This window comes from Elaeis guineensis, chromosome 1, assembly GCF_000442705.2.
Source record: "Elaeis guineensis isolate ETL-2024a chromosome 1, EG11, whole genome shotgun sequence".
NCBI classification, from domain to species: Eukaryota; Viridiplantae; Streptophyta; class Magnoliopsida; order Arecales; family Arecaceae; genus Elaeis; species Elaeis guineensis.
The window spans coordinates 168296919-168369007 of record NC_025993.2 but is presented as its reverse complement, the minus strand read 5'-3'; the positions used below and the strand labels follow the sequence as shown (position 1 = coordinate 168369007).

The following is a 72089-nucleotide window of genomic DNA, read 5'->3' as shown; positions in this document are numbered from 1 at the left end:
GCCTATGTAAAATTTGATATGCTTTAGGCCCAAATCCGGCCCATGATCAGGCCTACCTCCACAATTTTAGATTTAGAGTTCCGAACAGTTTTGCCTCTAAATATATATTCCAAAAAAACAGATATAGTGGATGTTGATTAAATATTGAGAAAATATCATTCATTTAGAACAAAATCGTTCTTGAATTTTTTAATATATACAAATTCTAAAAAGATAATAAACTTTTCTACAAAATTACTAATATAAATGTTACCTCTTAAAGAAACACACAAATTTCTTTACGTAAGATTCACCCAGAAATACCCAACAAAAGGTGTTTAACCAGTTCTTTTGCCCTTCGTAATCTCTGAAAAACTATAGTTATATATATATATATATCCAGCCATGTATCATATGGGCATCAGCATCCGATAACTATATTTATTTCGTGCACCGACTCTTTAATTCACACACTGGCGGTATATTGCGTTTCTGCCGACTTCTCCCATCACTCTGATTAATTACTCCAGCTCCACTTCCCCTCTCCGTTCCCTCACACGGCTCGTTGACGGCAGTGCGGACGGTGTTGAAAGGATCAGATCCGTCGACCCTCGCAAAGAAGAGGGGAGAGTGTAGCAGAGCAAGAGCGAGGGGAGATGTCGGGCGGGTCACGGCGGTCGGGGGCGTGCGTGAAGTGCTGCCTGGTATTGTTCGCCGTCGCGTCCGCTCTCTGCGTCTCGGGTCCAGCCCTCTACTGGAGATACAAGAAGGGCTTCGGTGGTGGGATTTCCGCCCACTCTTCTTCCTCCTGTGCGCCCTGCGTCTGCGACTGCCCTCCTCCCCTCTCCCTCCACAAGATCGCGCCTGGTACTCTTTTCTTGCGTTCTTGGTCTCCTCCCCTTTCTTGTGATTGCTCTCTCTTTTATCTGGCCCAAAATATTTTCGGGGTTTTGATGATTCTTTAGCCTTCTATGGTTGTGATTCGGGGTTTGGAATGAATTTGGGTGGGAACTGTTCTTGATGATCTTTTCTTTCAATTTGGGAAGGTTATCATTCGTTCTGCGATCTTGGGTTTGATGATGATCGATCGTGTTGGACAAGGAAGATGGATTAAAAAAATCCTATCTTTCCTAATAATTTGCTATTTTTCGTTAATGTTGGAACGCGTAGCTAGATCTAGGGGATTCATTACTTCCTGCCGTTTAAGTTGTTGATTTGTGATTTTTATTTGGACTTCCTGATATAGTAATTTCTTGCAAATTAGTAATTTTACCTTTTCAATTGGATTGTTTCACTTTGCTGGGAGAATTTCACTTACTAATATACGTGTTGCTGCCTCAAGATATCCTAAAACCATATCACATGAGCTGTGCAAGACATTTGAGATCAAACAGGTAGCAAGTAGGCACATGTCAATTTGTCTACGATACTGCAATATAGAGAGGGTAACGTCGAAGGGATTCTTCAGTTAGGATGGTGAAAAAAACCAGGTAGAGCAGATTTTGTTAATGATGCGGGTTGCTCCCTTTTTTCCAACTACCCCTTTTTTTTGTGGTGGGGGAGGGGGGGTGGGGTGGGGGAGCGGAGGAAACGCTGGAAAATGGAACTTCTTATTTTGTAAAGTACGTTCCTGCAACATGTTCGTCTCTGGCTGGTAGATTTTTTAGAAACTGTTGAGAATTTTAACTATAGATCTTCAGATTAGATGTCTGAAGTTAGCCTCTTTTGCGCAAATCCTTTTTCTCCCCTTTCTGTTGAGTGGTGAAGTTCAGTGTATTATCCTATTTCTTTTTTCAATCCCGTAGGAGGAATAGATTGCAAACAGATGTTGGTGACAGGGCCTTGCTGCAAGACATCGGCTTTGAGGAGATATGCTCATCTAACAAATTCCTTCGGACAACCATAGCTATCTTAGAGAGGATTGATTTAGACATCATGCTTTTTGTGATGTTTTAGAAAGAAAATTGATGTCCGGATTTCTTTGTGTGTGTGTGTGTGTGTGTGTTTATGAATTCACATTAAACATCTTGAACTGAACATTACAACTGGCTCCCCAGTGTTCAGGAACCCAGTCTTTTGCCTTTGTGGTTTCTTATCCGTATTGGTTTCTTTTTTTTTTTTTTCTTTCTTTTTCTTTTTCCTTTGTGGCTTGTCTTTTGCCCTTGCATCTTGTACTGCTCTTCCTATTAAGGCAGTAGGAGCTATCTCGCTTAAAAGGAATCTCTCTCTCTCTTTTCCCCTGTTTCATTCACAAATCCAATATTCATTAGTAAGATAAAGGTTTCATATATTATAACTGTATAAAATTGTCTGGTTTATAAAATCTAGTACAATTGGAACTATGTGTTAATGTTGTATTATGGTATCCTTTGAAAGGAGTTTACTTTTCCTGCAAACTGTTTAGTCAGAAATTCTCATCTTCTTTTTGATGGCTGCACTTCTATCTTCTTGACTTGTAACTCCAAGTTGTGTGATTATTGCATTATGTTTAGTCATTCCAAGTAGAGACTTATTGAATTTTTTTTTTTTTTCTTTTGCAGGATTGATAAACCTCTCAATTACAGGTTTAAACTCATCCCGTGAAGAATCTCTCTCTCTCTCTCATGCACGCTTTGCATATATGTGCAATGTCTTTATGTTTTTAAAGAAGTTAAGATATATGCATATGTGTGTGTTTGTTCAAAGAAGTTGGTATGATGCTTAATTTATGCATCTCTTTTCACTTATCTGGAATTAGTCCTTTTTCTTTCTTATTCCTGCCAGTTTTGCTCTTATTTTCTTGACATTTGATATCTGACATGCTAGACATCTGATATACAAATTTTGGAAGGTAAAACATATTCTCTAGCATTGGCATTTTTAAAAAATCCATCTCCTTGCTATAAGAGAATGAAAGATCATGCATCCTTGCTTTAATCTGCTAGTCTTTGCCCCATAAAATAGGTTAGTTGCTTTATGCTTAGTAGTTTTGCTCTCATACATATTGTACTTGTGCTTCATATTTCTGCAGTTGAATTACATCAAAGAGTTTTAGCAAAGCCTCAGAATATTGTTTTATACTATATATACCTATGTGCTTATGTATGCCTATGTATCTGTGGAATATTGTTTTATAAGATACCACCTCATTGTATTTACTGCATGGAGGTCTGAGTGATTCTAGCTTGGTGGTTTAGGGCTTGATATTAAAAGGATAGATCACTTGTTTGAATCCTAGTTTATACATTTTATTATGTGAGGACCTATACGAGCATGTTTAGTCCCACATTGGTTATACACTAGGAAGATCTTGAGTACTTATAAAAGACTAAGGAATTCAAAGAGTTCCTTCCAACTAGTCTTTTTGAGGAGATCCTTGGTCATTATAAAAGATATCAGAGTGGATCTAGCCCATGACCCATGTGTATTAGGGCACATTGCAGCATTGGGTCCATTAGGGCTAATCACAAGCTAATTATGTTGCTTATTGTTGGATTTGAATGGATTTTAAATCATAGTTTGGCAAGGACACTGAGACTTATATAGGGGTGGTGTGTGAGAATCTATGTGGGCATGTGTTTAGTCCTACATCAGTTTTATTTTGGAAAGATCTTGAGTACTTATATAGGATCAAGAAACCAAAATAACAGCTTTTAGTGAGCTTGTTGAGTGAGGTCCTGGAAGTTCGTCTTTGTCTTCTTGTGGCATGGTGCCTGCAAATGTTCTAAAGAAATGGGGCCATGTATGTTAAAGCTTGCTTCGTCATTTCTTTAATGAGATCATTGTGACAGCTGACTCACAAAGGAACAATTCTTTGTGAGTAAATTTGATGGTTGATAGGATTAGATGATTCACTTTCAAGAACAGAATCTTTTCATTACCAAAATTTGCCTATCCTGCAGCCGAGCATAGAAGACCATCTGTGAAGAGGAAAAAATTTGAATGTGGAGTATTTAGAGGAAAGAAATCTTGAAAAGCGTTCTGTGAAACATAGTTTGCCTTGACACTGAAACAATGCGCCTGCACATACACAGTAGATGACCCACCATTCTGAGAAAACCTTCCTTTGTATGCCACTGGAGAATGGTTCTTCAGCACTCCAGCAGTGTAAGTAATAAAATTGTGTAGTTGGTTTGCATAATGTTTGTGGATTGCATGTATGTACATGTGATGTGTGAAGCAATTAGTATCTGAAAATTAAAAATAGTCAAATTTCATTGTATCTAAGCATCATGAAGGTGTTTGGATTCCCATTTTTGATATAAATATGATTTTCCATTTATGGATGGGAACTTCACTTGAACTGTTTGTTGAGTTGCACTCTCCTGTGGCATCAATATATGGTATCCCATCATCTATTTTAAAGTGAACTGCAGCATCTGAAAAACCATGGCATTGTAGAATCTACAAGCTCCAACCTCCATGTACTGCTGCGGTTGCTTAAAGGCTTTATGTTCATAGTGTGTGCATGCAATATCAGAGGAGAGGATGTTTATCAACATGAGCTCACAGCTTCATTGCCATTGACCCTGTCATTGCGCCTTCACCTTCTATTTTGTGTCGCCATCTCTGTTTACAATATAATCCAGCACTGCAATGTTCTTTGTTCTTATCAAACTTGCTGGTGGATACACCGTGTCACATGACAGATTGTGGGAAACATGATCCGGAGCTCAACAAGGAGATGGAGAAGCAGTTTGTGGATCTCCTCACAGAGGAGCTGAAGCTGCAGGAGGTTGTTGCTGAGGAGCATACTCATCATATGAATGCCACCGTTGTTGAAGCAAAAAGAGTGGCTTCTCAGTATCAAAAAGAGGCTGAGAAGTGCAATGCCGCAACAGAGATATGTGAGGCGGCCAGAGAGCGGGCTGAGGCAGCACTGACTAAAGAGAAGAAGATCACGGCACTCTGGGAAAGGCGGGCCCGCCAACTGGGTTGGCAAGGTGCATGACTTGTGGTTTAGTAAAATTTCCACCACTTGCTCTTTGCGGCCATAGTAGGTGTTTCCTCGATAGCGTTGAATTGTAACGTCAATTTATATTTTTGATGGCGAACGGCACTGAAAGTGTTTGTAATATTATATTGTTCCTCCTGGAGAAACGTAGTTGCATGCCTTAGGTTGGTCGATATCAAATCTAATATGCTCTGTATTTATGCTGCAGCCAATCTCTTCAGCCCGAGCTTATAATATCTTGCTCTTGTCTACTTGTGATTTAGTTGGTGCTGATTGATGTTTATTTTACCACTAATCTGAGTAGCTGGATGGCCTCTGTAGTATGGTGATTTTTAGTAATGTAATTTTACCATGCTTAGCATCTTGATCTTTTCATCAACATCTAATACAATTATTTATTTTAGTTAAATATGGAGGTATATTCCTCACTACATGTGATCAAATACTCCTATCTAATTTGTATATTTAACAGCATTATGAACAAAGTGATGTGGTGACAATGAAATTAAAGTTTTTAACCAGGTAGAGAACGTCTAAAGCAGTCTACAGGAAGCTGTCGCTCTTTGCATTAGCCGCTAAACCATAAGCCAATGAAACAAAATTATATCCTATCCTTGTCCACCGGAAAATTTTTGTATGTTAGAATGATAAATTAAAGCAATAACACTATCTGCTTCTGTTATGCCCCTTCTCTGGCAACGCGAGATTAATTTGGGCAGCAATACCCAGAAACTTTAACCTTGCAAGGCTGATGCGTGTTGCTGTTTTTATTTATGAACTTTTGAAGGTAAATTAAAATATTGCTGTTTAACTTTTGAACTTGTGATGGTAAATAGATTAGTGTTGCCTTGATTCTTGCAATGTTATTTATCTACTTTTCAGTGGTTTTTGCATTTCTAATTTTTGTTGCTGTCGACATTTCTTTCGTTATAATCCACCTAATGCAAGTCTATTTGCCCGCCTTCTATGTAAAGCTTTGCAGTCCTGAGTGCCTGCACGTCAAAGCAGCCTTCTAGAATGCTAGTTATTGATTCTCAATTTGTGAACAATCACATATGAATGCGCATTCAAGTGCATCAAATAGTGTTTTCACTTGGAGTGGGAACTGATCCAATTGCAATAAGTTCAGCTAACATCCAAAACTAGCATTTCAAAAAGAAAAAAAAAAAATGTCAATCCTTAACTACTTAATAATATTCGAGTTAGACCTTCTAACCCCTTATCCATTTTTTTTTTTTTTGAAGTCTCCACACCATTGGCTTTGACTGTAATTTGATGGTGAAAGTATCCCCCATCTCAGTAAGGTGAAGATTATCAAGAGCAGGGATCATACATATTCCAGCTTTGTCCTTGGATCGGGACTATGCAGCCAAATTGACATGTCATATTCGTGCCCGGAAGGGTTGCCTAGACCATTTTGAAAGGATTTAAGCTTTTCAAGAAGCATTCCTAGCTTTTATCCCTAGTCAGAATGGTAGACAAACTGTGTAGTGCAGTTAAATAATCTTATCTCAGATTCATGCACAACTCTAATAAAAGGAAACTTCAGAACCTGTTCTTTCATAATGACAGCAGTAACCTAGCAGAATTACCCAAGAAAAGTATTTTTCATTTTGTCATACATGGTCAGAAACTTAGTAAGGACCATCATCCATGACACAAGCTACATCTATAATTATGTTTATAACCCTTCAAAGGTTTAGGTTGGTGCTTGGTTTGAGGACTTGCAGACTTATTACAACATACCCAGGAAATAGTGGGAGAAAGCAGGGACATGCTTCGGAAGTAAACCAATTCTGACATCAATCCCTCCTCCATCAATTGGACTCTGCATGAAGTAAGCAACCTGTTGGAAAGGAGAAGCCAATGGTGACACATAGACTGCATCTCCAATCCCAAAGTCCACCTTGTGGTAGGGGGTTCTTGTCCAGTCCGAGACCATCGTGAGCTCAGGCAGTGGAGGGAGCACGCCTTGTGGAGCCTCGAGGGCCTCCAGATAGGCTCCCACGTAGTCATTGGTCACAGCTTGCTTTGCCTCCTTTATCTTCTCAATGATTGTTGCCATGCTCTCTCTTTCGAGTTCTCCACTGGTGCATGAGATGGAGGAGAGCACGTAGGCATTCCCTGTGAACTCTTTGGGCAGGGGTGGATCCATCCGGGTCCTTGTGTCCACTGCAAATTGGAGACATACTATTCTGTCTTTTTGTATTCCCAAGGCTTTAGTCCTTGCCTGCAGTAAGTGAACATAGATTGGCAAATGAACCCACTTGCATTTTGGTAAACATGCTGAGATGCATGAAATATGAACCACATCCAGATTCTACATTTGGCTTTTGTGCAGAAGAATGCTGTTAATGTAAGTGACTTCAGCTAAAGCCCAGGAAGGCAGAGATAGCTTACCTCCTCTCTTTTCAGCCATTAAAAATCTCCATGTGAACTAACTTCAGCACAAGCTTAGTAAAACATGGATAGCTTACCTTTTCTTTTTTCATTCCACCAGAGATTTCCTCCATGCGAACCATTGGATCAAGTCTCTCTAGGAACACAAATATAAGTGGAAGTTCCATAGATAAATGGACGGCTTTCAGAAATAGAATGACCAGGAGTTTTTATGTATGATATTTAGTGAAACCCCAGTGTTCAATATGAATTATTTGAGAGAATCTGTTCAAAGATTCTTTGTTCTAACCATGGTAGGGCTATAACCAAATTGAACAAACCAGGTTATGCTGTTCAAAAAGGGGTTTTAGTTAAATAGAGTGAATTAGAATTGAAGAGCTCTGATCATTTAGAAATAGAAAGGATTCACCGAACAAACAAAGTTAGAAGCATTATACTTGGAACTCTTGCTGTCAGTTTCAAATCAAGCACAAACTTACTGTAAATTTGGTCCTTGAGGTTTATGCAGAAATTTGTGAAGGAAATTGTGGAAAGAACTTTATAATTTATGTCAGTTATGCCATTTAATTTACTCTTCGGTGAAATTATATAGATCTCTTGGCCATAATCATTTTTGCGTCACTATTTATGTATTTTAACAAAGCAACCTAAAATCTCTTCTGAATTAAAAAAAAAAAAAAAGAACGAAACAAAACAAAACAAGCTGAAACCTAGTGATTCAAGCTAGCCATGCCTCAGTGTTACAGGAGCTACTACTTTGTGGTTGAGCAAATCGATGCTTCTCAACAAAGGTTAACTGAAACATGAGTTTTACTTGGGCTATTTTGGCAAGAAAAAGGTTCCAATTCCTGAGGTAATTGCTCCATAGCCCGTATTTTCAAGAATCTCACAATTTTGTGTGAAAATAAAAAGATGATAGCCGATAGGAATCAAACAGTCTTTTGTAATGGTCTCTAACTAACATGACAACTTTCTCTTTTTATGCACTTTTATGTCTATTATCATTTGAAAATGTTCAGGGATATACATATTAGAAATAGAATAAGAGAAAGGGTTTAATGTGTCTTCGACCATAGATCTATTGAATGAGATTATTTGACTTGAACTATGTTCTTATAAACTCACCATGAGAAAACTTGTATCCTTTATTCATCACAATGAAATCTCATAACTGATACTTGTATGGCTAACTGAAACTGTGTAGACTGCTATGAAACTTTCATATTATTTTATTAGCAAATCTTATACTACTGTTTATTACTAATGCACCATGTTAAAACTGTCCATTTACATGTACTTTCTACAAGATTGTTCCTTAAAGATGCATGAGTTCAACTTTATATTATAAATCAAACACCAGATTGAATATCATCAAATTAAATGTAACCGGGCTTAACAGAAATGATCTTATATTTAAAGAATGATGGTTGCAATTTTGATAAAAGGTCAAGGCACTTCTGGAATCATAAACATTGTATCATATATTTGAAGCAATCTACTGCAAGTATACTAATATCATTAGTTATCAGAATTTTTAATAGAATAAAACAAAGAACACGAGGACTTAGAAGTGTAGAAATCTACTACCAATAAACAGCTAAAAAAAGGGCCCTATGCAAGGAGAAAGCTCTTATCGGAACAGATTTACTTGCCAAAATTGTTATTCACATGACACTTACTGCAAAATTTTGACTATGAATAAACTGTTCATGACCTCCATGTCACTTCACTTTAAACTTCTTAAAATATTGACTTCTATGAAAAGAAAGCTACCTATAGCATCTCACAGCAAAGTTTGACCAGACACAAGACACATGCACGTGTGCACAGGCACGCATGCGCATTCACACAAACACACACACTCTTCTTGATGATTTATTAATTAGTTTTCTTTGAAAAAAGATAAAATTAAACAGTATTCTTTGAAAAAAGATAAAATGTTTGCACTAAACCGATCAACAGAACCTTAATACGTAGGCACTTTCACTGCCAAAATTAGTTTATCAATGTTAATGTGTCTCTACTTTCACTGCCAAAATTAGTTTATCAATGTTAATGTGTCTCTCTTTTTCTATAAATGAGGTCCAAGAAAGTGTCATACTTTCAGTCTTCCACCTTCTGACTCTTCTATCAATCACATTATTGATCTGCATGCTATACGCATACCCTCTGGTATCAGTGATTTTTACTGACTAAAAACAATAGAAAAGAAGATGTGCATAAATGTTGAGACGAAAAGTATCGGATGTAATTCAGATATCCTGAAATATTGTTATGCATTATATCACATAAGGTTTGCATATGTCCACACCAGTTCCTGAGGAGATGACGTCTACTAAATCTTAGAGCTATACAATTTTTCTAGTAGATCTTATTGGTCATGTCAATCATACTATATCAACATTTTACTATGAGCATGCATCCTAAAGACGTTCAATTAATTGTTCTAACTTCCACTTTAGTCTAGTATAGATCGAGATTTATAAGACCTTAAAATTTGTATCTGAGTCCCTCTAGATTTTTTGGTGGTTTGCCTCTTCTCTATCAAGTACTTTTTCCTGTTTGTATCTTCATCTTTTTTTACATGCATATCACTAGTGATATTCTTGATGCATCTTCTTGAATAGTAAGGTTTGTGGTATGTATATAACCACCATTTCCATAATTTTTTATAATTTTAAACATTTCCTAAGTGTAGCTGCTTTATGTCATACTCCAGTTACAAGTTTAAGAGTTATAAATCTTGTTTTTATATTTATATTTCCTAATCTAATATATTCCTCTACACCATAAATTCAGTAAAGATTTGTATTTCAAAACATAAGACATTCAGATATAGTATGCATAAGCATAAAATATTCAAATGGCGATAATCATTACCAATATATAACATCTTGTTAAGCTCAGTCTCGTTTGGAAATTCTTCTCCTACCATTTCAAAATCCTTTGTTAATCTTCTTTTTCATAATCCACTATTTTTCTCTTTGTAGGTTTTCCATGCATTAGCATCTCCTGATTGGTAGAGACAAATATAAGCTCCTCTCCATATATTAGAATTGGCTACCATCTTGTTCATTTCTCTATGTATAATCTAATCGTTCTACTTTTGCATTGATATACTTATTTTTAAGTACACAGTTAACTTTGTAAAACATTACTTCAAGTCTCAAGGACTTCTAACAATGATTGTTAGGCTAGGTTGAGTCTGGGAATTTTTCTCCTGCCATTAGAAAAAAATCCTTTGTCAATCTTCCTTTTTAAATTTCACTGTTTTTCTCTTTCTAGGTTTCCCATTAGCATCTCCTATTGCTGGACATAAATATAAACTCCTCTTATCATTTGCCACCATTTTGTTCATTTCTCTATGTGTATAATCTAGTCATGCTACTTTTGTATTGATATACTTATTTGTAAGCAGACAATTTACCTTAAACTTTTCTTCAAGTCTTAAGGACCTCCAACAATTGATGATACAAAATTAACTTTCCGAACACCACCTCTACATCACCTAGTTAAAATTCTCTTATGAATATATTCATTATGCTATACTTCGTTCAAATAAATTTCAAATGAAAGAATCACCACTGTAGACTATCAATTTCTGGCCACCACTTACCAAAGCCTTGTTTTTCAACTCTGTTAGTAAATTGAGATTGACCTAAAAACTGATTGTTGTAGGCGTTATTTTTAACATTATATCTTTGGCTCAAACTACAATTCTACTCATCCTTCATAATCATATATTATATCAGTGATATTTCTAATTAGACTTCTCCAGTCATGAGTTATAATTCCCTGTGCCTTAAAGAAAATTGATGAAAATCTCGAGTATAGTAATTTGACCTGTAACCACACAAAAACATCTTTTATATATGTTTTAAACATCTTTTTTAGATGTTGTACCTCAATTTTACCTATAATTTTGATCTATCAATGATGTCCTTAAGACCTAATTAAGCTATGAAGGAGAATAAGTAACCAATTTACCTGGTTAAGAGTTGATTAGTAACAAATCATTTCAACTCATGTTAGATAACTATTTTAATGTAGCATTTCCCAAAGCTCTTTCAACATTCCTCATGACTTTGCAAGATATGAAGAATTACAACATCATAAAACTTCAAATGTACACATGTATTTAGCTTTTCTTCATATTTTTTTCTAATTTCATTATATCCACTGATGCATTGTTTTAGTTTGTTTTCTTATTAGTAGTAGTAGTATATGAGTTTAAACCATTTCTAAAGCAACTTAAACTTAATAATGCCAAACATAAAAGATCACATATTTTGTTGGGCATAAATTTATCTGATGTGATAATAACTCATTCCATGATCCGTGGAGGTTTAGATGTCCATGAAATTTCTTTTTAATGATATGCAAGTTAGCATGAAGAGATTTTTAATTCAATAAAACAAGATGAATTAAATTGATATTATTTACTTTCATAAGGTGTATCATAAATGTCTTTCCTGCAACAATTTTGCCTTGGTCTTACAATGTTAAAAATAAAAAAGAAAAAAAAGGAAAAAAAATTCAGAATGAAAAGGTATTTTAATGTCTTATAAATTATATATATATATATATATATATATATATATATATATACACACACACACACCTCAAGTACTATATGATGCAATTAAATGTGCATAACAGGACAAATTATTCTTGTTCATTTTACATACCTAAAAGAAAGAACAAAATGGTCTTCATTTTTTTTAGTGAGTCAACATGGCTACTCAGCTATTTAATCGAATCTATTTAATTATTGTTGATCTAGTACTCAATTTGTATGTATGGCTTTGCTACATAATTTCTTAATTGACTCTTCTGACATGAAAATTTTATTTTAAGATGTCATTTGTGGTTCACCTATAATCTTGTGATGACTATGAAGTACTTTATTGTGAAGTTCCTTTTCCGTGTCCTATTCATTCCACCCCACTCCTCCCATTACAAAATAACGAGAGAGAGAGAGAGAGAGAGAGAGAAAGAACCTTCATAAACAATGAGGAGTCTCTTGATAGATCGACATAGATAGCAAAGAGGTTTGGGAAAGACATAGATCGAGATAATATGAGTAGAATTAGATCATCATTTGTAATATTAGAAAATATACTCCATATTGATCTCTCTTTCTTGTCATTATTATTTTTCCTTCATGATTAGGTTTCATTTAAAATTAGTATCTGCTCTGAGTTCTTCTCAGTGAGTCATGTTCATCTTTATGGAGAAAAAACTATATTGATGATATAGATCTGGTAGATTACAACTGAGGCTTATGTTTTGCATATAATCCTTGCTCAGGGATTCTCTAAAATTATTTAATATTAAACTACATGTTGATTACCATGAATTGAAAATTTATCATGTCTGGTAGCTTGGTGTACATTTCTATTAGTACTTGAAGTTCCTTTCTATGTTACTAATGACTTGCTTAGCATGTAGAAAGCTTCCGATTCTGTGAAGCAGCATGGTCATAAAGAGTTATACTGGCTTCATTTCCCTGAAGGTAGTCTAAAGCAAAATCTTGAGTATCAGAAACTACATTTGATTATTCTAATCAAGTTTTGAAATGTACAAGACCATGTTTTTTCCACTAAAGCTTTTATGTCTTGAAAGTAATAGGGAAAATGCGGTAGATATTTGAAACTTATGTATATTTTTGCTTTTCTTTGTAATTTCTTACATGCATTCTTGTCCATAAACAAAATGTATCTCATTTTCTGTTCAAGAAAACTAATTCTTAAAAAAAATATCAGCTAGAATTATGGCCAGCTGTATGTGTTAGTGAAGTTTAAACATGTAGCTTTTGTCAATGTCCAAAGTATGTTTAATCATGTGCTGTTGTCTTAGTCTAGTTGAACTGTCGTAGTCCAACTCTAAAGCGGCTGAGTGCTGAAAGATTGACAGTCATGATGGTAGATGAAAGCTTCTATCTTGATGTAGACTTGATACTGCTTCGGAACCATTTTGTAACTTGATAGATGACTCCGTTGTAATGTCTAAAGACACATAGTAAATGTGTTATTTAATTAGAAAAATAAAGTATTTTGAGTAGTTAATTAGCTCTGAAATTTATAATCTGGTTTGAGATATGACATTGAGGAACCTGTGCTACAAATATTTTGCTTGCAAAGAAGAAGAAGAAGCATGGGAACATTTCTAGAGTCAATAACTAGTTTGGTCCTAAACTTCATAAATCTGATGACATTGCCAGAGTGCGATCCTCATTAATTTGTACAGTACATAATTTATTTGGACAGGTAAAACTTTATAACCATTGCAACAATGGACAACTTTTGATGCCTCATATCATGATATGTATATATTACACGGGTGTATTTGTGTGTTTAACAAGCCTCACCATGAGATCATACCGCTAGCAAGCATGTGACAGCCCTCATCACTTGACCCATTGCCACACCCGGCAATATATCACAACCAATATATATTGTTTAACTTGAACTTACTTTATTAAACGGTACATGTAAAAGGGGCTTCAGATTAATATAGGTAATTAAGCTGTATCCATGGTAGAAGGTGAAAGATGGGTTCCTTTTTTTTAGTGACGAAGGTCTTTGTAATTTCTTAATTTGTTGCCATATCGGAGTAACTGGTCATGTAAAAATTTCTTATGCTGCTCTATATTATCATTTGAGGCTCATTTGTCCTTTGAAAATGAGATTTAGAGGATGAAAAGATGCATAAAATTAATCATATATATGATGTGACAAAAACGACCAAGAGACAATCCTTGCTCAGTCAGTTGATATCTCTGAGATGTACCTCCTAACAAATCTTGGTATGATTAAATATATAAGATGAAATGCTGCTACACGTGGGAAAAGTGAAGATATACATGGATTTACTAAAACCATATCTCAGACAGCAGTAGTTCTTTCTGAAAAGCATACATGGCCAAAGTTGATATGTCCGAAAACATTCTTCTGCTTCATAAATAATATATATGTATGTATGTGTGTGTGTGTGCGTGCGTATATTTATTATGATGCTTAGGATTTCCTTTGGTTCTACCAACTGTTCTACAATAAATGTGAGGCTTGGGCCTAACATTTACTGGGGCGGAATATCAAAGCATACCTCATTTGCTGATACCACGCGAATTTGTATGAAGACACAAGATCATATGAAACACTACATGAGGGTAGGGTATTTCTTGCATATATATGTGTCTATATGAGAGAGAGATAGAGCGAGAGGTGGGGGGATCGAGTTCCATCAGATTCTTTTACCTTCCATAAGTGTGCTGCCACAACCTCAAAGGAAGAGCATGAAGTGCCACTCCAGCGACTGGTAGCCTTGCTCTTAAGCTTCCCTACCATGGAGCTTCTCAGAGAAAAGGTCCCAAGAACAAATTGTTCATGGCTTGCGCTACCCACCTCTGAGAATTTGTGCTCTCCATGAAGTTTTCCATGAGAATCCATGCGTTCCATGGAGACTGCCTGTTTTATTAACAGGTAAAGATGATCGACAGCTGTGACTCTTGTCATCTTCTCTCTTCCACCAGGCCTAGTTAAATTCTTATCAATTTGGCCACGACCTACCAACAACCTCCCCCTCTCATGCACTGGCTCAACCAGTTCCACTGCCTCATCTGCTTTTCCAACTGTTTTAGAGGCCCATGCATTCATGAAATTATAGTTTGCCAACCCATCAAAGAGTGAGTGATTTGTTCCTACCCCCACTGCATACCCTCCACAGCCAAACTTAGTCACCTACATGTCAAGAAAACAAGAATAATATAACAATGAACATATATATGGTTAAGCCGCAAAAGCCTAGGAACTTGTAGTACTATACATGGACTCACCTGAGCAACGACAAGGGGCATGTCAGAGAAGCTACTGGACAAGGGAGGCCTGAAAACAAGGCGTTCATAGAAGTCATTGTACTGAGAGAGGTCTCCAAGCTCTGAGATCTTCAAACGAGTGGCAGCCTCCACTAATAGTGCACCTGAATTGGTGCAAACCAGGTCAAGCTTTCCATTGGCTGGGCTTAAGAACAGTCTCCCTGCAGCCGGGTACCAGGCAGACAGGGTATCCTCCAGGCCCATTTTTAAGGAAGAGAAAAGAGAGCCAGCTGACAGGCGTTGGTGGGGTGGAGGTGATCTGTAAAAGAACACCAAGTACATGAGCAAAGGGCACTTTCTGTCTAGATTGGAGAGCTGGATAACTCTGGCCTCATGGGGGTGAGCTCTTGGGTAAACTGTTGTGGTCTTTGTGATGAGAACCTTATGGTAATCCTCCCTCTGGATGGCCATTGCTTCAGTGCTGTCTAGTTCTGGCTGAGGCCTGAAATAAGAAAGGCAAAGGGAAGAGGGAAAGGAGAGATGCCTTGGTGGATGACAGCTTCGTATTCTATGGTTTTCTTTAGGGGGTTATGACTACTGATATGATTTGTGATAACTCCAGTTCCCTTTATGCTTCATGCATGGCACTAGTGTTATTTATAGTCATAGATATGCTAAGTTACCATGCATCAATCGCAGCTACAAGCTTTTGCTAGTTACTATGGTGTCTACCAAGGGTTAATTCGGTTCACCTCTTTTTTCAGAAAAGGTCAAAAAAAAAAAAGTTGGGTCCACCTTCAGGGATTTGGCAATCCCAATAGCACACAGACTGAAAACCGTAGCCCTCTCTGACAATCTGACTTCTGTTCTGAACCCATGACTTGACTTTCTCCTGCTGACTAAATTAAAGAGTTTCATGTGATCTGATGGCTTGATCTTACCACTTACTTAAGGATACGTTCCACCAGTTACTGGATATTTATGTAGCTTGGATCATATTTTAAACTACTGCAACTGGATTCACATGATTAATATTTCTTCTGAGTGGGTGACCGTTATTCCTGTTGTTGCTTCAATGTGTCTTGTGGATCGTCTCATTTGTTAGAGCTGCTATCATAGAAGTGGTAGCCATATTTTGATTACCCTACAAGAAGGACATATAAACTAAGATCAACCAATCAATGGTTCATTTCATGAAGGAGCATTATCTGAAATAATCTTTCCATGATCAGACTTTTTTTATAATTTTATCCTGGCTGTTTTGATCGGTCTTAGTTATGTATATATAGTACCGGGATTATAAGAAAATTAATGGTTGCAGGACCACCAGCATTACGTGTTCTTGCTTGCATTATATATAACTATCATCTTATAATTATGGGTGGTGGCTGTTGCTGTTGTTAGTGCATCAACTCTTGTCTTCAATACTTTGTCATGCCTTTTCTGGCAGCTGCACTACCTTCCCTGAGCTTTGAAGCGACAGAGCCAAGGAGGGAGTGGGAGCCATCGACAAATTAAAGGGCGAGCACCTTTTGTTGTTGAAGGGATAGAGCTCAGTTAGTTCACGCAATTGAATTAAGGAGCTCCCACCACAGCCGCCTGGGTTCTAGAGAGTCCCAAAACAACATGCCACACCCATGAAACTGAGCTCCATCTCATTGTCCCTTGCCCCTTTAGAGCGGCCCCAACTGCTCCTCTATATGGTATACCGACCCCATTCCCATGGGGAAAAGGGATCGAGTGTCCTTGAAATCAGAGTGGGAACAAAAGGCTAACATAGAGAGGGAGAGGGAACAAAAGCCACTTGAGAGGTGGCATTAAAATAAGGGGAGGGGCTTTGATGGGAAAGGGGAGTGGGGTGGTGGTGATTGGGGCATCAAAGTGTGGGGAGGGACAGGGTGGCAAGGGAGAGGCGCCTCCCACGAAAGGTGCCCTCAAGAGGGCATTGGAAAAGAGGATATGTTGTTGGTTTGTAGGTGGGCATGCGTGCAGCCAAAGCCGGGCATTGTCTTCCTGCTCCCCTCTTTCCGGGCACCGAGGGACCCTCTTTTAGCCCCAGCCTTCCCTTTTCTCCATTCCCCCTTACCCTCCTTACCTTTGGGCTAAACAAACAAGAATAATCCTTTTAGTTGTGGGCTTGTGCACCTACGTAGAAAAGATCAATTGAGAGGAATGTATTCCCCCCGCCCCCTACGACTCATAGCCTTCATCTAGGTTCCTTTTGCATGTATGTATGATCTGTATAATAAATCATGCATATATATATACTGGCGCATGCACATGTCCATGTTTTGAACATGCATGCGGTTGTGAAAGATGTCATGCATTTCATCAATGATGGATCAACAAAAGTGGTCCAATGCTCTAATCTAATTGTTGACAGGAAGGATCGAGTGCTTGCTTGGCATATCGCCACATGTGCATATTAACGTACATGTCACCAACCTACTTCTGAGGCTCCTCATAAAATTAATTGATTAGTTAGCCTTCAGTGGATTAAATATTGTGGCCATCAGACTTTACATAGCTACCCGCCTGCATAAATTCGGCGTTCAACTGCATGGCAGACCTATCACCAGGAATTTCTCAAACTAAAGGTACGTGATAGACGCAAGCAACGAGGACCGTGTCCTTGATCATTAGTCGTCGCATCCACGCCATGGCAGTATTAAAAGATAATGTTATATATGTACGCATATGAGAAAAGAAACACAGCTTAGATCATCAAAATGAATAATAGGAATCATATCGCAAGTAGATCAATGACCTAGATAATATAGGTATCCATTAAAAACGTAATCTAGATGGGATAATGTAAAGGCAAACTAGTACTATCTCTTTGCCTTCAAGCTTTCGTTTCAGATCCTGAAATAATAAGATAGTTGCTTTTACGTGAGCTTCGGGTCCTACAACGAGACGCAACTCAGCTTGTTAGTTTGAGCACCACGGTCTCTTAAGCTACAAGCGAGCGACACGTTACTCGCAACTTTATTAGTAATGTAGACATTGTAAAATTACATAAACTAATCAAAGAAGATTAAAAATATATATATATATATATATAGAGAGAGAGAGAGAGGGGGGGGGGGGGAGAAAAAAATGAGAGATTGATTGTATAGCTTCAACCTAACTTAACTCGCTAATTAAAGCCCAACTTGTCAACAAAAAGAGCTAGCTGTTATGTTAGAAGCAGCAGCAACACCACACATGGAAGCATCAATCAGGCTTGGGTGATAAAGTTGGACATGACATGGAGCCGCCGTGATGTTATTAGGAGCAGTATTCTCAAGGACGACCATATACCCTTCTCATCATTAAATGCATGATAGACAGACATCAGCAAGTGATAAGACCCAGCACATCCTTCCTTAAAAATAATATAGACCCACCACATGACATGTCAAAAAAAATCTAACTACTTAGGTGCTCTACGAAAAGTATCGATCCATACAAAGCCTTGAAAGCGCGTACGTGGCGCTGCACTGCACCACACACAGCATGGGGCAAGGTAGGCCTCGCACGAGCTGGATTAATTTGAGTCTTGCTTAGGACCCGCTTGGTTTGGTGTACGCCCAGTTAGAGCCCACTTCACTACAGTGGCTTCGGCTCCCTCTGGACTAATTACGGATTCGATTGACATTCAGATCAAAATTAAGTCCATTAACTTTGTAAGAGAATTAATCAGGCCCAATTTTGGGTTGGATTCAACTAAAGTCTATTTAATTTCACAAAATTAAATCTGGATTTTTTAAACTACTTCATCAATTCTAATCAGGTTCCATCGGATTGGGTCCAATTTTACAATATCCAGGCTCCGAGATATGAGATTCAGGTCTTTGGAATCCATATATGCTTGACTTTGGATCCAGTTTTTAACTATGGATCAGGTCCATTATCAATCATGTACAACCAACTTGCACCCAAACGCCACATAAAAATAGAGATGGCAATGGGTAGGGTTTGGGTCGGACAGTGTACTATCCATCTCCAAATCCGAACTTAATACCCTATACTCAAATCCTACCCAATACCCAATCGGATAAGAAAAAAGATATCCATCCCCATACCCAACGGATTCAAAAATACCCGTGGGTAACCCATTTCCCCATACCCGCCCCATATCCGCCCCATACCCAACCTATACCCGTCCATTCTATACCCAAAAAAAAAGTAAAATAATTTTATGCATATTATCAATCAAAAATAGAATTACCAATTCCATATAAAATATAATTTATGAGTCCAAATTTATAGAAATCAAATATAAAAATAGAATTACATTTAAACATAGAACATATAAACAACCAAAATAAATTTCTGCATATTATTAATCAAAACAAAATTATCAATTCAATATAGAATATAATTTATAAGTCCAAATTTATATAAATCAACATAGAAATAGAACTACCATTCAAAATCTAACATAACCATTAAGTTCATTATTTCATCCATGAAAATTTAGTATAATGCTAAAAAAGTAGTGAACTTGAATACCAAACTTTCAAATAATTTCATGAAATGACTGCAATTCCACAAATCATTCAAGGCAAATAGTAAGCTCTGCAACAAGTAATTAAAAAATTAATATATAATTAAGTAAATATATATAATAAAGTAAGAAAAATAATCATAAAGTAAAAATATTATTACCTGAACAATCCAAATGACTATCATCATCATAAGTATTTGTAGCTAATGATCCATCTATCAATGATTCAAAATAAGATGAACATATTAATATAGTGAAAAGTATACAAAATAATAAACAATGTTAAATTTAATATACCTTTTCTTTTAGAAGCTAATAACCAATTTTGAACACACATCAATGCCTCAATTGTTTTTGCATGGAGTCGGCTTCGATGAGGACTCACAAGTCTGCCACTTGTACTAAAAGCAGATTCAGAAGTAACTGTGGATACAGGAATAGCAAGTATATCTCTAGCAATAGTTTGTAATATAGGATATTTTAATCTATTTTGCTTTCATCATACCAAAATATCAAAATCGTCAGACCAAGGCAACACATCATCCTCTAAATAATGGTCCAACTCAGTCAATTGGTATATTTAGTGAAAAAAAAGTTTGAGATACTAAAAGAATGAGAATGAAAAAAAAATATACAAGTATAATTCGATAATTGATGAAATTAATATAATTATCACATTAACTATAAATTTAAGATTTATATATAAAGATAAATCAAATATATAATTATATATATATACATACATACATAAGCACATACACACTTCTAACACACACACACATACATACATGCATACATATACATACATACATATAATTATATATATATAGAGAGAGAGAGAGAGAAAGAAAGAGAGAGATCATGTATATGTGTGTGCGTATGTGTGTGTGTGTGTGTGTATATATATATATATATAGATTCTACTACTATAAAAAGAATCTATGGCAGCGTTTACTACTGCAGCGGTTTGAAAACCACTACTATAAAGTCACGGCAGTAGTTATATATAACCACTACCATAGATTTAACCTATAGCAGTGGTTATTGATAATCGCTACCACAGATTATATATAATAACGGTTATTGGATAACTGCTGTCATAATTCCAACCTATGGTAACGGTTATACATAACTACTGCCATACATCTGAGATATTACAGTAGTGGATTAACCGCTGTGATAGGTTTGACCTATGGAAGTGGTTATGCATAACTGCTGTGATAGGTTTGATCTATAAAAGTTAAAGCTATCAAAACAAGCCGATCCGTTCTGACCCGCCCCGACCCATCCTGACCCGCCTTTAAACGGGTCGAGGCGGGCTGGCCCGTTTAACTGATGGATTGGAAAAATCTTAATCCGACCCAACCCGCCATGGACTGCAGGTTAAACGGGCTAACCTGCCAAAATTTAAAAAAAAATTATAAACAGTAATATAAACTAAATTTTATATTCAATTTGAGCTCAAATCAACTTATCAAAGTCTCACATCTCAATTTTTAGAGTCATAAAATAAAATTGTCAAACTTAAACTAAATACTTAATACAACCCAAACTTAAAAGACTTTAAGTTTAAATTTTCAAACTAATTTAGAGGCAAATCAAAGTCTCAAAAAATTATCCTCCATATCATTATGGTGATCCTCATCATTCAATTCTTCATCTTCTTCTTCTTCTTCATCAATTATCTCTTCAATAACATTAGAACCCTCTTTTGAAATATATATATGTATAAATATAAAGAGATGGGTTAGCCTATCCCGACCTGTCGATCCAAACGGGGCGGATCATTTGACTTGCTTTTAAATGGGTTGCTAAAATATAAATCCAACCCGTCCCATTTACATGATGGGGTAGGCCAACCTGACAGACCCAACCCAAATTGACAACTCTAATAGAAGTAGTTATGCATAACCACTGTCATAGGTTTAATCTGTGGCAATGATTATGCAAGCAGATTATATATAACCACTGTCATAGATTTGACCTGTGACAGCGATTATGCGTTATGTATAATCACTGCTATATCTCAAACCTATGGCAGCGGTTATATATAACCACTAATATACGTATATGGCAGTGGTTACCTAACTGCTGCTATAAATATATAGCAGTGGTTTGATGCAACCGCTGCTATATAGGCAGAATATAAATTTTTTTCATATTTTTTTTGAATATGGTATAATTTTAAAATTTAAAGTCTATCTTTACCATTCATTATCTAAATAACTATCATTAAAGTATTGTTACAAAAGATCGCCTCGATCTGACAGCCCTAGCTATGTCAATCAATAAAATTTGATTTCGACGACTACGAACAATCGCATGATGATCTGATAGATAAAGATCACTAATGGATCTGAAAACTTACAATGATGATTTTGATAATATTTGTAGTATACTATCATAATTTTACTTCAATCGGATATCATTATCATGATCAATTTAGTACCGGATAATTTGAACCGTTAAATAAAAAATAAGTGATCGAAAGGTCAAATGGTATCCAATTATAAGGTAATTTTTTAGATAAATGATCTTTGCTACTACTTTGATCATTTGTATAGTGGTGACTGTAAAATTCAAAAACGTACTGCAACAGAACAGGATACTAGCTACGTAAAAAATTCATCGCTAATAATAGATTTTCATCGATAATAGTTATTAGCAATAAAATTATCATCGTTAATATTTAATCACAAATAACAACATTGTTGATAATATTTTATGACAAAATTTTTTTTTTATCATCAATAATTAATATTATTGATAAAAAAATTTTATCATTAAATTTTTTTAAAAATTATTTATGATGAAAAATATTACTCATAAAGAAGAGTAATTTATGATGAAATATTATGCCACTAATAAAAAATAATTATTTACGATGAAATACTTTCATCATAATTAATTTAATTAAAAATTTTTATGAAATTTAAATTTAAAAAAATATTAGAGGCGTAAATTTTTCATCATAAATATGATAATTTTTGACGTAAATCTTTACTGTCAATAATTTTCATCATAAAAATTTTTTACTAAAAAAAAATTTTTCTAAAAAATTTTATCCAAAAATAAATTATTAAAAAAGAAAAAATTATCGTTAATAAGTCTATTAGCGATGAAAATCTACTTTCCGTCGCTGATAAATATCGTCCACAAAAAAAATTCTCTAACAATTTTTTCTTCAAAAAAATTTTAAAAAATTATTTTTAAAATATTTTTCAATGAAAACCTCTTTTTGTAACTAATAAATAATATTTTTTCCATTAAAAAAATTTTTATTCATAAAAATTGATTAAAATAATATTTTTAAAATATGGTTGCTAATGAAAAATAAACTTACATCGTAAATATGTTTTCATAAAAAAATTTAAAGACTATTTATGATAAAAATTTATTTTACATCGCTAATAATTAAATATCTTTTCAATAATAATTTTATAAAAAATTAATTTTTGATTTTTTCACCAAAAAAATTTTTCATCCAAAAAATTTAACAAAAAAATGACATTAAAAAAATATTTATGATGAAAAATAAAATTAATTTTTTTTAATCTAAAAAAATTTTTGGTCTAAAAAATTTTTCAAAATAATTTTATCAAAAAAATTAATTTTTTATTAATTAAAAAAATTTATATAAATAGTTAATTTATAATTTTTTAAAAAAAAATTTAAAAAAATTATGTACATAAAAAATATTATTACGATGAAAAGTTCAATTTATGTCGCTAATAATTATTATAAGAACAGCTCTTCGGCTTTCGTAATGGAATAGGCACTATGGGAGATCGATAGCTTTGAGGTCTTCGATCTTCAAAAAGCTCGTTTTCTTCTTAGAGTCTTCATTTTGAAAGTCGGAGTACGAGAATATCACAATAATTCTGAGATCGTGAGAGAAATCTATCAAAATTAAAATTTAAAGAATAGGATAGGAACAGAAAGTTAAAGGTCTAGAAGCTCGTATATTGCATACATGTGATGATCGAGTTTGAAAAATTTAAGAGAAATTGTGTGAGCATCAAAGATCTAGCAATTAACCAGAATCAAAGCAGACTTTCGGATAGTATAAGTTGTATTATAAAGCACAAGTTCATATTTATACTTTGCATTGCTAGGAAGATGAGTGCTCGTATTTTTTATCTTCTTATGATTAAAACTCCTACAGAGATATATTTGAGCATCGATGTATATAAAAAATATGGTATCTTTCGAGATCATAGAAGTCATGCTAGAATGCACTACTTAACTATATGGTTTCTGCATGAAAGGAGGTTTCTTTCATACAGCTTAAGGCAAACAATCCATCAGAAAGATTCATTGATATCATTAGTAACAGTGACAGTGATGAACAGATGAATTTTACGTCGTAAATAAACGTATAGCTCATTTCATTCAAAATGATCTATTCATTCTAATCTGCGAATATCACCTATTTTCATATGATTTTTTTATACAAAAAATTCAGTCTAGATCATTACTTACATTTACTTCTTTACTATATAAAAAGATAAAAAATATATACAGCTGCTACAAAAAATAGATGCAGTTATCTTATACAAAATCAAAAATTTAAATTTTATAATTTTTTTAAATTTTTAATTATTTACTTATTGATGATGAAAATATTTTCATCATAAATAAAAGTATTTATGATAAAAATATATTTTTTATTGTAAATTTTTGATTATTTATGATGAAAAATTTTCATCATAAATAATAAGCAACTTTTAATTTTTTTAAATAGATGATTTTTTTAAATATTAGTGATGAAAATATTTTCATCATAAATAATCAAGTATTTATGATGAATATTTTTTTTCATCATAAAAACTATTTATTTATGATGAAAAATTTTATCACAAATAATGAGTAATTTTTAATTTTTTTAAATTTTTGATTTTTTAACTATTGACGATGAAAATTTTTTTCATCATAAAAAAAATTATTTACGATGAAAAATTTTTATCATAAATAATGAGTAATTTTTAATTTTTTTAAATTTTTTATTTTTTTTAACTATTTACGATGAAAATATTTTCATTATAAATAATCAAGTATTTATGATGAAAATTTTTTTCATCTCAAATACTCAATTATTTATAATAAAATATTTTTATCATAAATAATTTATAATTTTTAAATTTTTTTAAATTTTTATTTTTTTCTAAATATTGATGATGATAATATTTGCATTGAAAATAATCTTATTTTTGATGAAAAAATATTTTCTATCATAAATACTTAAATTATTTATGATTAAAATATTTTCATCATGAATATTTAAAATTTAAAATTAAAATAAATAATATATTATTTATGATAAAATATTCATCATAAATAATATATATTTACGATGGAATAATTTTTTCATCACTGATAGGCAACTATTTATGATGAAAATTTATTTGATCAATTTTTTTCATCATAAATACAATTAGTGATGTTGAAAATATTTACGTTGTAAATAATTTTATTATAAAAATATTTTTTTCTTATAGTGGCACGTATATGAACGATTCAATACTATGTCTCTTGATACTTATTCTTAAAGTTCTTAAGTAATTATGCTTGTGTTTTTATAAGATTTGTTTAACGTGGATGTTTCATATAGGCATGATTTAAATTTTATAATTACTATCATACAAATAATTAAAATAATAATAAAGATTATTTATCTAGAAAATTATTTTAGAATCAGATATCTTTTGGCCTTTTGATCACTTATTTTTTATTTAACGATCAAAATTATTCAATGCTAAATTGATCATGATAATGATATCCGATTGAAGTAAAATTTTGATGGTATACTATAAATATCATCGAGATCATTATTGTAAGTTTTCATATCCATCAATGGTCTTTATCTATCTGATCATCACGCAGTCGTTCATGACCATCAAAATTAAATTTTATTGATCGACATAATTAGGACTATCAGATCGAGACAGTCTTTTGTGATGATACTTTAATGATAATTATTTAGATAATGAATGGTGAAGATAGATTTTAAATTCTAAAATTATACTATATTTAAAGAAAAATATGAAAAAAATTTATATTCTGCTTCTATAGCAGCGGTTGAACTGTAACCACTGCTATAGATTTTATTATAGCAATTTTTAACATTGCTACCATAGTCTATAGCAGTGGTTGACATCAAGGATCTATTGCAGTGGTTGATAATCGCTGCTATAAACCTATGGCAATAGTTTTTAAAAATCACTGCCATAGGTTTGACTAATTATTTGGCCTTACGTCCCTCCCTCCTTCATTTCGCACGTCGTTTCATCCTAATTCTCCCCTCTCTCTCTCCTCTCTATCCAAGAACCCTACCCGCCCTGCCACCAGCCTCGGCCCCCTTTGATCCCGCCTCCCTCGGCCCCGACCCCCTTTGGCCCCACGTGCCTCCCTCAATCCTGGCCCCCTTTGGCCCCGCGCCTCGCCTCTCTCGACCTTGGCTCCCTTTGACCTCGCCTCCCTCAGCCCCGACCACCTTTGGCCCCACCTCCCTCGGTCTCGACCCCCTTTGGCCCTACGCCCCATCTCCCTCGACCCCGACCCCCTTTGGCCTCGCCTCTCTCGGCCCCGACCTCTTTGGCCCCACCCCCGCACTCTTTGATCGAAGGTAAAGCCCTCTTTTTTCATTTTTCCATGCCTCCTCCCCCTTCTCTTCTATCCATTAGAGTTCTTTGGTGTGAAAATCCTCCATGTAGTGCTTGGTAAGGCTCCCTAACTGCTCTATTTATCATGGAGGTTTATGGATTTGATGGAGTTTGGATATTTTAGAAACTTTGTATCTAATGATTTTTTATTTCTTATCATCTATTCTTTTGCGATTGCTTTGAGCATGTGCATGTCCTCTTCTTTTTTATTTATGTTTTTTCTCTCTTTTTGAATGTAATATTGAGGTTATGCAGATCATTAGGTACGTTAAAATAAAGTGAGAACTTGAGATTTTTCTAATATTTTTGGTGATAAGCTCTCCGATGGACTCTGAAATTAGAAAATATTAACAAACATATCCAAAATCAACTATGACTTAACAAGTTACTTTGAATATTTAATATTAAAAATAATCTCAAAAAATGTTAAAGATTGATTAAGAGATAGAATTGAATATAGTTGAACCTCCTAACAATTTTTGATCTTTTAATGAAATTCATCTTGGATATGTCTCATGGTTAGGAAATCCATGAAGAATAGAATAATATTTTTATTAATTTTTTTTAAGAATATAAAAATAAGTTCTTCAAATTTATCATTTTTTAGTTAAAATGAATAAATATTTTTTAGAATAATAAATTTTTTGATATTTTTTCTTGTCACCAAGCAAATTATTATTTTTAAAATTATTTTTTCTGAGCCGTGCTGGTGGGTTCTGGGCCATGTCAGCAGATTCTAGACTGTGCCGATGAGTTCTAGATCATGCTACTTTATGAAAAGTATTTTTTTTTATAAAGAGACTGTAATAATTTTAGATAGAAAATGATTAATTCTTAGCATGATTTTAGTGATATTTTTTTTTATTTTTTTTCTTTTTTTATAAATATTTTAATAATTTTGAATGGCAAGGTGATCTTGGATGGCCTATGGCTATTTAGCGAGCAACCATTCGCAGTCGATTTGGTTTAGTTGTAGCGGATACCAAAAGTAATGTTGCAATATATGATTAAATGATGAATCTGAGCATCTTTTTTATTTTTATTTTGTTCATTTTTTTAATTTTTTATTCTTAATTTGTATTGTATAGAACCATAAACTCATCTTTTGATTAATGTACATATTCTATAACATCTATACATTTATATATTTTTGTACGGATGAAAGAATTATGTATATTGATTAATTGATTATCTACTATAAAAAATTTAAAAAATATAAATAATTTTATAGATCATTATAGTAATCAAATGGTATACTGAGGGTTTGAAAAAAATTTCGAACAGTATTTCTCTTTTGTTCTTCTTACATAAAAGAACTAAGAAAAAATGCCACTAAAATTTTTTTTTAGCCTCTATTGCATATCATTTGATTACTATAATTGATCTATAGAATTAATATAATTTTTGAATGGGATAGGACCTATCTTTACGTATTAGTTGATGATAGGATATATTTATTATATATTTAAAAATAATATTTAATATATTTTTATTCTTTCAAATATTTATTTGTAATGCATGAAATATTTGGCTAGTCCTTCTCAACTTATCATGATTAAAATAATATATTTTATTTATCTATGTAATAATATTATAAACTCTAAGCATTGGTATATGTGTGCAAATTATGAGCAATTACTACCAAATTATCCTGATATTATTGTGTTGTGTCTCATTTTCACACATAATTTAATTACAGTATCATCATTTTTATAAGGATAAATGATGGATGAAGTTGAGTAGGCTCTCGCCAGAATATGGGGCTGAACTTCAAAAGTTTCTTAATTTTACTATAGAAAAATTCAAGGATCATGAATTTATCCAATATCCTTATAAGAAGTGTATGGGTGGGCCTTAACTACCTCGTCAAGATATAAATGATCATCTTATTTTTTATGACTTTAAATCTAGCTACGAAATTTTTTAGGATCAATATGATGAGTGCAAGACGTAAGGAGGCGATCAACATGATGGAATAGTGGAACAAATAGTTCGTAATATCTTCTCATTTGTTGATCACAATGATGATGCATCTATGTCCATGCCTAATCCCATGGTTGGTGGAATGATAAATAATGAGGATGTGAAGAAGGTCCACAAGTTGATGGAGGATGCTAATGTTCTGTTGTATCCCAGACGTAAAAAGATGATGAAGCTTGAGTTCTTAATCCGATTATATCATACGAAATGCTCCAATGGATTCAATAATAATGAAGTAAACTATATACTAGAGCTTTTGGAGGACATTCTTCCAGATAATGCATAAATTTTAAAGAATAATTATGAGGCATCAAAAATTATTGAACAATTAGACTTTACTTATAACAAGATACATGCATGCCCTAATGATTGCATGCTCTATTGAAAGGAGGATGCCAACTAAAATAAGTACATGAGGTACGATGTATCAAGATGAAAATAGAACAAAGATGGCACATCGATCTGTGCTTCTCAAAAGTTGATGTGGTACTTTTTTTTGATACCGAGACTACAAAAATTATTTATGTCGACAAAAATATCGAAGGATATGAGATGGCATGAAGAGGAGCGAACAAAAAATGATGTATTGAGGCATCCAGCCGATAGAGAGGCATAGCAAAAGTTAATGAAATACATTCCGACTTCGCATAAGAGATACGCAATGTGAGGTTGGACTTATCATGCGATGGTTTCAATCCATTCAAGCATATGAATATCAATCACAGTGTATAGCCAGTGTTTACTCATGTTTACAACCTCCCACCATGGATGTATATGAAAAAATTCTTCGCTTTCTTGGCAGTGCTCATCCCTGGACCGATGGAGGTAGAAAATGACATTGATATCTATTTGCTGCCTCTTATTAATGAGCTAAAATAGTTGTAGAGCATTTAAGATGTTTCAACTTTTGATGCTTTGATGAATGAGTCATTCTTCATGCACATAGTGCTTATGTGGACAATAAATGACTTTTCAGCTTATGCTCTAATGTCGGGTTGGAGTACGAAAGGTGAGCTAGCATATTCGATTTGTGAAAAAAATATCTGATCTAAAAGATTGACATAGCGAAAGAGCTTTAGCTTTATGGGGCATCGATGCTTCCTCCGTCGAAACCATCCATACAGAAGGGATGCACGCTCTCTCGATGGCACTATTAAAGAAGGTGATGCACCTAGTCGGATGTCTAGGAGTGAGATGTTGAGAGAGTTGGATGGTCTCAGTGTTGAATTTAAAAAAGATGATCCGATTAGTGATAAGAAGAGGAAGCATCGATCAAAGATAGATGACATACACTTTAATTGAAAGAAAAAAGTATATTCTTTGACTTGCCATATTAAGAGATAAACTTATTAGGCCACTGTTTAGATGTCATGCACATTGAAAAGAATATATGCGAGCTCCTATTAGCAATGATCTTGAATATCAAGGATAAGATGAAGGATGACTTGAATTCCTGATTTGATTTGAAAGAATGGGATATTAAGAAATCACTCCACCCGAAGCTGGTAGGGAGAGAATAGTGGAGGCTCCCTCATGCATGCTATATTATGAATGCCTTTGAATGGTTCATATTTCTTTATGTGTTGGAGAACATAAAGATCTCAAATGGGTACTCAAGCAATATATCAGTGTGTGAATAGTAAGGATGTGAGACTTGATGGATTGAAGACTCATGATTACCATATGTTGATACAGGAGTTGATCCCAATAGCTACTCGCCATGTGTTGTCAAAAAATATGAGAATGGCTGTTATTTGTCTTTGCAATTTTCATAGAGATATTTGTGTAAAGAGGTTACTTAAGAAAGATGTAAAAAAAATGAAGGCAATGATGGTGACTATATTATGTGATCTGAAGAAGATATTTCTATCATCATTTTTCACAGTTTTGATGCATCTCACCATGCACTTTGCAAAAAAGTTACACTTGGAGGCCTAGTATTTTGCTGATGGATGTATCCCATCGAGAGGAATATTCAAACGTTGAAATCTTATGTAAGAAATATGATTCGTCCGGAGGGATTCATAGCAAAAGGTTATTTGAATCAAGAGTATATGAATTTTTGTACCATATATTTAAACAAGCTCAAGACATATCATAACCGACCAATGAGGAATCATGATGATCAGTATGAGTCGATTGAGCCTACATTTGAGTCCATTCCATAGTCAGGTGGACTTTTCACTTCATACTGCCTTGCTGATTTGAGTATTGAGGAAAAGAATAAAATACACCGCTATGTGTTGTTCAATTGTGATGTCATTGAGCCGTACATAAGGTGAGCCACTCAGTTTTATTTATTTCTCATTACTTAGAAGAAAATACTCCGTTACACCTAAATTTGTTCCTTATATAGCAAGCATACGGAGGTCATAAGAGTAAAATATGACACTCTAAGTATGCAGAAAAAAAATGCATAGCAAAAAATTTTTTGAGTGATTCAAAGATCATGTAAACGAGTATATATTCCTGCTTTGTATGTCCTATTTGAACTTATTTACTAATTAGGTATCATTTTTTTAGGTGTGGAGATTATCACTCGATGATGTGGGCCATGAAGTGCGTCCTTTATCAATGGGATCTAATCGTATCGTGCGTGAGTATAAATAGCTCGTCATCAACAGCTATAGGTTCAATATTCACAGTCGAGCCCAAAATATGGTAACACAAAATAGTGACATGATGTTAAGCACCACCACTAGATGTTATACTAGCTCAAGGGATTCATAGCCTCGTATGGAGGATCTGAATTATTATGAGATTGTAGCGAAGATAGTCATCTTAGACTACTATTTTAAAGGGAGGATTGCGTTGATGAAATACAATTGGTTTGATATCTTGTCTCAGTCAGGGATGAAGACTGATGAGTACGATTTTACTTTCATCAACATGCAACACCATCATCGTATTAAAAAATGGTATATACTTGCCTCCCAAGCTAGTCAAGTTTTCTACGTTAGTCATCCCTTGGAGCCTCAATGGAGTGTTGTTGTGAGGATGATGCCTAGGCATATCTTTGACAATATCGAGGTTGATGATGATGTTGGATCATGCATACAAAGTATTCATCTAGAACAAAATTTATCTGATGTTGTCGAGATCTCAGATACATTTGTTAGGAGCGATAGTGATGTCCATATTGTAGATGCCAGTAGATAATGAGTTCAACATCCTGATATAAATGTTAGTATTTATTTATTGATGCTCTACTAATATTATTGTTCAACATATTATATTTGTTAATATTCATTAACATTGCAAGTCACGATGGCACCGAAATGCCATCTAGCTTTCACCCCGTCCCTCAGCAGGCTATGCAGAGCTCAGCATCTGAGCAGCTATCGGTGCATACTCTATCCATCTCTATATCGATTTCGACTTCGTAGGCACATACTCCTCCCATTGGCACATCTGAGCCTCCACCGACAGCTACATTGCCAGCTTATGCATCTCTAACACATACTCCACCCACCGATGAGGCTCCATCAGCATCCACATCGTACGATCCCAATGAGAGTAGATTTTTATTGTGTCAATTATTTATTTATTTATTGTATAGTTATTGTAAACTTATATATTCGTAATATATTTTTATTACAAGTGTATCATCTAGTAAGACCTTTTGTGGTTCCATACGCATGCCGCATGTATGGAACCACCAGCATCAAGTTATGATGGAGTACGATGCGAAGGGGAGGCAAGTAAGAGAGACCACATGGGAGATGCATGCTTTTTTCGGTGTGCTTGTGAGGCAGTCTGACATCATTTTCGTATTGCCTGTAGACTGGCGATTGATGGACACTAGTGTCAAAGATCGGATGTGGGAGGAGGTTTGGGTAAATGTATCTTATATATATGCATGTGATATATTTACACTATATTTGATTAGAATAATTTTGTAACTGACTTCTAATAATTTTGTGCAGAGGAGGGACGACTTTCCGATCATGAGAGGACTCGAGATGTCCAACTGCAGAAGATTGGAGAGTTATACTGGAACTATAAAGTCAAGCTCCACAAAGGATGGCCAGAGCACCATAGAGACATAGAGGAGGAGCTTGTTCCTTGGATCCAGGACTGTCCCCCAAGTATATAGGAGGGGATGATCAAGCATTGGAGGAGTCAGGAGTTTCAGATTTAATTTTTAACTTATGAATTTTTTATTATACTGACAATTTATTTGATTTTAACTTATGTAATTTAAATACTTTTTAGACTGTAGCTCATCAGAATCGAGAGAACCAAACTACTCAGGAGTACACACACACTCTCGACCGTGAGTCTATGGCCAGTTGTATGTATAAAGAGATAATAAATTTCTATCTTTTAATTTATAAATTATTAAATTATTATTTTTGCATGGTTCTAACAAGCTGATTGATTGTTATGACTGATAAAAGAGGGGGTGATGTCCAGCTGCAGCACCATCTTTCGATCGAGTCGACGGATAATAAGGACAGGTCAATGAATGCCGCGATTAGGAAGATTTTTATAAATAATAACGGCGTGTTATAATTTCTTATGGTTCACTTTTTTTGCTTTGACAATGTGTATGGTACTAAGATTTCTTAAGATTTATTCACTTATGTTAGTACTAAAATTTTTTGAGACTTTATTTTAATTTACAATTGCAGGAGCAGTTAGATATACTTGTAAGTGAGGACTCGGACACCTCTGGCCCTATGACTATTTATCTTAAGTTTTGGGATCTGAGCACTTTGGGAGGATTCATTGTAGGCTCGGACATATGTCGATTAGCTACTGATCTGAGGCGAGCGTCTCCTCATATACTTTCGGGGTTGTTAGCCGGAAGCAGCTTGACAAGGTCTTGGCGTAGGCAACTCAGGCTCAAGAATGCGCATCTCAGGCTCAGGAGTGCGTAGACCAGCTACAGAGCATCATGTCCGCTATGGTGACACAACTCTTTGCTATTCTTGGAGCTGATTTTTTAAGCATTTAGGACAGTTAGCTAGCTATTCAGCTCTAGCCCCTTCAGTTCCTACTACTACCCCTCCTGCTCCTGCTACAGCCCCTTTCGATCCTGCTTCAGCCTCTCCTGATGATGACAAGATGCTTGAAGAGGAGGATTTTGATTTGATTGATTTTTGATGTATTTTATTTTTATTTAAGAAATATTGTAATGTAATTTGAGTAATATAATTTGAGTATTTAAGAAATATTATACTTATTATTGAGTTTTATATGAAATTTTTTATTCTTGCAAGTTTTAGTTTGAGTAATTATATATTGAACTACATCTATCAGATAAAAAAAAGATAAAAAATGATAAATTTATGATATTTCTGCTGGTCAACAGATAATGGCAGCAGTTGCACAACTGCTGTCGTAGCCGTGCCAACCGCTGCCATAATCTATGGTAGTGGCTGATAAACTGCTACCATATATCTATAGCAGCGATTGTACAATCGCTATCATAGATTGACATATGGCAGTAATTTTCTAATCGCTGCTATACAAGATATAGCAGCAATTAGATAACCGCTGCTCTACTATAAATGGCTATAGCAGCGGTTAAAAAATCAGTGCTATAAATGGATATAGCAGCAGTTGGAAAATCGCTGTTGTAGTCAATTTATAGCAGCGATTGGTAAACCGTTGTTATACAGTTTATTATAGTAGCGGTTGAGTAACCACTGCTATAATCTATATACGGCAGCGGTTGCGACAGCCGCTGCAATAACCACTACCATAAGCCTACAGTGACGGCTACAGTGATGCAGGGGTGGCTCTACACATTTGGAATCCTAAAGCTAAATATTAAAATATAATTTTTTAATTAAAATTTATATAAATTTTTTATTAAAATTTTATTTTTTTAGCTTTTTGAGATGCAAAATTTTTAATTAAATTTTTATAATCAAGTTCTTCTAACATTTCTTTTTCAATTGATAATATAGCCAATTCATTTAATCTTTCTTGGGACATTATTGATCTTAAATAAGATTTTATTAATTTTAATTTTGAAAAACTTCTTTCTACCAAAGCAACACTTACTAAAATTATTAATATTATTTTAAAAGTAATATATGCATTTGAAAAAGAGTCGAGTCGTCTTATATGATTGAGTATGTCCATTGGACTATTATCTTTCACTTGTATAATTTTTTTTTTAAATTTTTAGCTCTAAAAATAAATCTAAACCATCAATATCAGCATAGTTATTATATTTTAAGAAATATTCAAGATTAAGATAATATTCTTTCAAACTATCATTATCTAATGACTTCAATTTTTTACCACTAAATAGAAAATTAAAAATATTTTTATATATCTTAAATTATTTAAATCTATTTTAGAGTAAAAAAATTACTTGATCTACTATATACAAAAAATAATCAATTCTAAATAATTTTTCAAGAGATTTTATTATTTTATTGTCAACATCCTCGTCAAGTTATTTCTTTCTACGAATAATATGCTTATTATAAAATTTAGATTTTATTTTTATTTCAGATATAATTTTTTTAAAAGAAATCATAGCAGATGCAAATCCATCTTCTCTATATTTTTTAAAAAAAGAAAGAAGGCCTTTTAATTATTCTATAGCAATACCAATATGCATATCTTTTGATTATAAACTTTTGCTAATTGAGTTAACAGTAAATAATATATCATACCAAATAGTCATGCCTAATAAAAATTCAAAATTTTTAAGCTCATATGTTGCTAAGCAATTAGCTTCACTTTTAGTTTTAGGATCTTCACTAACTTCTGCTAATTTCAATAAAACATCTGTTATTTGTGGAGCTTGAAATCTTATTGCTTTAACACTTTCAATACGATTTTTTTAATATATTTATGATAATGATTTAAGAGTTAGACTAAAAATATTATCTTGTAAAATTTTTTATCGTTTAGTAGAAGAAGAAAATAGTGAATATATACATTGTACCACTCCAAAAAATAATATAGCTTTAGTATAAAAACTAATCATGTCACAGAGTACTAAATTTAGACTATGACAACTACATGGTGTATAAAAAGATTTAAGATTTATATTTAAAATTTTTTTTATACTCCTTGCTGTTTGCCCTTCATATTAGATCCATTATCATATCTCTATCCTCTTAAATTATTAATATCAAGTCCAATATATTTTATTTCATCCATAATGACATCAAAAAGATCTTTTTCGGTTATATCATCTATTTTTAAGAATTCAAAAAAATATTTTGTAATTTTGATTGGACTTAATAAAATATCTACACATCACAATATAAAAGATATTTACTCTTAATGACTTACATCTGGAGTACAATCAAGTATTATTAAAAAATATTTTACTTCTATAAATTTTTTAATAATTTTATTTTTAATTTTACTTGCTAACAAATTTATCAATTCATTTTGTATATTATATCCAAGGTATGAGTATGAATTTTATTATCTTTAATATATCGAATATGTTCTTGCATCATTGGATCGAATTCTGTAATCATTTTCATTAGACTTAAATTTTTTTTTTATTTTCTTGATAGATCTTTTTATTTTTTTTACGAAAAGCTAAATTATTTTTATCAAAAATTTTTACTATAGTAAGAATTCTTAATAATACTTTTTTTCAATATTCTTCATCTCTATTTATTTATTCTTGAATACTTTTATCAATTATTTTATTTTTCAACAATCTCATTTCTAAATCAATCCATGAACTCATATCAATAATATACTCATTACTCATCTCATGACTCTTAAGCTTAGCACTAAGATTTTTCTAATCTCTAGTACCAACATTAGCTAGTTTACTTATACTAGAAGCAGAATTAAATAATTTACAATAAAAATAAAATATTTTTTCTAAGTTTTTTTAATAAACTAGCTATTTTCTTTCATGCTTCTCTTCGTTTGTCAACTTTTGAATATAGTATGTAGTAGAAAAATATCTTGAGAATTCATCTTTAAGAAAATCTATATCATCAATTCTAATTGAATCTTTTTCTACTAATAAATCTCTCAAATTTGTATCAATATTTATCTATTGACTTGGATCATAAATATTTTTAGGAATACAATCATTTAAATTAACCGATTGGTTCTCTTCACCATGACTTTGAGGATTATTTTGAATCTTTTCATTGACTTCTTCTTGTTCTAATATTTTATTATCATCTAACTCTAAAAGATTATTAACTTATTTATTTAAGAAATATTCATCAATATTTTTTGATTTATTATTTTTATTACCTGTAAAAAATTTATCAAGAGCTCCTTTTTGAGATTGTATTAAACTTTCAATTCTTCTTTTTTTTTTTTGAAGCTTTGAATAATCAGATTCATATTTTTGAGTTGATATATTTAAATTCTTATTATGAATTATTAAAAAAATTTAACTATTACAATTATCTTATATTTTTTAAATAGCTAATACAACATCAATAATCAAAATTTCTAATTCAATGAATCAAGTATTAAATAAAATAAAGATAATATATAATAATATAATATAAATTTTAAATTAAATAAAAAATATGTAAAGATTAGAATAATAGTATCTAATTATTGAATACTGATTGCAAATGAGATAATCAATAATCAACTAATTTATAGTATCCGATTGTTCGTCGCCCACTCCTTTTTTTCTCCCACGCTGCCACGCACAACAATCGCCTACGGTCTGCCACGTGTCCCTAGGAAACTTAAAAAAAAAAGACTGACGGACCTTACATCTTCCACTGTTCTTTGCCATCGATGATCGATCGATCGACCGTCGACGACCACTCAGCCGCTCAGGGCCTCCAGTGAGCGGTGCTGTTCATCTTCTCGCAGACTGAGCGAGGGGGGACCTGGGGGCAGGGGCCTTCCAAAAAATGAAAAAAAAAAAAATCATCTTCCAGGGGCCTTCAGTCCTCCATCCTTAGAAGAGTTTGATGTGCAGCGTCGTTCACCTTTTCGCGGGCCAAGCAGGAGAGGGGACCTGGGGGCAGGGGCCTTCCGAAAAATGAAAAAAAAAATCATCTTTCAGGGGCCTTCGGTCCTTGAAAGAGTTTGACGTGCGGCACCGACGGCCCGATGTCGTTCATCTTCTCGCGGGCCGAGCGGGGTAGGGGGAGGGGCCGGGAGCAGGGGCTTTCCGAAAAACAAAAAAAAAGGATCGTTCACCATCGTGTCGCTCGCGGAGACCTTCGGTCCTTCCGTGATCGATGACCCATCTTTCTCACCACCAGTGATCGACCGATCGCGCGCTCAGCCATTCTTCCTTGCTGTGGCGCCGTTCATCTTCTCACGGGTCGAACGGGACGCCAGGGCCGCCTGGAGGCTGGGGGCGGTCGAGCGGGGGACTTCCAGGGTGGAGGCATCCTGCTGTTCCATCTTTTCAGGGGCTGAGCAAGGGGCCTGGGGGCGGAGCCACGGAGGGAGACCTTGCCAGGGTGGAGGTGGGAAGGGGGATGTAGCGGAGGGCCTGAGGATGGGGGCCTAAGGCAAGGGCTTCGATGGCCTTGTCCTTCAGCCGCTCCTGTAGTGACGACGATTGCAGAATCGCTACCGTAGTCTATGACAACGAATTTTTGGACTACGGCAGCGATTCCAAATCACTGCCGTAGTCTTTTCCTGTAGTAGTATTTCTCTCCCATCCAACCATAGTAGAAAAATCCCATTTCAACATAATATAGGAAGCTCACATATTAGAATCGCTGCCGTAGTCCTTTCCCGTAGTAGTATTTCTCTCCCATCCAACCATAGTAGAAAATCTCATTTCAGCATGATATAGGAAGCTCACATATTGACCTTGCACACCTTATCCCTTCCCATGCCGCCCTCAATTCTGCAATTAAAACCATTATGTCATTCAAATGGTTGCCACCTATTGCCACAAATTGTGAATTATGCCCTCTGATCACAACTCCTACTTAATTTCTTCCACTACTATCAAGCATATTGCTATCAAAATTGATCTTGAGATAATCGGAGACCGAGGGCTTTCATATTATGAAGATCACATGGAATGCCATAGAAGTTGACCCAGAGGAGTCTCAAATGTCCTTAGTTTTGTAGGCATCACCAGCACTTGATATATAGATCACCTCATTTACTTGAGTCAAAGCTCTGAGCGGTGTCACTCTTGTCGACAGGATGCTACCTCAAAAATATAAGTATTTCTAGGTTGACTAAATATGATAAGCAATGTATGCTGCACGGACCTCCCTGCCTCTTGTTTAAGGCCCTGTTCCAATGCTTGGGATGCAGAGAAAATTTGCGACGGTATTCTCGAGAGTCACCATACATTAAGCGCCCTCCGGCACCAAAAACGAATATGGGCATCGCAATTCGAAACAATGTTCGGCCCCCTCCTTGCTGGTACACTGCGGCATAAATTCCTGTTCCAACCCACTTTCCATAGAAACAAGGCGACCCTGGTGCACATCACCACCAACTACGTTATATATCGTCTACGTTACAGAAAACATAGGATGTTTACCAAGGCAGCGGGGCCGTGAGCGGTGGTTGTTTGTCCGTTCTAAAGTCTTCGATTCTTGAGAAACTTTTTTTTATTTTTTTTTTGGTAAAGGTTCTTGAGAAACTTGGAAACATGTCATGTTGTCTTCCTGGGTCCACGAGCAGGGTCCTGTCCATGAGAAATAGGCTCGTATCCATCCCCAACGAGATGTCCTACTTGTCTGTTTTGGTACCCAGCAACATTATGTCTTCGCGTACAAGGAATGGAGGTGGTCGGTCTAGGAATCGCAGCCGTCGTCGCACTAAAGAACTTCTCTACTGGGTGTTTTCAAAGGCATTTGCTCATAAGAAATTTTGTGGCTGTGGGCCAGCATTTGGTGGCCAACGAGGTGTTCCGAGCACTGGCTCTTTGGAGCATTGTTCGAATCCGTGGGTGGTGGAGAAATCATGACCAGGATGTTGGAGGAATAGATCTCTCTACTACTTAGGCCAGTAAAGTGTTATTGATCACTAGGACTAGATTCTACTTTATAGGGTGGAAGTATGATAGGATGGAAACGGCCTAAATGTCAGGATTAATCCCGAGAGAATGTAGGGTGATAGGGCACCCTGGCTAAAGACTCATTCTTGGTAGTACACCCTACTCAAGATTAAAAGATACAATCCACCTTGGCAGTAGATTAGTGTGGTGGGTTTTGACACCTAAACATAATTACAAAAGATACAAGCAAGAGATATATAAATTCTTCTTTGTTAGTAGATAACTGATCCCAGTTTGCCGTTGGTGGTGGTGGTGTGTGGGCGTGGTGGTAACCCACAAATCATGCTAGAGCAGTGTATGATCACATTATAATATGCTGCCAATGGTAGGTTTTGATTAATGCAAAATATTGTGCCCGCCAGACCACCTCATTTGTTCCTTGGGTGGGCAATTGAATCTAATGGCATGCACAGACCAAACGTCACCATAATCAACGAGTTCAGCATAAATGATTGTTCTGATGTCCGATGGAAATTGTTTTGGACGTAAGAACAATGGAAATCGCACCCATCCACACAACCAATGAAATTGTGAAAATCTAATGGCACTATCGAACCAACTCAACTATCATTGATGACATTAGTCTGCATTCGATTGAAGTGAATCCCTGATTAAAGTTAGGCTGTACCCCTAGGGAGTTCGACATCTTTTTGGCCTTAAAGCTTCAAAAGAACATTCCTTCTCCATGCGTTCAATTTATTTAACTTCTGAAACTCCAAAAGCTTGATGTTATGCAATTATTTACATTCATATTCTCTTGAAACCTTGACAAGCAGACACGTTAAATTCCACCATACCGGAGAAGGTTCCTTGTCCTCAAGATTTTGAACTAATGAAGACACCCATCTTTAATTCACTCTCATTGGTCGGTTAATTATGCTTTCAACTGAGAGTATAGCGTTCTTCAGATCCGGGATGTGAACCAAGAAGCAAAGCCAGTAGCAGACATATCTGTAGTCCCCCAGTTGCCTGAATTAGGTTAAACAATGTTACCAACAAATGGCCTATCGATAAGAGCTGTCTCGATTCTGGCCTTTATACTTTAGACCAGTCACCTAATAAATGCATAATAAAAAACAATCAAGAGAAAAATCAAGGAAAAGTAAGTGGATATGCGTAGACAGCTATAAAAGCTGCAGCAGCTATTAGCCATTATAACATTACAATTATTCGATATCCCAGTATTTAAGCATTATTTTATCGGTGTGCTGCAAGTGTATAACATTAATCATTACCTATTATCACAGAAAATATAAAAACAATAACGGTGAAATAACAGCATTGTTTAACCATCTCATTGCTCACCAAGTATCATAGTTTCCAGATTAAGTTACAAACTATAAAGGTTTGGACTTCAGAAAAATAACATATTAGAATTAATGAACGCCAAAAATGTCGCACACATGCATCAGGACCGTTATATAAAGTCAATTTGGGCATACTTACATGCTATCATGTTGCTTTTATACAGCACCCATTATCTAAAAGCAATGCACACTGCGTTTGCTGCGCTTAAATTCTCATGAATCATAGCCGCCAAAAATCCTTTTTTAACATCTCATCTCTTTCCTTACCAAAAAAAAAACATCTCATCTTCGTATTGAAAGGAAAGCCACTCAGACCTCCAAATGGTATTGCAGCTCATTTTTTTTTTCTTGGCACTGGTAGAATAGACATGGAATCATATGCACTTGCAATACAATGTGGCCAAACAATTTATTGCTTCAGTCCTCTCATTGCTTCAAACCTGCCGGTTCCCCCACCATGATACATATACATCAGCACCTCAACGTTGAGAGTTAGATTTGTGTAGACAGTTAAATGGTCTGATCTTATGGAATATTTAGCAACATAATTATGTAAATGGCACTCCACAACGTGACACATGATAACCTAACTATACCATGGAAACTATGGAGACTAACACATCCATTCCAAGAGCAAAAGACATCCAAGATCACTAGCATCATAATTCACAGAAACCATCACATCAATATCAAAATCCATGGCTGTGCATCACAAAATTCCAAATGCAAGAGCACCTGTTATCTGACAATCCTAATCTATACAGGAATCAGATAAATCATTCCAGAGAACAGCAGCAGCAATTGCAGCTAGAATCTTTTGCCACATAAACTGACTACATAATGTTACAAACTCCTTTACTGGACAGCAGCACCAAACCAACCCACAAAGGGCTTCACATGCAGGCACCTAGAGGATAGAAGTCGCAAACTATGTCACCATCCATAAATGCAATGTCATCCCTGTCCTGCAGGCCACAACGTAATGCAGTTAGATAACTGAGAAACATCACACCTGTAAATTCTGCAATACAGAAGTGAACCATGTAATTCTTGATTGCTTATATCCAACTCACAGATAGCACAAAATGCACTAAAATGGATAAAAGAATGAAAGAAAACATGCCGGAAGGTAGCATGGGGAAAAAAAACTACTCTAATAATGATAACAAGACCCTCAAGATGCAGATACAAGAAAGAATATGACTAACCAGCTTCTCTTGGAAATAAGCTTTCAAAGACAAATCAAACCCATCATCACCCAAATTATCCAAACAAATAGGAAGAAGAAATTGAATTTATCCTATCAGTGTATTCTGATGTCTTATGCTAGAATTTTAAATAGTTTGGACATGAAATGGATGCACTCGTACAGGAGAAATTCCTTTTGGAATGCGGCACTCGATGCCATACAAGCAAAATATTATGAAAGAGATTCTCTACCAACATAATGGACCCCAAACTTTTACAGCAAAAAGGCACTTATCCTGGAGGGAAAAAGCTCATGTATATGTTAAGAACTTTCAGCAGAAAATATATTTCTTTGATTTGACAGCAAAGATAGGAAAGATTGGATGGGACAACAATGTGCAGGAAAATCACAGCCAAAAGCAAAACTGACAACAACCTCAGCCATATTTCTCTATCATATCCCAACTGAAGTCCAAGGGATGCAATCTTGTAATCTACCAGGTTTGAAAACATGCCAGATAAAGCAATTGCAAGTTATACAAATGGCTCCTTTTTACCCAAATGATTATTCCATAAACCCTTGAATATCATAGTAATGTCAGACTGCCCAAGAATGTTTTGAATCTTCCATTTTGAAATTGCATATATTGATCCAAACACCTAAGTTAATGGTCCCTTGTATGAGGTCCTAATTCATAATATTTTCATTGGAAGAAGCTTTATAAGAGATTTTTCGCTGTTCAGGAACCAGTGAATATCCAAGACTTAATTTATTTGAGCGAAGCCAACAAAGTAAATGTGGAATCATGTCGAAAACATTGTGACTTAAAGTAGTTACAAACTAAAACAGATAGTAGTATTAGAGGGAAAAGGACAGGTAATTCAGAACAATGTTGCATAGTCACATTTCAAGAACACAAAATATAAATAATTTATGATACTCGACACCTCTGGTTTAAATTTTAGCAAATTGTTTCAGTTGAAATTCTATCACAGTTACTATACATGATATAATAACACATTCACCGGCACAGCACTACCAGAAAGGCAACAAATCCAGATGAGTGAAAGAGTTGGTGAGAATCACAACTTAGTTTCATTTTCCTGGTGTCTTTTCTTTTAACGTATCTAATCACATCAATTTATGTACACTCATAACTTTGGATTATATGGCCTAGCCATGTTTCCATAACTCTCATAAATTATCTCAGACAGATATTACACTCCCTTCCTGCCATTGTAGGATTCACAATGGCCAAAGTAACCAGATTTAGACCTCAAAATTACAAATATGAAGGTTTCCCTTTGCGTTATAAGTTATATATGGTTGTTTCCTATAATTAAATATTCCATCAGAGACATCCCATTTCTTATCTTCCACATTTGCAGATCTACTTGCAAGAAACATGCATATAACTTTGTCTGTGATATCCCTTACTATGTTTGAGGAATTAGCTCCAACTATAATGATGCCAATGTCCTTTGGCAACACCTACATGACATGGACTCGTATCCCTCGACTCTAAGATACATTTATTGCTCATTTGTGACATTAGGGCAACAAATGCAAATGCACAGAATCTCATCTATTAGAATGCAAAGTCTTTTGGAGTCATCTTTTTATGAAGCTCATTATTCACTCAAGTTTCACTCTTTTGGGATTCCATTACAAAACATGCCCTTCTTTTAGTTAAAAGACCTTCCACCTACCAAAGACGCCACTTTAATAGATGGCTAGAAAGAGTATACCATGTAAATGCTCCTTCTTGATATACCATGTAAATGGCACATGCTGAGATCTAGCTTCAATTATTTATTAGCTATCACCTCACTAATCATTTTCATTCAATGTCCCGTTTTCCTTAAAACAAGCATGAAACTATGCGATTTACTTATTTCCCCTCAGACATCTTACGTGATGGCATGCTTGTGGTACCCATTATTGCCTTGAATTCTTCATTGTATGCACAAGGTATTGGCCATCACCACTAAGAATTATTATAATTCATTCAATACAATCTTGATGCATGTTTCTGATGTATCTAGATGTGCCCACTCATACTTCATCTACATAGTCTACATATTGTGAAAAAATAATATATTCTTGTAAAGAGATGTCTTATTATGGTCACATTGCAGCCCCATGTTTTATTTATGCATGAGATAAAAGTTGAGCTTCAATGTCAGTATTTTGCTGAACACATTTTTTATACAAATTGACATATAACCATTTTGCAGTTTTCCAGTTAAACTAATATGAGTGCACTGTATTGGCATATCCTTCCATGATGTTAACGTGCAAAGCTTTCAACAGATGTCTTTTGTCACTTAATCATTCCTAAGCATATTTCTTGGTATAAGGGCAGATTTTGCTACGGCCACGAGCAGATGCCAGTAAAGAATTGTGCATATTTTCACATTCTTTGAGAAACCATGGAACCATTCCATTGATCAACTATCTTATATTTTGCAGCTTTATATTGCCCCATTTGTTTTGTCTACAATGGACCACGAAACCTATTATTGTAGCAATAACTACTTCACAAGGATATTCTTGCTGTACAAGAATATCAATAATGCCCAAACCCCAGAAAATTAATCCCCAGAGGATTTCTTTTCTCCTTCCATTCTCTGTAAAATGATCCAGATCATGTGAAAGAATAATGCTGGAGGCCATTACCTTTTCTTTTACAGAAAAAAAAAAAAGACATCAGAATGCCATAATAACAATCTCTGAAAAAAAAAAGATACAGTACATTGAATTCTATAAAAATGAGGAAGGTGACCAGAAGAACAGCTTCAAACATAATCTAAAAGAGGGCCATATATGAGGCAATTTCTGCCTAAGTAGCATTATGCAAACAAAACATTCTAAAAGGATCAAATGGTGCATTCCTTATGACTCTTTAGCTGTCACCTATCAATCACCAGAGCACTAGCCACAAGGTAGATCAGAGTTGTCAAAGAGCTTAAGAGCCTCAAGCTCATAGTTGTTAGTTGTTGAGTGTGCAGTGGAGGGAAATATAGCACCCACTAGTTAAGCAGCCAATCCCCATTATTAAAGTAAAACCAAAAATGGCTGTTATCATGGTGGGTTATTTGTAAATCACCATCAGATGGTGATTAAGTGAATGTTCTATTAAAGAGGTACTGTGTCAAACCTTACATAAACTACAAACTGAGCCAAATGTATCCAGCCACAAAGTAGGTAAACAAAGTCATCAATAATATTTTCCTACTTTGAGCAATCATAATTACCCTATTGCTGCTAAAGGCAAGCAAGTGGGCATTTGAGCCTATATTTTTCGCCTCTTTCAATCATGTACTTATGATACTCATTTAGGCAAAGGGTCCAAGTGCTCCAACTGATAGGCAGATTATAAAGGTTGCAACACTTGAATAGTTATCTGGAGAACCCAATGTATATGAATGCATGAATTAAAACCTTTCTCTTGGATCCAATGAACTTTAGGGTTGTGCAAACATGTCAATTAAGAATGTAGTTTCTTTCATAATCCAACTAGTAGCAAAAAGCATCAGCACATATGATAGTCATGCTGAAAATTGCATAAATAACAACTCAACATCTACGTCCATTCCCCAAGTCAACCCACTTGGGAATTCCAACTATAATCCCTCAAGATTACAGTCCCATTATTTTTATGGGTTCACATTACCATAGATAACAATATTAAATTCTGATGTCCGGTACTGTTGGACATCCTATGATTCAAAAATTTAATCAGCCATCTTTTAAAATGAAAGTGCACTCTGAGTAGTCGGTCATAAAAAATCTCATTGACATATAACATGGAGAATTTATATACTACTTCATTGATGCATTAGAAGGTCACAATGAAGTAATACTCCAATAACAATGCATGCAATGCAACCTTCTCTGCAGGCTAAAACAGAAGCACAATCTTGCAGTCCACATGTTCGACTCATGTGCTGAAATAAATAAGAGGACGTGATGCACCATGAGTGGCCATGTGTATACATGATACACTTACAAGTTAGAACTCATCAAAGGGCCATGATAACCCTCTATATGCTTGTTGATCTGCAAGCAGATCATGTAGATCTACTAGTATAGGACACCTACCACATGGAATACCAGAGTAATTAGCAGTGCCAGGGGGACTCGGAGAATCAGAAAAACATGTCTGAACAGCATAACAGTGAGAAGATTCCAGACTTGAGGTAAGTAGCAAAGTCTGATGAAAGTGTCTATGCCTTGAGACGTCATATATGTGTCTATGTGTGCATGTGTTTGTATTTATCAAAACACGATAGTTGACGAGAAGACAGCATGTCAATGTACAAAGAAGACATTTTAATCTGCCTTTCATAGCCGATTCTGCATTTCTATCTAATTCAGGAATAACTTCATCCTTTTCATGTCAGGAGATCTCATTACTTCTCTACAATGACTGCCCCATTACCATGAATTTTACAACTGTCGAATTGCATTAGGTAAAGAAAGAAAAGCTATCTACCTAAGATACATCCAGGGAATCAGCTTCAAAAGTTATGCCCAATATTACTACCAATTACAAAAGGGCGATTCAAAGTCATTCTTATTGTGATCTTACAGCACAATGTAATATAAAATGACTTATATTTCATGTGAGCTCCTGTAGCGCATTAGGAAAACGTGCTAGTTAGGAAATTGTGTGATCTAAAGTCTGGTTCCTATCTATGTATTGAGTAGTGATGATCATTGAGAGTTTTTTTTTGTTGTAGATATAATAGTAGTTATTTTGTGTACATGCTATCAGATATGCAGCTTTAGTTGTTACTAGAGCTGAAACCGGATGGGATACCAGTATATCCACATCCATATTTGTTTTATTTAATGAATGCAGATAAGTATACGGAGGTTAGTAGGATGCAAAAATTCGTATCCATATTTGTTTTATATAGATACGGATATAAATCAGATACTAGAAGTATAGATATAAATATGAATATAAGTCGAATTATTAAATTTTGTAACCATAGAATCAAAGAAATTAGTAAGTGGAAGGTAAATCAAGTTAATAGCATGTTAATATGGTCATTTATTTCTTCTAAAAGTTTACGAATGTTTTATAAAATTAAATAGAATAACAAATAGAATTAGATATTTGGATATGGATTGAAAGTTTCTATCCATATCTATATCCGTTTTTTTAATGGATATGGATGCAGATATGGATATCAGTAAGATGCTCAAATTTCTATCCACAACCAGATAGACTTGGATAAGAAAACGAATCTAGATAGATATTATCCGATCCATTTCACCCCTAGTTGTAATCTATTGAGTTGACATGCCTTAAATACATAGATTATTAATACTTGCATCGTAAATGTATTGTGATGAACATTTGAGATGGTAAGTGTGGTGAGCCGTCTCTTGGTTCATTTCCTAACAAGAAACTTGCATTCACTTCAACAAATGATCCTCAAGTTGCATCGCGCATAGCCTCAAGTTGTTGGCCTTGGACCATCACAAAAAACAAAAATATGGAGGCTCAATATACACGAATTCCAATCAAATTGTTATTTTGAATCCCTATCATGCAATGAAGTCTTACGTTCACAAATAATTACCAACAGAGCTTCAACAAAATCTGATGACCAAGTTGGTGCTTGTTGCTCACACAGTTCTTTGCTTGAATTACAACCCTTGGGTTGTTCAAGTTTGTTCCAACATCATCCCATATCTACTGCTTGTATCGTAGTTTGGTTTTGTCAACCCACTGCTTTACCATAGGGGTGTATGCATTACAGTGACAAAGCTGATGGTGGAGCTTTGTGATAGGATCATAACAAGGGATGAAAGATAAACAATGGTAGTGGTAGAAATGAAATGAGGCCATGGCAATCTATTTTGAGTTGAGTTCTTGAATTCCGTTTACTTTATCCTGAAGAGCAGCATCCCCATTTTTGAATATGTGATAGCTATATTTTATCATAAAAAACATCCGACATGTTTTATCTTCCAAATAAAACCTTAAATTGAGAACTTTGCTTACCACCAAATAAGCATTTGAGTAAGGCACATGCACCACCAATGATTAGTGACACTGTGCAGAAGATGAAAAAAGTAACATTTACAGCAACATGTAAACAAATGAAAATGGAGCATACCGGTTTGATCATGGAATTGACCAAATCATCAAAGCTGCAACCGTTAGAATTGAATCCACCCTGCGATTTTGCAGTCTCCAAAGTAGAATCCTCCTTATAGGTCAGCTGAATATTCGTGGTTGACTTATCAATCTTGCAATTCTGTTCACGAACTGGAGCACTAAAATTTGTTTGGCCAACCCCATTGATGTCCAACTTTTTGCTAAGATAACCATTGTTCAGTCTCTGATTCTCAGCAATAGGATCAACTATAAGCTTATTAGACAAAGAAGGATTTGAATAAGAATTGAATATAAGATTAGGTTCATGAATATGGTCTTGGTTTGCCTCCTTCAATTTCTGTTTAGAAGTGCCTGCACTTCCGAAGTTCAAGAACTTTGAGTCTTCCTCTAAAGATGAAGGCATAAGCATCGTGTTCCCACCAAGAGAGCTGGCATGGCACTGCACATCTCTTCCAGTCACAGGATCATGCAGAGGTGCTGCTACTACATTGCTGGAAGAAATATTCAAAGGAGTGCTGTCTATGTGTGAGACTACTGGAACACTGGCTCCCATATTAGCTAAGTCATCATGATGAAAAGGGGCATTCATAGACAAAGTGTTGGATTGATAGCTGGTTAACGGAACAGCACCCTGCCAGGTGTCATTACATCTACCAAGATCGGGCAAATGGGAAGAACCACCAACACTCGCATGGAAAGGGTCTGAGCTCATGGACGGTATTCCTACAGAAGAGTGATTGCCCAACCCCTTTGACTGTGTATGCTGCCGATATGCTTGTGATAACAAAGGGCTGCTTGTTACATTGACAAATGAGTTACTGGAGCTGCCAGTAACCAGTCCAGCACCAGAGAAACCACCAGGCAGATGGATAGTTGCTTCCTGCATCCTCTTGTGTTGTTGTAATTGGTCTAGTTCCAATGTTGTGGGCATCCCCTGGAGCAACTTCCCATGTTTGCTTCCCGGTAGACTAATGCACTGAAGCTTACTAAGATCATTGATGGGACTGTTTGTGTTGCAATGGGTCTGTCCGGGTTGAACTATTCCTGAGGGAGCAAAACCGCGCAGTCCATATCCAACCGAATTTGTTCTACTTAGCACTCCATTTGTTTGGAAAGATGACAGTGCTGGTAGCTGACCAGAAGCAGCCAATGCATGAAAATTTCCATATCCATCCAATGAACCGATGTGTAAAGAGGAGGGGTCTCTCCCCCCAAAAGCAGCTACCATGTTAGCTTGTTGGCTTGCCACAGCACTGAGTCTTTTGAGGTAGAGCCTGTACTTCTGCAGTGAGAACATGTGTAGTCAGCTTCAAAGCAAGAATACAGTTATCTACTCACAGATGATACTGTATGAAGGGGAGATGGACAGCTATGTGTCCTAATTGGCATGTTATCATCATCAAATATGCTCTTTTCTCTAAAATATTGGTACTTCACTATACTAAGCATTCAAGAGGGCTTGACTAATTGAACAGCTAGACAACAACTACTGATGTTCAGGACATCATCAAGTACAGAAGTGGTGATTTAACAGCATAACAGTACACGAACTTTAGGCAGTATTTAACCCAATACTAACATAGCATGCCAATTCAAAAAGCAAAAAAAAAGGAGGGGGAAAAGGAAATCAACAACCAAAACAAATGGAGTACCTGTAGGTGGCTTGCAACATTTTCCCGTGTGAGCTTTTCAACATTCATCAGATCAAGTATCCTCTTAGGCACAGCCTCTGTAAAAGAAAGAGAAACAGAAACATCAAGCACAAACTTTTAGGTAACATTCAGTCCATCCCCAAAACAGAAAGTGACAAAAAACTTTTGTGGCAGGAAAGATCTTACTGTCAATTCCCAACTGATTGACAGCAGCTACAAATTTTCGATGCAGCTCAACGGACCACACAACCCTCGGCTTTTTCTGAGTGGATGGATCTTCATTGTCATGCATGTTTTCCTGTCCGTCATCTTCATCATCCTCATTCTGGTCCTTCCTCTTTCTGTTGAGTTTCCCGCCAAGATCGGATGATCCACCAGTAGTCTGACCCTGTTGGAGCTTCTCAAAATCATCCCCATTATCATAATTATTATGATCTTTGTTATCAAATTTCCTCCTCCTAACCACATGCTGCCATATATTCCTGAGTTCTTCAATCCGAACAGGTTTCAGCAGATAGTCGCAGGCACCATGTGTTATCCCCTTCATCACTGCTTTGGTCTCACCATTGGCCGATAGCACTGTATTATAGATTTTTTTTGTTTAGCAACTGCGTTTACTAACAACTAAAAATCTCAAGATATGACTGATAAAAACTCAATAAATATATTAAGGTACTATGGCAATGCTAAAATGCACAAATGGAGTATAAAACCATTTTTAATCAAAAATCTTTCTTGTCACTTCTAAACATATTCTGCCTATAAACCTATTTGTCATTACTCCTGATTAAAGATGAATAAGCTTTGAATTAAAGAAGACTAATAATTCCCTCGTTATTAGAATGATTGGAGAAACTGAGACAACATCCAAGACTTACTGATGACCGGGAGGTCCATCTCGAGGCCCACAAGCTCCAACAATTTGAAACCATCCATGTCGGGCATATGGACATCACTGATGACCAGATCAAACTTGTCTCTGTTCTCCCTCAGCATCTTCAGAGCCTTGATAGCCTGATTAGTCGTCGTAACTACAAGAACCGAATAAACTCATTAAGAAGATCCCAGTTGAATGGTAAAAAAGAAAGAAAGAAAATCCAAAGTTGACCCAAATCAAAAATGAAATGAAGACACCACTGTCACCATATATATATATATATATATATATATATATATATATATATATATATATATAAATCCAGAGACAAAGGAAACCAGCACATCAAATTAACATAAACAAGAAATCAAATATATATATGTCAAGATCAAATCTTTTCATGTGGAAAATTTATAGCCTGTACCAATTTGACACGTAATGACAAAATCAGAAACCAGTATCGACAAAATTAGAGAAAGGGAGAGATTGAGGAAAGAGGAGTAAAAAAGATCCAACCTTGGTACTGGCATTGAAGCAAAAGAGCCTCCAGCAACTTGAGGCAAATTGGATCATCGTCAACGGCCAGAACCCGCAAGCCGACCGGAAACTGGTCTTTGGGCCCACCTTCTCTCCCCATGCTCCACTTTCTCTCTTCTACCGTCGTCTCCTCCAATTTTTCCACCCAAAGAGCAAGGAAACAAGAGAAAGATATCACCTTGAAACCGAGCTTGAAGCTGCTTCAACTCTCAGAGCACCCAAGAAACTCTTTCACTCGACCTTCTAAACTCCTTTTAGCAACCTAGAAAGAGCTCTAAAGAGAACTCCGCGGCAGAGAGGAAAAGTGAGTGTGAAAGCAATCAAAGGGTGGAAGAGAGAAGAAGAGAAAGAGACAGTCAAGATCCCGAGTCCCTTCTCAATCCCAGACCAAGAAACAGAGCAAAGAGAAGGAAAGATGGAGGCTTAGAAACGAATCAAGGGAGAGAAGGGTCGGCAGAGAACAGAGTTAGAAAGGGTTGATAGAAAGGAATGTTTTATGGGAATTGGAAGGGAGTCAAATAGGGAAAGCAACAACGGAGCTCGGTAGAGATGGAAGGGGACCTCGATGGAAAACCTCTCCCTCTCTCCTTTTTAGTTTTAAGTTCTTCATTTTTTTTCCCTGCAATCAATGAGCACCCAAGCAATTATTTCTGGAACAAATAGGAAACCTGGGATCTAAGGGAGCTAGTAACGAGGGGCCAAAAGAAAAAAAAAGGATGGCTTTATTTTTTGACAGCTTTTTCTTAATATGTTATTAATGCCTTATGCCCCATGAGCCATATTTATAATATTTTAATGCAAATGAGATGCTATAATAAACAAGGGAGAGACAACTCTTTTTATCAGCACTACATGGCAATTATACTGTTATACATCCCTTTCTGTAAGAGTAATTTGTGGCAAATGCCATGAATCAACAGGGCGTGAGATAGCGACAGAAATTTCCAATTGCCGGGGTGGAAAGATGGTGTGCCGTGTGAGTCTTCTGCGGAACAAATCCTTGTAATAAACATTGGATGATTTGATTAGATAATTAAATATTTAAATCATATGACAAGAGGGGACATGGTCACTCTGTTGGGCGGTTGCCGATCTCTTGATGCGGCTATCGAGTGCTTCATGATTGATGATTAGAGCTTGTTATATTTGATTCCAGAGGGATTTAGTGGGACTTATAATTAGGATAATTAGAATTAAATCCATGAGTTGGATTTGTCACATGGCTTAATGGGGCATTTCCAGCGGTCACTATCCTATTGTCAGCTTGTGCACTAGTGGAGGCTTCATGAGCCCTGCCCGTTGTCCCTGTTGAGGTAGGTTCATATCTTACCTACTGGTGCTTTCCCTTGGCTTCTCTTGCGCCGTGGGCCATGTCATAGCCAACATTAAATGCTATGGCCTAGTTTATTTTATTAATAACGTTATGTAACTTTTTTTTTTTTTTTCCTTTAAAACAGTTTGTTAAAATGTGTCTGCCAACTAAATTTATTTAGGTGATTTGTATTCCAATAACATTTGCATGATAAAATGACATTTTTATCCTTATGCATAATATTTAATCATTAAGCAAGATGGAGCGAAAGGCCAGCTATAATCAAAATTAATATTAGCGCAGCATGAAGTTATTCGCATGACATTTAGTAGGAAGCAATGAGGGGCGTCTTATTGCATCCACATGCTATACATAAATATTTGTTCTCTACGATAATATAAATGGATTGTTATACGATAAACATTAACTTACTGAACCAATAGCTTTTCTGATCATCTGTATAAAAGTTAAGCAGCGGCCATCCCATTGATATTTTTTAATAAATAATAAATTAGATCGCATGGCTTAAAAAAAATGGATTCATTCTTCCAAGAAAATCAGTTATCACAACATGGGTTTATAATAATAAACACTCCCAATTATTAATTCATGATCCTTTGCCCTTCTACGGTGTCTAGACCCACTTTCCAAAGAAGATGGCTTCTACTGTGAAAAAAAATCCATCAGCAATTAAATTTATCAGTGTTTGCCGGCCTCTGAATCATGAAGAAATAATACAAAGTCCTACAAGAGTAAACAGTCAAAAATAACAAAAGGAGTAAATGTGCATAAATAGTAATATCAGGAAGAAAAGGGAGAGAAAGCATACACCCATGGTACCTTTTTTTTCAGGGTGAACTTGGTTGAAATCATTACATTACTCGCTATGGAATTTCCCGGAGTAAAATTTTGAAGCAAAAATCAATTTCCAAACGGCCGGCATGTTTATAGGAAATACTTAGTATAAAATTGTGCTGAGGCAAGAGTTATTGGTCTACATGCATCGCCCATCTTATCCATACAGAAGATACGGGCATATTAGCACATATTCACTCCCTTTAAAATACCAAAGATTCCCCTCCTTTCCTTCCATTTATTATTCTCCACACACAAACCTAATACGCGTCTCAGGGGTGGTACCAGCCCAGCCCTCGTGAGGGGGTTCAGGTTGCATCTTTCGCGCGGGAGAATGATTAATGTTCTTTTGCAACGTAGACCGTTGGATCACGCTCCGCACAGCTCTTAAAGCATTGCAAACACGTTCGATGACCATCCGCATAGATCTTACAGCAGCCATTGCATGATTTAACGGTGGATTCGTGCGAAGAAAGCGAATCCATCCTTCGAGCGAAAGATACAACCCCTGTTCCCTGACGAGATCATCCATCGTCCGCGGGAGAGGCGAACGGGCAGCGAGATCAGTGGCAGGACCGTAAATAGACGTCGATCACGAGGCCGTGTCGTCCGCATGTGCGCGTTGCGTGATACCTGGTCCCATTAATGGAACAAATAACGGAAGAAGGGCTCGCCCGTGAGGACGCGTTTCGGCCGGCCAATGGGCGGACGGGTCCGTTGGTGGGGCCCCCGCCTGAAATCAGCTGACCCGGAAGACGCCGACGTGTTGGGGATCCTCGCTGGCCTCCTGCGGGATTCGTTTGTCCGCTCCGCCTTCCTATCATCCGCCGAAACGTGTCCCGCGTTCAAAGGATGATTGCTTCTCGACCGTTGGATCCTGATTCAGCCTGGATACAGCTGGGAGCGGCACCGCGATGCGTCCTGTAAAATGCCATTATCAGACAACGATCGTACAATATGCGGGAAGTCAAATATCTGCCCACCAGCTATGCCTATGTCTTAGGGTGCCAAACGAACCTAGCAGCTCAATCTCAGCTTGGGATGGGCCCGGCTAAGGCTAGGTTCGAAGATAAGACCAACCAAATTTGATCCAACAATTTAGACCTGAAATTAATTTCTCGACAAACGTAGCAATAGCCGGCCAGCGAAGCTCACCTTGCTAAAGTTCCATATCCACTGGTGTATAATTATTAATTTTTTTTTTTTAGTGCCGCAGGATTTAAGGTCCAATGGTTCAGAAGAACGAAGACTTAAGGCTCTTCTAACTAAAGCATGTTTGGCAAAGTTTTTAGAACTTTCTATCTCGCCAAAAAATACTTTTTTGAAGTTATTTTGACTTTGCTAGATAATTAGAAAAGATCCACTTGGGAGAAGCCCTAAACTGGAGCCCTCCCCAAAAATGTTTTCCAACAAATTTTAGAAACTATTTTGACTTTTATTAAATTTTTGTTGATCGGGATGCCCATGGAAATATATATACTTGATATAATAATATCTCATATCATATCATATTATATACTTCACATGATAATTTCACAAAAATATCCAATATTATTCAATAATATTATAATATTAAATAATATAATATAAGATTATACTTGTCATATTATTTTATTGGACTATACTAATACTATATTACATTTCAAAATTATATCATAATTTATTACTTTATAATAATATTATACTATGTAATAGTATTTTAATATGTAATATTGTATTGTATTATACTTATCATATTATTTTATTCTACCATACTCTATAATATTATATTATATTACAATATTATATCAAAATTTATTACTTTATAATAATATTATACTACGTAATAGTATTTTAATATATAATACTCTATGGTATTATATCATATTGTACAATTAATACTATATAAATATTTTTATTAGTATTTTATCATAGCAAAAGTACATTCTTAATTTAATTATCTATGATACTTAACAAATGTTGTAAAAATTCTATTTTTAAAAGCTCTAAATATTTTGCCGCTCAAGCAATAGCCCAAATAGAATAGGTTGTGGGCTTCCACGCAGCCGATGCGGGTTCGAAATGCACGTGCATCGATTAAATAAGAGAATGGATGCCCGATATCCTGTTGGTGTGCGCGGAAGTGGTATTTGGTCCGCCTAATGCCTGCAGAGGGTGCCTGGATGACATACTCACCTTCGAGGTGGGGAGAGTCTGCTTAAGAGCTCGAATCGAATATTTTCTTGATGGGGAGAGGTCCTCAGTGAAGGGCAACTACAGCAGGGTATCATTCCCCACCCCTTTCTTTTCACTATAAAAAAAAAATGCTCTAAATATTTTACTTTTAACAATAATACCAAACAGAGCCTAATTCTCTAACATACAAAGTTCTGATTATATCTGCTCCCATCATTATTGCCTTACTCCTGCTCTCTACTCTCCCACCTCACAAACTCATCTCTCCTCCCATGGCCAATCCCACAAACTCCTCCCTTCTACTATTTTCTCTCCCATCCCATGAACTCACCAAGTCAACCCTCATGCTAATTGCCACAAGATCAGGATACATCTTTTGTGCAAAAAGAATGCTTTCCAACATGCAAATCCACCATTAAATCATCCACCTCACAAATCTCAATGCACTTCAAACTCTCTCATTCATCCACCTATATAAATTTTGAAGAGAGTGGGATGATCCTATGGTGGATTCATGTGAAGTAAGGCCAATCCCTCTTTTGATGCAAAAGATGAACCTCTAACCTACAACCGCCACCACCTCCCCTTGGTAGTTCCCACCACTACCACCACCACCTCTTCTCCTATTACCACATGCACTCTCATAAACTCTCATCCTCTACTCTCTGCTAACCTATTCGACATCTCCACACCTCCTCACTAATCATCACCACCACCTCTCATTCCATAAGCCCTCTTAGAAACCCTATATAACTGAAGGGATGATCACATCTTTAAAAGATAAGGCAATATCAAATCTGGATCAAACTTAAATCAATCTTTAATTTAAGCTTATACCAAGCTTAAATTCAAGCCATTCGTTTAGACTTGTGTTTGAATTGATTTCTAGCTTGATTTAGGATTTCAATCTATTTGTTTAGATTCATGTTCAACTAGGTTTGAAGTTAGGCTTAAATGGAGCTTGAAATAGTGATTAACAAACAAAGCTTGATATCCCCTTTCAAGCTTGAAATTAGTTTAAAGCCAAGCTTGATCAAGCTCAGCTTGTTTACACCCTTAATTATACATGTGATATTATAGCAACATTTTATTAGTTGTCATCACAATTCTAGAGTGTTCGTTTACTTATAATGGCAAAACATATGAAAATGGAGGAGTGATTTAATTGTATTTATTGTTTTACACAAATAACTCATTACTGTCGTCTAAGTAATTCATCATAGTCCTTGTCACATAACATACTAATTATTGTTATTTATATTCTTTGACTAAAAGTTATATTTATAAATTCAAATGTATAGCAATTTTAAGAAATAATAATGTTGTATGTCAATAATTTAAATCAAATAATAATGATATATTATTATAGGTTGTCGATATTTATTTTCTATGTAACAAGGGATGAATACAAAAATTTAGAAATAATTTTCAAAAATATTGACATAATAAAGCATCTAATATAGAAAATTTTGAATACTACCGGCCTTTCTTGTTCCACTTCTTGCTCAATTCTTTAATTCCTTATGATAGTTGAGAGATGGTAAAAATGTGCCTACTTTATGGTGAGATTAAATCTCATCTTAACCACATTATGGGGACCATGTCAATATGAGAAATTGGATAAAACTAAAAAGGTCTATTTTTTCCTAATAATTTTTTTTTCTTTTTTTTTTTTTGCCTAGATGGTTAAAAAAAAAAAAGAGTATAAGTTTCCTTAACATTATTATTATTTAGACTGATAATGAAAATAATAGCCCTTTCCTGCCAATTGAAGAATTTATCAAATTTTTAATATAGATGTTAGAAAAATTAAATGAATAAGAGTATAACATATAATCTGAATGATAGATTTAGAATAGATGAAAATTACAAAAACGATACAGCAACTCCATCATGACCATCCATCTCGCCATCCCTCCAACCCGATTCATTTAAGCTCCACCACCATCACCTGGCCTTCCATCTCTTTTCTCATTCCCCATCCTTATGCTTCTCAACCCATCTTTCCACCATCCCTCACCTATGCCTCGCCCAACTCTCCAAGCCCTTCCATCTTCTCTTCCCTCTCTAATCTTCTCCTCTCTCACCCTGCCCATGCCAACACCACCACCCTTGTCGACATCACCCAATCACTTGTCTCCACCGTTATTATCTCTCCCACCTCCAGCTCTGGCAGCCCCTCTTCCACCACTTCCACCTCCACCAGCCTCACATTATATTTTTCCTCTCATCCCTCCTTTAAGTGATTGCCGTTGCCGCGGACAACATAATCGGACCTGGCGCGAAGCATTAAACGACCGTTGTCGCATAATACCATCGGATGGGGGACACCCAAAAGCTGGTCGTTGGTTGGTCCACGTCCTCATCATGCGATGGCAATCAGACGGTTCAGTGTCATTTGATTTCATCAATAATTCAGGTCTCCAATTTTCGTGCACGAATTACGGACCGCCTCCCCAATGCGGTCCACGGTGCAGTGGGACCACACCACACACGAGCAAAGCTCGCTGAGACCGTGGAAGGGGTCGCCCGAATCCGGGCTCGCGAGCACCGGTATCGAACTCGGTCGTGTTGAAATCCGGACAATGTGAGGACAGGAATCGATAAGTGCGTAGGTTGCAGGTGCTAACCGAGTTTGGGAGAATTGAATGTTTCCTTCAAGGGAGGCCAAGATCTAACATCAATATACCACGGGACAAGGTGGCATTAAACACTTGGGCTGTTATAAGTTGAACATCGGTGGGTCCTACACGAGCATTCAACGGAGTCAGAACTGATTTGATGATGCGATAAAGTTTAATATGAGAGTAGTTTTTCCTTTTTCTCTAAAAAAATTTAGAGAACTATTCTCATGTATCCCTACCCTCTCATTCCATGGTGAAAAAGTGGGATTTGAATCTGGATATATACTAATTCAATGATTATAGAATTAATGGTAAACTTATCAAGTCAGCGCCTTCAAGTTACAAATATGGAGCGTTTACATATGTTCTATAGGGAAATTAACCCCTAATTTTTGCAAAGTGCCTCAATTGGATTTCAAGAAATTTGTGAAGCCTGATGCTGCAAATTATATCATTCTGTATTCTAGTCGTAGAATTTATAATTTATTTACACAAACTATTTGATGATAGAAACAAAAATCCATATAAATCTTAATTCCACACGACAATAATGCATGGCGAATACTACTCATGCACGAATTATGTTTTTCATTAAGAACCACGCCGGAAAAGCCACCACCTAGATTTGAACCTAAGTTCTCTCAAATACGGACAGAGATGCCCAATATTGATGATTTAATTTCTGTGGAACTGCAAAGATATTTTAAGGGCAATTCTAAACTTATAAGAAAAGATTTTCAACACATAGAATGGCCTCGGTAGAAGTTTGAAAAATTAGCATATATCTGGTTGTTAATTGTTATATCTATGTTAATATACGGTGACATATGATTCAACTGTAGGTCGCTTAAAATATAGTTCCTCCACAAGAAACCAAACGTGTCTACTTTTTTTTCAACTACCATTAGTAGCTTATTTATGTATAATCAATTAATCTATGCATGTATAGGGACATATTCACATATGTGTATATGAATATATCTATGTACTTATATTTATAGATTTATGTGGAGGTTGTCTCCACATGCTTGTGTATTTATAGATTAAATGATTAGTACTACTCTGACTCATCAAGTTGGGTTTGAGGTTAAGCTCAAGACAACCTCTCACCTATTCAAGCTCATTTAACTAACTCATTGATATGACGAGGACCGCGATCTATTTATAGGAGAAATTATTAGTTAGAACCGGTCTACCATATATATCTTGGACCATCCAATAAAAAATTATCGCATCCAAATTTGATTAAAAATTTTGAATGAAAAATGATTCAATATTAACCATGGTTAGCTATCCGACAACTTTTATTGTTTTGAACCGAAAAAAAAAAATTTTTTTTTTAGATGATACGATGACTTTTTATTGAACGGTTCAAGATATATGCAGTAAAATAGTTCTTACCAATAATTTTTCTATTTAAAGGGCAACAGATATCGATTCTTGGGAATATGCATACACAGTGCGATCTTATTTAATTAGTGGAACCATATCATAATTTAAAGTTAGTTGATCATCATGCTCAAAATTAAAAAATATATATATAAATTTAGTTAAGACAATAGAAATAAGATTGAAGAAGCTAGCCATATTATGGTTATTCTATCCATCCCCATGTGTTACTTTATCCACCCTCTAGCCTTATCTCAGGCTTCCTGCTTGTTAAGTATTGATTCCATGTATGGCCTTTAGATTCTTTGCTTTCTGAAGTCACCTGGCACTACTTTGCTTGATATTTTAATTGGTTAGTGGGTCAGGAAGGCATACTACTTTGGGCGAGTTTTATAATCGGCAAAGTTGAGGTTCAGCTATAAAGATGTCACCACTTTTAAGGTGGGGGTAAGCCCCACTCAACCCTCCTATTATTGAAATGCCAAAAATCTTTTACTCCCTCACATGGAAAACTATTTAATTAGCAAAAGTAAATCGCTTCCTCGTTATGCCCTCCCAATTATGCATGTTGGATTATAGAATCCTACCTCAAAAGAGAAGGGAAACTTTTTACCAAAAGAAGAGAAGGGAAACTAAAGACTAATACTAGTTGACTCGAGGATTGCATGTGATCTTCCATCTTGCCCATTTGTCACTCTCAGGGTTCGACAGGTGTGATCTTGATGAGTGTGGGTGGCACCATCAAGCATTAGCTAATAGAATAAAGGGATATCCTATGGCCTTGTAAGAGAGATAGATAGATAGAGAGAGAGAGAGAGAGAATATACTATGGCCAAGTTACTTTGGAGTACTCCAATAAGCTAGCATTCCCATAGTTCGATTATTAATTGTTTCTAAATAGCTCTAAGACACGTCTTCTTTATAAAAGAATCATGGCTTGGTTACGATTGACGCTCCCCAGTACCTTCAGACGCGCCTTGCTTGCACTCTGGAGAAATCCATTATAATTATATGAAATCAAGAGAATGGATTGGTCTGTTCGTGGATTAGCATTACACGTCCAAGATATGTTCATACGAGAAAGCTAGCCTACTTCTTTGAAATAGTTTGTGGTGATCGCTATCAGCTGCCACGTCGCATGGAAGGTCGCGTGAAGGACGTCATAACGTGAAGCACATGTGCAAGTGGGTTAGGTCCTGGAGAAATGGGTCTCTTTGTGTCCACGTTTGCTAACTTGGCCTCTTCATCAAATGAGTTCACATTAGCTAACATCCAAATTAGGTGTGTTGAATTTAACTACATCGGCCACGCTTAACTTATTTAATTATACTTTTAGTCAAAAATGATCAAATTGAGCTGTATATTTTTTTAAAAAAAAAAGGCTTAAAAATGTACTGAATTTGTGCCCAAGCTTGATCCACCCTAAGTTCAAAAAAAAAATCTCATTCCCATGCCCACCTAGTTCATATTGAAGATAATGTATTCAAAAACACTAACACTACACGGGGTGCCCATAATTCAGCATGCTTTTGCTTGTGTAGCTTATTGATTACCCTCTGCTGGTGCGAGAAAATTCAAGCTAAGATCAAAGGCAGCAGTCCAATCTGCTTCACTCATGATTAATTCATGAGATCCAAGATGAATTAGCATTCTTAAGGCGGTTTAAGGGTGTTTCAAAGTGGTTTGGACCATATGTGACTGGTATATATCCAATTGTATAACTAAATATGCCTCTTGTGTTACATCAAAAAAAAAAAAAAAAAAAAAAAAAAAAATATATATATATATATATATATATATATATATATATATATATATATCCCTCTTGTGGCAGGTTTACAAGGGAGAGGACAAGAAAGCAGGATTCCATCCCTCAGAGTCAATCACTAACGAAATTGGGAAGCTCAAAAGAGATGGTGTGACTTGATGTTGTAGCTACCCATCATAGCTCTTTTTATTAGCTAAAGACGTATGAAAGGTGGTGGTAAGTAGAAAGGACAATGTATGAATGTTCTCCATTGTTGGACCGGCTTGAAATTGTGCTTTGTGATGTATTGCTGATGTCCGATGGCTTTATCCCATATAATGGAGTATGGATCGAAAGGAAATATACTCGAAATTTGGATAAAGGAGAATTGAGGCCACATTGAACAATGTCAAGCTCTCAAGACTCAGATATTTGACTCAAATTAATGTTAGGTACCAATTAGGATTATGAGAACTAAGCGCAACCTAGAAGATGGGTTAAATATCTCTTTAAAGACATTATAGAAGGTCATGCTCCCCCTTGAAAAAAAAAAAGAAAAAAGAATAAGAAGACCTACTCCACTTGATCAATGAAGTATGATTATGTTAGGTTCATCAAAATTTGATTAGGTCTATCCGTGTTAGGTCATGTTGGTTTAATTTTATCTAATGTATTACCAATGAGGTTGAAACATTAGGCTGCACTACTTTAAACTCTAGGGTTTGAACTGAGCAAATCAGCAGCTTGAGAGGTCACCATTTTGATATTGTTCCAGTCAATGTGGTCCCTGACCTAACTTATGGACACACATTAGCATTACGCATGAAGGCGCAAGGATGATTGATAGCGACAAGTTAATTGAAGAAATTATAGACAGTTAGGCTAATTTAAGGACGTTCTAGCCATATACATGAAACATATCGGTAGAAAAGTAAAGAGAGAATCCAAGCTACAGACAAAATGAGAAAACTATGTATTGGTAGCTGTCAAGGTGGGAGTATATGCTTCCATTGTGGGTATATATGACCTTGACTAAAAGCGTCCTTGATCGGTAGGGAATCATAAGCCCGGGGAGGATGTGGGAAGTGCTATGATATATACGCAAAGCTAGTTATTTTGTTTTGCGATGAGTTGTTGTGGTCCCAAAGGCTCCTAGCGTTGGGAGAAACAATTCTCTTCTCTTCATCATCTTCCTTCCATGCCATTATGGTGATCACTCTTTTGGAATCTTTCTCATGCATCCTGTAGCATAAGCTTTTCTAAAAGGAGTCATGAGCTTTGTGTTCTGAATGGGTGGTCTTCTTTTTAGCTATGTTGAATTTATCCAAGTGGTCCATACCTGGGAAAAAGGGTGGTGGCTGCGGTGCTTGGAAGGCTATGTTTGTTCGTGCCATTTGAAGCAGATGATAGACTGGATAGCCCAATAATATCTCTCTCTCTCTCTCTCGGGGTAAGGATTTCTCTCTTTTTTTATTGGTCGTGTGTTTGGCATTGCATGAGATTTATGTGGATGCACTTTAAAGCCGTATTTGACATGTTTGGCATTCATGTGCGCATTAGGTTCAAGGAGCAAATGGAGAAGAGTTTCTATAATAGGGTTGAGTGTGGTATATGTTGGACTTTGATACATACATACATACATATACACATACATATATATACACATACATGTTTGTACTTGTGTGCGCGCATTGAGTATGTTTTGTGTTGACCGTATCACTCTCTTGCTCTAAAGATCATGGACCTAACTCAAGGAAACAAATGGAAGAGTGACATGGAAATAAACAATATGTTCTTCTATAGCTACTTGTTGCAGTAGAAATAAAGTTGGTGAGTGATGTCATTATCATTACCTTGCATATCTTTATTTTGATGATCAAATAATTCCAACCATGAACTTGGTGAAATTATGATTAATTTGTGAAATATAACCTTGCATGTTGAGTTCCATTTAAGAATTAGATCTGGCCTAAGCCTTACAGAGGCCTCCTCGTCAACTATTCGATCATTTTTCTACCAAAAAAAAAAAAACTATTCGATCATTTGGTCAAGGTGGTGGTGATGAGTCGGATATGCATGATTGCACCTTTTGGACCTTTACGTCAAGTCATCAATGGGCAGGAACAGCTTGCTAGTCTAATCTCAGCTATATCTTGGACTGGGCCCTGGGCTAGAAAGTGCTCCCGATTAACTAATTTCCTGGGCTTGGGCATGACCATCAGGCCCAGTGGACCAGAAGATCGGGGCAATATCGAAAGTACGAGGATAATCTATGCAATTCTAATCAACTAGTCTTTGGGTAAAAAAAAAAAAGAAAAGTAGTTATTATTAGTTGACGAGTTATATTCTTTAGCAATACATGACCAGGACATTTGGTTTATGAAAATGAGTCATTTTCTGAAATAGAAAGGAGGCTTTTCTGTAAGAAGGGAGAACTACAACTAATACTGAAATAATTTGGAATTGTTGTGTGACATTATTAACATATGAGCTGGGCCTGTTTGGATGGCGCTAGCTGACGTACAGCCTTCTCAAAGCCCTCATCTCACTACTCTTCTAGCCGTTATTAGATGGGTCTAACCTTCTTTTTTGGATACATGATGGATTTAACTTCCTTGGAAATGGCTTGCATGGCTTCTTCCATTCATAATTTTAGATTAATAGATAGGATGTCCCATTTTAGACTTTTGATCATTTAGCTCAGGTTTCTGTCAGATCTTGAAGTCAATGGACAAATGTTGCTTGGTTGATAAATGATAAATGCAGTAGCAAGAATAGCCACGCCTTCAGAGAGAATACTAGTTTGAAAATATATAAGAGAACAAAACATATATTTACTTTCAGATCCGAAAGTGTTTACAGAAACACGGGATCTCACAAAATCATACAAATAATTCAATTCTCAAGAGCAAATTGATCCCAGAAACAATAATTTGTCGATTAAGAGCTGCTCAGGATTTGTGTTCTCCACCCAGCGTTCAAAAGGTGTGGCAACTTTCTGGACAGAACATCTAATAAGCTGATTCATGTGTATGTCCTGAGATCATACTCCAGATGAGATGACTGTATAAGCCCCCCCCTTTTTTTTTTTGGGTTAAATTTTACATCTAGGAAACCAGCAGGCATCCATGAAGAGCTAACTGGCTCCTGAAAGAGTTAAAACTGCATCTGAATCCTGTCAGAGGATGTCATTTTAAGCCAAATCTCAAACACTTGTTGTGTTTGACTTCGGTGATGGTGGATGCTGGTGCATTGCTTTGTTTCTGCTGCTTTGAGAGAGAGTGCTTCTCCATTGCACTAATAAATTTTCGCAAGTGCCTGATGTACTCAGGGTAAGTTTCTAAATTGCAATGACCACCACCCTTGACCCATAATGGATCATACTTTTCTTTGGATAGCTCCCACAAACGCTTTCCATGGGACCAATCAACAATATCATCAGCTGTTCCCTGCAAACGATTGATTGATTAGCATTTACAATGATTAGCATTTACAAGGACACCAGTGATAACTTTGTAAAGATTAAAAAAATAAAATAAAATGAAAAAACACTAACGAGATTGGATGATGAAACATGGACGAATGCGTATGGTCATCCAAATGCAGAAGCATGGAGATTTAACATAAGAGATTTAATAAGATGTTCAACTACTATTATTATTATTTTTTAGTGAACAACTTTGAGCACAATTTTTAAAGTCAATGATTTCACCTACTTTCTCCACCACTGGTCATCCAAGCCTAAAAAAAATATTGAGCACAGAAAAAAAAAATCAAATAGGTTAAGAAAAAAAAAAAAAAATCAGCTGCAAATCATTAGATCCCAAATAGATGAGTCCAGCAAAGAGAATAAAAAATAAAAAGAAATAGGATTCCAAGTCCGAATTTTCCACATGTAAACCTGTGCCTCATCAGATATGGGAGCCATCTTTTCCGGTAAACATGAATTCTTCAGACTTACTGAAAAATATGAACTCTTCCGATGGGTCTCCAAATTACTTCTTGCTGGTCAAAGAAAAGATTTTATGAATTTATTAATGAGATATGAAAGTTTTAGATTTGTCAAGTAAACACAAATTTCTACACAAAAAGCTGCTTGAGGTACTTTTCCTCCGTGAGAAACTCATGTTTGATCCCTTGCTCTGCGATGAGACTAGAGAGAAGTAGCAAAATTTGAATGCCAGTTTTGTGAATCCAAAAACTTTGAATGGGAAAAAAATACTTTTGCAAGTCAATGAGAACGGTCAAGCAAATGGCTTTGGTGAAATCTTGGAAATTTTAGTAGTCAGAACTTGAAATTTCAAAGAAAAAGCATTACACAGAAAACCCTTGAAACTTTAAACTGAAATAAGGAGATGCTTATAAAACATCAAAAGTGAAAGCATTTAAAACCTGTAGAGTTATAAAATGTATAAAACTGATGATGATGATGAAAAACTATTAACCAAGGCAAGGTGCATGACAGTAAGAAAAGATCTAGAGGGCAAAGAAAAAACAACAAATCTAACGCATAACAATTTAGTATTAGGTGAAAAATGATGAGATGAAATATGCATTGGATAGTATGAATAGTGATAAGAAAGGACTTAGTTATGGCATAAATGGGAATCAGCTTCCTTTAAGGCGATGGATGCATCGAGATCTAGGCTTCAACATTCTTTTGCACTAGAATAAATCTTTAGCAAATTCCATGCAATGCATTCCACTCCTTTGGTTATAAATTTCATTGGTAAGAATTGTAGGCTCGAGTTCCAATTAAGCTTCAGTATCCTCTCAAGACATGAGTAAACAGCATAATGCTTTTTGATTCCTCAAGCACCCAATTTGCATCCACATCCAGAATTGAATTAACCAAAGTTTCACTAAAACACAACCAGCCTCCAGCATGAAATTTAACCGCATAGACCTGCTTTCTTCTGCATGAATCAAACAAGATTTCAAGTTTGACTACTCCAATTGATTAAAGGTCATCAGAACATTATCACTCAATTATGCAACATAAACTATGTTGCTTCCTCCTGCATTAGTTGCACAGGAATCAATACTTGACACCCCTTTTTTTTAGTAAATCGGTGCTTTAACAACTTACTCAAGAAAAGGGAATGAAAAAAGAAGTTTAAAAGCTATGTTAAGTATTGTTCTCCACAACAGCACTTACTAGTCTACCTGACAAAAACATGTTAAATTGACTAACAATTAAAAAGATATAAGAATACATGAAAGCACATCCAATCCGTGCTAACTAGCATGGACAGTCTTACATCCATTAATAGGCTTTCTTGTCATTCATTTGCTTTTCCTTAATCAAGTTAAAAATTATAGTTCCAGAATACCTTTTGATTGAAGTGTGAAATATTTCAGCCAAAGTAGGACTGCTTAACCAAATATACCAAAACTAGAATAAAAATCTATAACCACCCAATAACTCACCCCTGACGACATCCTTAGTACACAACCAACATTAGACTAAACATATGTCCGCATAGTTCCTTTACCTAATTATTGGCCCAGGACCTCACCTAAAAAGGCCAGCCAATAACCTATCATTTGGATTTTTCCACCCTGTATAAGCACCCAAGACCTCCCTAATGCATAAAATCTAGGACTAAAGACATGCCCGCATGATCCTCACATGCTCCCCCCGTTGAAGCCCTAGCATGCTTCCTAAATTAAGGGTCTCAATCCACTCAAATTCACATCTAACCATACCATGATCAGCCCATGGTTAGTCCTAAAGAGCTCATGTTGCAATGTCCCCTAGACTACACATGCTGTGGACCAGGTTTGCTATGATACGATTCGTAATAACAGGACCTTACCCAAAAAGCTAGCCAAGAAGGTATTATCTAGACTCCTTGTCCGGGTATAAATATTCAAGACCTTCCCAACAAACAATCAACTGGAACTAAACATGTGCCTACACTAGTCCTCACAAAATCAATTGGAAAGACATACATACATAGCATATGCGAAGATTTACATGTGATATGTTTGTTAGGTGGCTTGTGCATAAAAACATCATATATACATGTAGTGTATGTCATATAAATACATAGCATATGCCAAAGCATAGGTGAGAGTACTTTATTTACATTTGACATGCTTGTTATGTAGCTTGTGCATAAAAACACTAGATAAACACCGTGAACTTGTCCAGGAAATTTTGCCCTATGCAGGTAATGTTTTCTCAAACAAGCTAGATTTATGTGTTACAAAGTTAGCTATACTCCTCTGGGACAATAATTGGAAAGATCCATCCATCTATACATATGCCGAAGCACAGGTGGAAATACTTCATTTTCATGTGACATCATTTTCATGTGACATGTTTGTCATGTGGCTTGTGCATAAAAATGCCAGATAAACATTGTGAACTTGTTCAGGAAATTTTTCTGCCCTATTCAGGTAATGTTTTCTCAAACATGCACGGTTAGCAAGAATCCTCCAGGACAGGGCTCAACATATGTAGATAATTACTTTGGGCAGATTGTCATTCTGACACACTCCACTATATGCCAGACATCTATGATATGGTTATGTAGGATAGGCACAAACGGATGCTGAAGATACATATGTAAGACACCTAACAAAGCCTACATTTGACTTTTTCCGTTAATAACATATAAAAATAAAATATCGAATAGATAATCCAACAACTATGCAAAACATAGTGTTAGCCTTAGGCTTTGAGGTTGAATAATTCCACAAAAACAAAAGCATTATACCAATTTCTGGTCAAGTTATAATCAGAGGCTTTATATACCCAGAAACTGGTCATCATCTCTAAAATTAAATATATTTGTGAAAGACAAACAAATGACCTAAAACTTAATTTTTAAACTTGCACACACTGTTAGTGCTTCAAATGTTTTGCACTGATTTCATATCGTTCATTCTTCGATGTGTCAGCCTACAAATTCTTTACTGCAGTATGGTTATGCACAAAGAAGCTCATGTGACAACAGAAGAAATTACATTGCAAGGGGCAAAATATAAAATAGGAAATGCGTATAACTTATGTACAATGGATAAGGACTTACATGTATAACTAGAACAGGACAGCTGACCTGTCGTATCTTGTCAATGTTCTGCAAATGACAAGTGAGACTTACTCAGTATGCAATCGAAAATCTAACTATGCAAGAAAATCATGACTAAATGCATTAAAAAAAAAAATGGAAAACAGATCATAACTGAAAATGCATCCATTACTTACTTTGAAAATATCGAACCAGAATGTCACCTTCACAGGGTACAAGACACGTATGCCTGATAGGATTGCACTATGAAGGACAACACCTCTCAGTTTCTGCAAGCGTGCGGCCAAATGCAATGTAGGTCCACTACCAACAGACTGACCATACAATATTAGATCCTCCTGTCTTATGCCATACTCTTTCTTCAAACAATCATGAACAGCTTCTATGTCATAGTACGTATTGAACTCCGATGGCTTTTGAGAAGGATGACCAAGTACAAGAGAAAGAGAATAACATCAGAAATGGCATTAAGAAAGAGCACTTACAACTAAAACCTGTCTAGAATTTATTTCTTATTATGACTATAAAAGTTGTGTCAAGTTTTGTCAAGATTTCCATGATGCACTGCCAAGAAAGAAGCACATAACAGGGTTATTCTTTCCTTCCACCATAGTTCATGCATAAGTATTTGATGCTGAAGATCCTATCAACAGATCATCTCTTAAATTGGCTACATGAGATTTATCACAATAACCATGAGTTCCTATTGTACAATCATCAACCTACATGTGGATGGTCCATAGTATTATGGGCAGTATTAAGCCCAAAACCTATTGAATCTGTAGTTAGGAGACTGTTACAGCTAGAAACTCCGTTATTGTGATATTTCAGCTATGTCCAAGTTAAGAATTGGCCTGAATTTATAACATTTCTAGAGACTGGAAATTTTATTAGAAAAATCAGAATAAAGACATAAGCATGTGTCACTATTTCTGTGTAGCTACTGTTGCTTATAGTAATCAGTAAAAAGGACAAGCAGTATCATGTGAATGGATGATGTTGAGCATCTCTCAGAGGAGAAGAATTTGTTCACTTGATCCAAGCAGTTCATCCCCCACACACTCCTGATTTGTCCATGACAGACTGGTGAAGTATTTGTAGAAGGAAACAGTTCCCTGATATAGGACGTCCTGCTAGCTTCCCGTTTGGCCTCTCCAATCGTGACAAATCCAAAGGTCATCGCAAGGGAGGGATTGATGTAACTCGAGAAATTATAGATGACAGTAATAATGATAGCACTTATTTTCCTCAAAAAATTGCAAAACCACTAGGATGGTCATTTTCAAAGCCTACATACAAGAAACCAAATCTCACGCATGCATCTAGTTATATTATGCTTACCTTCCCAGTGGAAGCTCCATAACCAGAGTAATCATAACTGCAAAAAATAACAAAAACATCCATTAATTTGCACAGAATATAACAAAGTCTCAGATTCTTAATTTCTCGCTGTCTAAAATCTAAAAGAATAATGAAATCCCTGCAACACCGGAATGCAAAAGAATTCTGCATGAACCTCCATCCAAAATGGAGAAAAAGGGGGAGAACAGAGCAAGGAGCCTATATTATAATAGCGAGCTAATGTCATAACTATTCATGTTGCGATCACCTGAAAAAAATTTAAGGAAAAAAGATGACATTTTGAACAATAGTTAGCTAAAACTCCAATTTTTCACATAGCAATTTTCCAAAAGACTCCCAATTTTTCAACTTTTCATCGTCCCCCCACCCCCCCCAAACCAAACCCAAAAAAAAAAAAAAATCAAGCGTGTATATCGCATCAAAAAAAAAAAAAAAAAGGAGAATAAAGGTAGGTCTTTAATCAAAGCTTTTTAAACACATGTATTGATCACCACGTTTTAATTACATATAACAAAACAATCTGAATTTTCTGAATTTTAATTTATCTTAAAAATCCAATCTTTCCACCAACTATGGATCCAAAAAATGATATAAAATCGAAATCAAAACAAAAGCCATAAAAACGTCCCCTTTTTATATTTTTTCTTTTATCCTTAAAAAGGAAGCTCCCATCCAGTCCACAAGGAAACCAACAACGTATGTGCATCACATCCACCAGAATCTATCCATCGAACAGAAAAGGAAAAGAAATCCAAACACTCACAACCAACCAAAAGGGCACCGAAAACAAAAGGATCAAAACAGAGAGAATAATAGAGACCTCATGATGTTGACGCGGAGGTGGGCGCGGAGCTCGAGGAAGAGGTCGACCATCTGGCCCAGGTCGGCAGCGTTGCCGTGGGAGTAGAGCATGGTGAAGCGGGCGAGGGGGTGTCGCCAGAAGGCGGCGGCGATCCGGTTCCCGGCCTTGGTCTCCAGCAGGTGCACCTCCACGTTTTTGTCCGGCGACACCCCCGTCATGAACAGCCGCCCTCCCCCTCCTCCCTCCCTCACCACCTCGTACGTCGCCGGCTCCGGCGGAAAGAACGCGAATTTCGCCGCCACCGACGACGTCACGTTCCCCATTCCCTCCTCCTCCTCCTCTTCCTCCCTTTCCCTTACCCCTCTCCCCTTTCTCCTTCCCTCTCTTTTCCTCCCCGCCTGTAATCCTTAAAACCCCGTTTCAAATGATCGATGACGGAATTTGGAGACGAGGATCTATCTATCTCCAAAGGCGTCGCCTTTCTTCTCTCTGTCCATATCTAATATTTCTCTGTCTCTCTGGTTCTGGTTCTGTCCTTCCTGGATTCTATTTTTCTTGGTGTTGTTTTGGCTCCTGGGTGGCGTTTATTTTTGCGAGAGTGATGGGAAGCGATGATGGGAGAAGAGAAGGGGAGGGAAGGGAGGAAACAGAGACCAGGTGGCGGAGGAGGGGGTTCATTAAATTTTGCAATAATTAAAACGGAGGGTTGGGCAGGGGGGAATGAGAGTTACCCTGGAAAAGAAAATAATAGATCCGATCGGAAGGGAAGGGTGGGGGTAAGGGATGAGCTGGACCAACTGACAAACCAAAACGCAGGGCGATCTCTCTCTCTCTTTCTTTTCTTTTTTCCTTCACTTTTTATATTGTACTTTAATTACTGGGGTTAACTAAAACACTTTTTATAGAATCCTTTCATTCTTGATGAGCTCACCGCTGTTATCTCTTACACGACTTTAAAAGAAACACACAAAAAAAAAAAACTATGCCTAAGATGCCCAACATTGTAGCCCTCAGACTAAGAAATTCAAAACAAATTGGAATAAAAGGTATCATCATCTCCTTATATTGTAAAGATTTTTTTGAATAATAAAATTTATTATTTTAGTGGCATTCAAGTTTATTGGAATGTATTGTGATTCATCAACGGGATGATTAATTATTATAAATATGTAAAAAAATGACTAAGACAATTTGTTTAGTTGCATGGAACTCGATCAAGTAATTTAATTAATTTTATTTTTTTTAAATTTTTAGATATGATCTTTACAAGTGATTTATCGCATTCTGTATCCATGGACAGATAGTATATCTCTTTATTTTTCATGCTTCTCTCTTATTTTTTTGCTCAATTTTAAATTCATAATTTATCTAAATTTTTTATATTTTTTAAAGATTTTTGTACCAATCAATACATATTCAGTTGAATTTATCCTAATTCAAATACAAAATTATCTGTTTCAAAATCTTGTCTTTATATAGAATTGCTTAATAAATTTAACCTACAAACTATATAAGATTATATGCACTCTTTGGTACAGTTTTAAGTTGAGATCTATTAACTTATAAAATACAACAACTTTTTTTTTAAGGTAGTAATGAGTAAACATGCCATTGCATGGAGGAAGAGAAAGTGGTCGCGGTAGGTTAAGCTCCTCCGCATAGTACCGTAACAGGCCCGTAAATAGTAAAGGAAGATTAGCGTAGAGATTAATTAGAAAAAGGGCAAGAATGGGAAGGGGGTCGGATCTCGGGCGGGGGAGGGGGGGATCAACGGCGGAGATTCGGTCAAAGGCTGGGTTCAATCTGCCAGTTATGGGGGGAGTTTTAGTCAGACATTCTTCATGGCTGAAGCTTTGCTCGTCG

The 72089-nt window shown here is 35.8% G+C and overlaps 4 protein-coding genes across 5 annotated transcripts; 1 reads left to right on the top strand and 3 right to left on the bottom strand.

Moving 5' to 3' along the window:
* Positions 1 to 461: 461 nt before the first annotated feature.
* LOC105060214 (uncharacterized) lies at positions 462 to 5163 on the top strand. The gene is made up of 3 exons (XM_010943822.4): positions 462 to 846; positions 2520 to 2543; positions 4608 to 5163. Exons 1-3 carry the CDS (start codon positions 636 to 638, stop codon positions 4907 to 4909), a joined length of 537 nt encoding a protein of 178 aa, XP_010942124.1. The 5' UTR covers positions 462 to 635; the 3' UTR covers positions 4910 to 5163.
* Positions 5164 to 6457: 1294 nt separating this feature from the next.
* Positions 6458 to 15776, bottom strand: LOC105060215 (brassinosteroid-related acyltransferase 1). The gene is made up of 3 exons (XM_010943824.4): positions 15150 to 15776; positions 14572 to 15054; positions 6458 to 7142 (listed from the first exon to the last, which is right to left on the bottom strand). The coding sequence occupies exons 1-3, from the start codon at positions 15597 to 15599 to the stop codon at positions 6648 to 6650; spliced, it is 1428 nt and encodes a 475-aa protein (XP_010942126.1). The 5' UTR covers positions 15600 to 15776; the 3' UTR covers positions 6458 to 6647.
* A 25412-nt stretch (positions 15777 to 41188) lies between these two features.
* On the bottom strand, positions 41189 to 51613 carry LOC105060216 (two-component response regulator ORR22). 2 transcript variants are annotated; one of them, XM_010943825.4, is made up of 6 exons: positions 50900 to 51609; positions 50385 to 50537; positions 49693 to 50085; positions 49507 to 49583; positions 47853 to 49136; positions 41189 to 41491 (listed from the first exon to the last, which is right to left on the bottom strand). In XM_010943825.4, exons 1-6 carry the CDS (start codon positions 51018 to 51020, stop codon positions 41420 to 41422), a joined length of 2100 nt encoding a protein of 699 aa, XP_010942127.1. In that variant the 5' UTR covers positions 51021 to 51609; the 3' UTR covers positions 41189 to 41419. The 2 variants fall into 2 exon arrangements, with proteins under 2 accessions (XP_010942127.1, XP_010942128.1); XM_010943826.4 differs by having other exon boundaries at positions 41412 to 41547; positions 50900 to 51613.
* Positions 51614 to 63834: 12221 nt separating this feature from the next.
* Positions 63835 to 71038, bottom strand: LOC105060217 (uncharacterized). The gene is made up of 5 exons (XM_010943827.4): positions 70245 to 71038; positions 69404 to 69440; positions 68239 to 68475; positions 68063 to 68110; positions 63835 to 64471 (listed from the first exon to the last, which is right to left on the bottom strand). The coding sequence occupies exons 1-5, from the start codon at positions 70547 to 70549 to the stop codon at positions 64211 to 64213; spliced, it is 888 nt and encodes a 295-aa protein (XP_010942129.1). The 5' UTR covers positions 70550 to 71038; the 3' UTR covers positions 63835 to 64210.
* Positions 71039 to 72089: the final 1051 nt, after the last annotated feature.

Bases quoted from the DNA above. Each gene is read 5' to 3' on its own strand.
- LOC105060216 (XM_010943825.4), bottom strand. From the start codon at position 51,020: ATGGGGAGAGAAGGTGGGCCCAAAGACCAGTTTCCGGTCGGCTTGCGG. The intron at 49,137-49,506 runs GTACTCCATTTG...TTCTCACTGCAG, and splicing joins ATGTTGCAAGCCACCTACAG to AAGTACAGGCTCTACCTCAA. The intron at 41,492-47,852 runs GTATGCTCCATT...TGTGGCCTGCAG, and splicing joins TCAATTCCATGATCAAACCG to GACAGGGATGACATTGCATT.
- LOC105060215 (XM_010943824.4), bottom strand. From the start codon at position 15,599: ATGGCCATCCAGAGGGAGGATTACCATAAGGTTCTCATCACAAAGACC. The intron at 15,055-15,149 runs GTGAGTCCATGT...CTTGACATGTAG, and splicing joins TGCCCCTTGTCGTTGCTCAG to GTGACTAAGTTTGGCTGTGG. The intron at 7,143-14,571 runs GTAAAAGAATCT...CACTTACTGCAG, and splicing joins TGGCAGCACACTTATGGAAG to GCAAGGACTAAAGCCTTGGG.
- LOC105060217 (XM_010943827.4), bottom strand. From the start codon at position 70,549: ATGGGGAACGTGACGTCGTCGGTGGCGGCGAAATTCGCGTTCTTTCCG. The intron at 68,476-69,403 runs GTAAGCATAATA...CCTTCTCAAAAG, and splicing joins ATGGAGCTTCCACTGGGAAG to CCATCGGAGTTCAATACGTA. The intron at 68,111-68,238 runs GTAAGTAATGGA...TGTCATTTGCAG, and splicing joins TCTGGTTCGATATTTTCAAA to AACATTGACAAGATACGACA.
- LOC105060214 (XM_010943822.4), top strand. From the start codon at position 636: ATGTCGGGCGGGTCACGGCGGTCGGGGGCGTGCGTGAAGTGCTGCCTG. The intron at 847-2,519 runs GTACTCTTTTCT...TTTCTTTTGCAG, and splicing joins CCTCCACAAGATCGCGCCTG to GATTGATAAACCTCTCAATT. The intron at 2,544-4,607 runs GTTTAAACTCAT...GTCACATGACAG, and splicing joins GATAAACCTCTCAATTACAG to ATTGTGGGAAACATGATCCG.